We start from the raw sequence: 72089 nt of genomic DNA, 5'->3' as shown, positions 1-72089 counted from the left end.
CAGACTTCTATATCTTTTCCACGTGGAAACTTAGCTGAGAAGATCTCGTGTAAAACTGGATGAAGAATTCATGTGAATTCTCTCAGAATAGTATGAGATATATATGTGGTGGTAGAATTCACATGAAATAGATTAGTTCCGATTGTGATGAATTAGTATGCAAGATAATAATAATAATATGTGTGTCATTTCCTGTCCCTATATCACGTGAAACGCACTGTTTCTACTGTACCAGACTTCCAGTATCTGTACTATACTGGCAAATATCCTTCCAAATTACTAACAAGCCGATAAACAGGCTACCCTCTCTATAAGAAGTCGTTAGAACAATATCGGTTTCGGGATGTTTGCGTGTATGATTATTTAATGCCCGTTTGAAGAAGGTATTTGTTGCACATTTTAGGTACTGTTTTTCTTATTCATATATTGAATAAACATATTTATTTTCGACAAAATAGCAATAATACCGAAGTCGAAATCACCGTTCGGTGCTACTTGCAGAGTTGCAAAGCGTTAAGATTCCTTGCTAGGTATATGCTATAATATCACCTTGGTTTAGTGTCCCAGAAAAAGTGAAACAGAATATATATATATATATATATATATATATATATATATGACGACATATTTGAATGAAACTTTTGTCAAGAGGACATGCATGTATTTTGCTTCTGCCCAAGACCTAGCACCCTGTAGCAGATAATGAAAAAGGATGTAGCAGGTTGTGTTTTGAATGGTAACGCTGTCATCTTCTCCCGCCTTCCCGCTCGACTGGACAACAACATATTGCGTGAGTATGCTCCAAATTTCTTTATTCTAATCTTAGGCCTAGGCCTATGGCTACTTTGAATAGTTTATCCCAAGGGTTTCCTGGGACGTCTAGCCTACAGTATAGGCAATAGCCTAGCAAGGCCTAGTCTATCATGGGTTCTGTGAGTTGCCAAGGTCTCGAATGGGGCTCAGTAAATGAGTAATCAGTGCAGATTTTTAGCCTACTGTAATAGAACCCATTTATGGGAGTGGGTTTATTAGCCTAGATCGGAAATGCGATGTAAGCCTATTGTAATAGGGAGTGAGTGTTAGGCTATTGTCAGAAATTTTAAAATTTTCCCCACAGACATTGGCTAGGGTAGCTTAGGCCAGTGCACCTATCACCATGACTATCATGACGGCAATAACACCCAGTCAGATTTGGACTAGGGTCTACCAGTTAGCCTAGTTAACTTTAAAAATTCAGCAGCATCTGCTGAAGGTGAACGCTTTGGTATTATTCGAGATCAACATGAACGGCTTCGACTATCATTACAATATCCTTAAATGATGTATCTACCCAAAATAGGGGAGGGGGTCTTCTCTGTTCAGTTTCCCATGCAGTTGCTTCCTTATTGATATATAGGTTAGGTTTAGTTATCTTATGGTTTGATTATGCTAGGTTAGGTTAGGTAATTTTTGGTTAAGTTCGGTTAGGTTAGGTTAGGATAGGGTTAGTTTATGTTAGGATAGGTTAGGTTAAGTTTGAAGGTTAGGTACATTGCACACGCGGCACCTTAATGCGGCGCCATAACAGAGTGGTTCGTGTTGATCTAGAAAATTACCAATGCTTTTGAGTGTTTTTCTAGTTTTTCACATAGTTTTACCTAATATCACATTTTCCCTTGGCCTGATCTGTATTATCCACTTGTGAAAATTGATCCTCATTCAGTCTATCCCATTTCAGATAACACACTGATTGGTGCAGACCAGTCAACAATATACACCATCACCAGTGACAGTGAGCACCCAGACTTGACACCACACACCTTTTCTTGGTGAATGAGAGCTACTACCAGCATGAGCCTACCACCATAAATAATCATAGAAAGGTACAAGTGACAGTTATTTTTCGATTTTATTATTATTTTATCCTACCATCAGACAGGGCCAGAACTTAATGTCATCAGAGCCAATGGTGTATTTTTTTTTTTTTTTTTTACATAGGAGAAAACCTTATACGTTTTATGGGTATTATTTTACAAGTGGACAATACGCAGTTTTTGAATTTTAACACCATTAACGTATAGTACATTCCATAAGGATCAAACCTAACCCCCGTAATCCCATTCGGAAATTGATAGTTTCAGAGATAATTAATTTAATGTAGAATTAAAAAGGTCTGATGAAGGTCTGATGAAGGTCTGCGTTATCATGGAAAGAGGAAGCGTACCAAGAAGACTCTACCAGACGACTTTGTTAGCAGTCAGGATTTGCTTGGTAAATAATGTTAAATTTTGCATTATTGCAGTTAGGAAGTCATTTATAGCTGTACAATGAAATTACCCTATGTATATATGTATTTATCTTTGATTATATATTCTAGAGTCATAAGTCTCAAGTTAGAGTTGCAACACAATTTTTTTCAGAAGATGGTGTCGTCAGAGTCAGTACTTCCCTACACTCACTCTACACCCTTTAGGATGTTAGATAGTTTTTTTCAATATGTTTCATGATGAATCCCTCTGGTCTAGAAAGTTTGTTTACCACAGAGTTAAGTGTATTTTTTAACATTGGGATCAATATAATAGGGATATATGTAATATTATTACATTAATTGAATTTTACTTATTTCTAGTATTTTTTTCACAGGTGTTGAGCGTGGGCAGCAAGACTCGCCACCTACGGTGACCACAAACTCTCCGGAAGAAGTGGCTCTTGTTCCTTCCAAGAAGCTACATCTGCTTCCAACACCGCCACCTAAGGTGCCACTGAAACCTGACAGAAGTCCAGGAACAGTGGAGTCTGGTGCAGCCAAAGCTACATCATCTAGATTATCCTCATATTCGTAAGTTATTATTGTTATTATTATTATTTTGTGCTAGGCCATTTTTTTAAGGAAATACTATCCACTTTGGTTAAAAAAAAAACACAGGTTATAGGTTACACTTATGAGAATGAGTTGATAAAGAAAAGATTTTAACCATATGACTATGAGAAATATGTAGAAGAAATTCTTCAATGACAGACAGAATATAACAAAAGTTAGTCTTAGCATTTAGAGTTAATAATAAAAAACTTTGATGCCTTAATTGTCTTTTTCTGGGAAGTACCCACATGACCAGAAATGTACTGTACATTCTGTTGTGGAATTAGTCACCCATCATGGACTGACGAAGTAATTCTCTCTCACAAATTGAAAGTGTAGAAAATTTATATCTGCTCTAATTGAATAAATGACAGTACAAGCATATCATTTTCTAAAGAATTTTTGCTTTTACAGGAACCAGTGGATACAAAGTAGGAGCCCTGGACCATGTGACAACTCTCTAGACAAAGATGGCCACCTTCAAAACAATCCTGATAAACCTAATACCTATTCCGTGGAAACAGTTCATCAAAAGAGGGAGGAGGGACATGAAAAATGTAAGAGGAGCTCTACACAATACCAGCAAAGCTCTAGTTTTGACAATGATTGGGAGGAACGCCATGACATGAAGATGGTGAAGATGAGTACCAAGAAACATAGACGCTCCTCTTCCGACACTAGTGATTCAGAGGACTGCCATGCCTCAAGAAAAAAGACAAGCTCCATGAAACATCGACGCTCCGCTTCTGAAAGCAATGATTCCAAGGACCGCCATGCCTCAAAGAAGACAAGCACCAAGAAACATAAACGCTTTGCTTCTGACAGCAGTGATTCAGAGGAGCATCGTGCCACACAGAAGACAAGCACCAAGAAACATAAAAACTTTGCTTCTGTCAGCAGTGATTCAGAGAATCACCATGCCACCAAGAAGACAAGCACCAAGAAACATAAATGCTTCGCTTCTGGCAGCAGTGATTCAGAGAACCACCATGTCACAAAGAAAACAAGCACCAAGAAACATAAACGCTTCGCTTCTGACAGCAATTATTCAAAGAACCACCATGCCACAAAGAAGACAAGCACCAAGAAACATGAGCGCTTCGCTTCTGATAGCAGTGATCCAGAGGGCTGCCATGCTTCTAAGAGGACAAGCACTGAGAAACATCAGCGCTTCGCTTCCAACAGCATTGATTCAGAAGACAAGCACCAAAACAAGACAAACACCAAGAAATGTTGATGGTTAAAGGGGGAAGATAAATATGCCAGTTCTGTGAGGTCAAGGATGGACGATATGCATGAAGAAGTGTTAGAGGAAATTTGGAAACTAAATAGTAAGTTGTGAGTTCATATTTGTCACATTACCTTATTTATTCCGCTTGCTTCTTATTTTCTGTGTACTGTATATCCTAAATACATTCAGTACCTATTAGCCACTTAGCTAGTATAAATTTAGGAGTACTGTAATTATCAAAATACTTGATTATGCTAACATAGATATGAGGGTGACAATGTAATCATAGTACTGTAATATCATTAGCATGAATATTCTTGAATGCCAAAATGTAACAACATTACTGTACAGTACTATCACCTCTTGTTTAAATGGCTAGTATGATAGGAGTATATCCTTGTGCTCTTAAATGATCATTTTAAAAGTAGCGTAATTTTTTCCACATGAACAACACTGGTCTTCAGTATCATAAACAATTGCCCTGAAATAAACTATGTATTAATTCCTAGTAGATCTCTCTGGACTCATTGTGTATTCCAAATGTAGTTGATTAAAGTCCTAACATGACACACTATAACATTGGATCCAACCGTGTTTCATCATTAGGCTCAAGTTTTTCACCCGGGTGATTCTTATTAAGCTTCAGGTTAGTGAACCCCTCCATCATGAACTGGCCTGTGCTCGGTGGCCCGTCATTTCTTCAACCTTGGCTTCGACCTTCCACTCGAGGGTAAAGAAACTTTGGATCGTGATAGTATGTATTCCCTGTCCCATATTTTATCATACGTGAATGTGTGTAATTTATATATACATTTTTCCACAGAACTACTTAAGAGGGCACTAGAACTTCTGGTTGAACAAAGGAGACATGGGGACAATGACAGCTCGTATAAAGCACCCACTCTGTCTATCAAGAAAAACACCTCACTGGAAGAAGTGCAAACTCTCGAAGAAGAGTTGCAAGATAACAACAACTTCAATTCATCATATAAAGAATGTCTTCGTGTAGGTGGTTGCAATAAGAGAGACATGATATCAGCTTTGCTTTGTAGGTTCATGACAAAATATGTCATGTGTAAATATAATATGCTAGGACAGAGGGGCAAGTTGGCTTTTAGCAAGTTGAAACTATACAGTGTTATTCAGGAAAGTGTACTTCAAAAATTTCCGGATTGAACAGTCAGAGAAATACAAATAATTGTTGCAACTAAACTACGTAACGCTCCCAAATTAAAAGATGATGAATCATGACTCCATTTGAGGAAAGTGCCCCATTTAATTCCTTTATCACCATGGTATAATCTTTATTTTATTTTTGCCCATGTGGTAGGTTGCCTCCTATCATCCACTCAACAGTATACAGGTGTGTGTGCTTAATATCAAATGGACGCCATTTTCGTTAACTCTGTATACAGTTTTTCTTTGTCATTTATATGTATATATGGGACTTAAATTTTGGGGGGTGGGTACATAGAAATATTCATTGTAAATTAAATGTTTGGAACTGATTAAAAATGTTGGGGGAATGATTCTATTAGTGAGGGTCTAGGCATCCTCAACCACCCTAGTGTATGGGTTCTTTACTTTTCACTTTTTTTTTTGTTTTTGTTTCCAGCCAATCATTAGGTGTTTCTTTAGCATTTATTTTTTTAATTTTTATTTTTATATGAAGCCCATTTCCTCCTGGGTTTTCACTCAGTGTGGTATTGCTGCCAATTGGGGCCCCTGTGATCCGTGGGTCATGGTGGTGGATGAAGTGAAGCTATAAGCAGCTATTCCTTTGCGGGGAGCAGAAGACCTCTTTAGGGAGGTTAGAGTTAGATGTATGCATATATGTACGTAGATAATACTCATGTGTTTAGGTGCATTTCCTTGAGATAGGAAAACTAAAGCAGGTTTATAATAGTTTTGTTTTTTTAATTTTGAAGATATCTTAGAAATGAAGTTGACCTCTAATTAATCCTTTGATAAATTTTTCTACTGTATGATATAAATGTAATAAACAGATGCCCTATGCACCATATTGTTTAGAAATAATCCTTTTCTTCTCAATGTCCAAATATGTGCAGACTACTGTATATTGATTCATTGCTACTTATATACTAGCAGACTCTATGAATTCCCTCATTATCAGTAATTTTATTACCTCCCAGTATATTAGTATAAAGTTTTTTGCCAAATATGATTTTTGCAAAATCATATAGTCTTCATATGTTTATTCAATATAACCTCTTAAGAATAGTGATGCATCTGGCATTTTATTTTATGGCTCTCATTAGACATTTATTTCAGCTTAGGGAAGTGCTCTAAGAAGGATGGTGATAAAAACTAATTCACTATTTTGGTCCCTTATGTTCTTTTTTCTGTGTGAAGTCTAATAATAGCCAGAATAAAGTGTCACAAAGCATCAATCTCCAAGGGATTAACTGAACTAGTAGGAAGTATATTATTCCACCAGATATCAGTGTCTACTAGACATGATTTTATACACGACTATTACACGTGGTAAAATTCACGTGGTTAGTGTTGCAAAAAAGATGAGATATCCACTTCATTTACACATCTTTTTTCACGTCTTTTATGTATATAAAAGACGACATTTTGCCCGCTGGGAGATAACACAGGTGAATGAAGCTGTGCAAAGCTACAAAAATGATGTAGAAATCACGTATGCTGAAATGGTGAAAGTAAAGAAAGACTTGGAAACAAGGGTGGAGGAAAAAAACATTAAAAAGGAAGTGAAAAGAATAATCCAAAACAATCCAAAGTTAGTCAGAGATTCAGTAGAAATAAATAAATCAATAGTAATCACTGGTATAGAAGAGGAAGAAATTAAAAAAATCACTAGAGACAAAAAGGAGATGGCAAATGTAATGAACTTACTGAAAGAAGTATCAGAGGAAATCTGTAGTAAAGACATAGAGGAACACAAAAGGTTAGGGAAATACGAGAAAAGCAAGACAAGACCTCTAAAGGTGACTTTCCAGAGTGTAAACACTGTGGAAGAGATACTAAAAAATGCAAAGAATCTTATGGAAAAAGAGGAGTTCAAAAATGTATGGATAAAAAGATGTCTAACACAAGAGGAACTGGAATTACTGAAAGAGAAAAGGGAGGAAGCAAAAACAAAAAATGAGGGAAGATCAGAAGAGGACAAGAAGAAATTTTTTTACAAAGTAATAGGATTGCAGGTACGAAAGTGGTACACAAACAGGATGGAAGAAAAAGGAGGAAGTTAGTAGAACCATGTCATGACAAGTATATAAACAAAATGATAAAGTTGATGTACTCAAATGTGGATGGAATGGTATCTAAATTACTAGAGATGAATGATTATGTCAGAGAAAATGAACCACAAATACTATGCCTAACTGAAACAAAATTAACACCAAGGATATCCAATGACATACTAAACTTAGAGGAATACAATATATGGAGAAGAGACAGAAATTTAAAAAAAGGAGGAGGAATTATAATATTAACTAAGAAAAATCTAAAAGTCAAGGAAATAAACCTAGATATACCATCACAAGTAGAACTGATTGCAGTAGAGATCGACACATCTGAAGGTAAAGTAATTGTAGCCAATTTGTATGTGCCACCCAAATCAAACACATGGGAAAGAGACGAATATGAGGACCTAGCAGAGAGTACAGTTCAGAGTATAAGATCCTTGCTACATAAAATGGAAGAGAAATCGGAAAGAATTATACTAACTGGGGATTTCAATACAAATATAAATTGGAATACTCTAGATATAAATAGCCAAGAAAGCTGCTGGGACCAAAAGCTCCTGGATCTCGTACAAGAGTTTTTCTTAACGCAACATGTGAGGGAAACCACTAGAAAAAGAGGACTTGATGTACCTTCAGTGCTAGATCTAATATTTACTAGGCAAGAAAATGACATTGACAGTTTAATATATCACCCTCCACTCGGCAAAAGCGATCATGCAGTACTAAATTATAACTTCAGGATAGCATATGACATAGTAAACAGCACTGACAGTTACAAAAAGAGACTAAACTATAAAATGGGAAATTATCAAGACCTAAAGAAGTATTTCTTAGAAGTTGATTGGGAAAATGAGCTTAGAGGACAAGATTTAAATGCTGTATATAAAAATTTTTGTGAATTTTATGAAATAGGAGTCCAGAATTACATCCCACAGCACAAAGAAGCAGATAAGAAAATACAGAAATGGTTCAATACAGAATGTAAAAAATCTAAAGAAAGAAGAGATTTGTTGTGGAATAGATACAGAAGACACAATAGTGAAAGGGCATATAATAATTACAAACAGGCAAGAAACGACTATACAAGAATAAGGAGGGAAGCCCAAAAACAGTTTGAGGAGGATATAATAAATAAAAGTAGTGATCAACCAAAGCTGTTTTACAGCTATATCAGAAGCAAAACCAAAGTAAAAGATATAATACAATCCATCACGGACGAGGGAATCACTTATACACAAGAGAAAGATATTTGTGAAGCACTAAATAAGAATTTCCAATTAGTTTTTACAGAAGAAAATTTTGAGAGAGACTATGTGGAACACGCATGTCCACACATACTACCAGATATACAAATAGCAGAAAAAGTAATACAAGAGGAGTTAAGTAGATTAGACAGAGGAAAAGCAAGTGGTCCTGATGAAATTTCATGTTGGGTGTTACGAGAATGTGCAAATGAGTTAAGTAAACCATTATTTTTAATTTTCAAGAAATCTTTGAGTCAAGGGAAACTACCTGATATTTGGAAATAAGCAAATCTAGTCCCCTTATTCAAGAAAGGAAATAGACAAAATCCTCTCAACTACCGACCAGTATCACTGACTAGTGTTGTAAGCAAGGTATTAGAAAAACTTATAAGAAAAGCTTGGGTAAATCATCTAGAAAAACACAGTATGATAACAGAAAGACAGTTTGGTTTCAGAAAAGGAAAATCATGTGTTACTAATCTGTTGAGCTACTATGACAGAGTAACAAACACAATACAGGAAAGGGAAGGATGGGTGGATAGTATCTATTTAGATTTCAAGAAAGCTTTTGACACAGTACCACACCAAAGACTTTTATGGAAGCTGTACCATCAAGGAGGAATTCGAGGCAAACTGTTTTGTTGGATGCAAGACTTTCTCATAAAAAGAGAAATGAGGACAGTACTAAGAGGAAACTACTCATCATGGAAAGAAGAGACTAGTGGAGTACCACAGGGTTCAGTGCTGGCACCAATCATGTTTTTAGTGTACATAAATGATATAAACAGTAACACTGGAAATGAGAGCTATCTGAATATGTTTGCAGATGATGCAAAAATACAAAGAAGAATTACTAGCACAGACTCTTGTAGGGAGCTACAAGAAGAATTAAATAAACTTCATGAATGGAGTAGTACATGGCAAATGGAATTCAATGTGGACAAGTGTCATGTAATCAAGTTTGGTAAAAGTGGAAAAAGACCTGATTGGGATTATAAGTTAGGAAATAAAACCCTATACACATCAGAAAGAGAGAAAGACCTAGGTGTGATTATCAATAACAGACTATCTCCGGCTGACCACATCAGCGAGAAGGTACGGAACATGTATACACTGCTTGCAAATATGAGAATAGCATTCACATATATAAATGAAGACATGCTAAAAAGGATAATAACATCATTCATTAGACCAACCCTGGAATATGCATCAGTAGTCTGGAGTCCTCATCTCAAAAAGCACATAGACAAGATTGAAAAAAGTTCAAAGGGCCGCTACAAGATGGATACCAAGCTTAAGGGACCTAAGCTATGAAGAAAGACTAAATAAACTGAATCTACCAACACTACAGGAGAGAAGGAAAAGAGGTGACATGATAATGCTATATAAGTGCATATCAGGAAAGGAGAAAATAGACATAAATGATTACTTAACATATGGAGAAGCATCAGCAAGAGGACACTGCAAAAAACTGCATAAGAAGAGAGGTGATAAAGACGTAAGGAAATTCAGTTTCCCAAACAGAGCAATTGATCAATGGAATGCACTACCGAATGAAATAGTGTGTGCCAAAACAATTCACAAATTTAAGGATATGTACGATAAATATGGTATAAGACACGGGACAATACGAGCTTGACTCATTCCTGTAAAGATACAATTAGGTAAGAACAATTAGGTAAGAACACACACACACACACATACACACACACAACAACAACAACAACAACAACATCAGTAACAACATTAAAGTAAGCAGACGACACTCCCAGACACCTGGCTCACAGGACGCCAATAGAAGATGTAACTGAAAGGGTTACAGTAAAAGGAGTCTTGCAGAAGGGAACAGAAAAAACTCACGCCACTCTGACCAGACCCATTTATATGTATTGAGCCAGCAGCAGGGACGTACCCTGTGGAGAAATTTATATTTTTATCCAGGAGGGAGGGAGGCAGCTGAGTTCATCCCTCCTTGAAGGCACTGGTGGCACTTCTGTTCTCTCGTTTGCCTGCCTTATTGGTTACGGACAGGGACAAGTCTCGTGTTTTTTTTCAGTGTTCTCTTCTTGTGTCTAACATTTTCCTGAGTCTCTATTTCTGATTTATGAAGGATGTAACTCTATGCATTTGTGTTTGTGTCTGACATTATTTCTGAATCCCATTTTCTTATGTTGTCTTCTCTCTCTCTCTCTCTCTCTCTCTCTCTCTCTCTCTCTCTCTCTCTCTTGATTCTGTCGTTTGTATGTACATCTGTGACAGTGTGTGTGTATATATCTGCGTATGTGTCTCGTTGCCACGATATGTCTGATACATGGTTTACGGATGGAAACAAGTCTTCCGTGATATTTTTCGTTCTTTTAAGCTAATCCTTTTTTTTTTTTTTTTTTTTTTCGTATTTATGTCTTGGATATTTTTCTGTTTTTCTTTATTTTTTTTGTATCTATTTATTTTTTTTGTCTGTGTCTGCATCATATGGTACGTATGGCGACAGATCTCTTGTGCATTTTTTCCCCTCATTTGAGACTCCCTCATGTTATTGCGGTTTCCACTTAGTGTTTCTGCCCCCCCTCTCTCTCTCTCTCTCTCTCTCTCTCTCTCTCTCTTTCGTGTGTGTGTGTGTGTGTGTGTGTGTGTGTGTGTGTGTGTGTGTTTACTACCTCCCTCTTTTCACTTAAATTTTACTTTCTGTAAGTGACGGACAAACAGACAGAACGCGCCGAGAATGCCTACGACAAATCAGTTCATTGTACAGATCATGGTAATATTTTGTGCATTGCCTAAGGACAACTTGCCTGGTGTGGGTGGCGTTGTCAGTAATAAACAGCAATATCAGCAGCAACAAACAATGATGTACTTAGTTGTATTAGTACTACAGTGTTCTATCATTATCTTGGTCCAAGCAACTCCAACAATCTATTCCAGCTATCATAAGACTATTTTGCTCAACTAGGAATCTATATACTTTCCCAAGAATGTTAATACTGGTTCTACTAACCCGTCATGGTGGACACAACTCCACGTTGCTGTTGTATGTAATGCCAGACGATTGTATGCTGAAAGTGTGTCATGATCAGAATGTAAAACAGTTCTTTTAAGTATTTACTACTCCCTCATTTTGGCGTTCCATTTTTGTTTTGCTTGTCATGTCCCCTTCCGATGTTCCATTCTAGTGCTCCAACACAGATGCCTACCGGTGTTCCATTTGTTTCAATTTTCTGTGTCAGTTGTGTTCACAGTACTGACTATTTCTTAAGCATTTTAAATCACGGTATAATTAACCCTTAGTTCCTTTGTATCATGCCAACACCACACGATTTGTTCTGCTGACATAAATCCAAGCAGTAAAGATTGCATCATAGGCTAAACACAGTATTACTTAATTTCTATTATTCCGACCAAGCTATTTTAGTGATGTTACGCAAGAGCTGCTGCAGTGAAGGACGTAATGAATGACTTATCTCAAGAACTGTCTTGTAAGCTGAAAAAAGAAAAGAAAAGGAAATAGTCTGCAAGCAACATAAGTAATAAGATGTCATCGCACTGAAAGGGTTAACCTGAAAGAAATCTTGTGGACGGTTTGTTTTTACCTGACGGAACTGGATCAGACACCACTTGAATACTAAGTTGCGTTAGAGTGAAATTCGATGTTTTTCAGTTATGACGATGGACTGAATCTCCTTGGTTACTACACCCTTTTTACTGTAACTTATCCTAACCTTTACAACTTTCCATTTTGAATATTAATTTGCAACAATAGATCAGCACTGGATTATGGTACTAATCACTAAAAAGTGTTATGGACTGGATGCAGAGCAGCAGCATTTTATACCACTGAGTTATGTGAAATAAGCCACAAAAGGACACAAATCTGGGCCAGGTTAAGGTAAAAGGACCATTGTCAAATCAACCCTCCAGCGTTACCACATTTGGCCATCAACCGGACTGTAAACGTTAGAGATCGTATGTGAGGTTAGAACAAAAGCCCAGTAGTCTTTACTGGGCAATGTTATACAGTACTGTTAAGAAGCGAGATTCGCCAGTTAGGTAGCCGAGATGTTTCTCGACGTTTCCGTACCGGAGCTCCGGTACGAGTCAGAGGTGCCAGTTTGCCTGCTGTTCGTGAGCGTAATTGTTTCGTCAGTTATGCATTAATTTTTATGCTCTTTTTCTCAATAATATTTTATTTACATGACTGTTAAATTACATAACTGAATTTAAGTTTGTATGGTAAATAATTTACAGCGATATGTAATTTAAGAAAACTGGCATGTTTTGATTGTCTCCGAGTTGGTAACCTTGCTCTCTCTCTCTGGAATACACCAGAGCTGTGGAGAAGTAGATCATTCTAGTACAATGCAAGCTCATATATGGATGGGGAAGAGACTAGAGCAAGTAGAGTCAGTTTTCAGTTCAGTTTGAGTGTTGTGCAGTGTCAGGGCAGTAAAGTTTGTATATTTTCGGTATTTGTGAAAACAGTGTAGTGTTAGTGAAGTTTGTTTATCAACAGTACCCTGCGAAAACAGTGAAGTTTTATCAAGCATTAAGTGTAACTGCAGTCAGTAAAGTTTGTATAGCTCCAGTGCTTGTGGAACAGTGAAATGAAGTTAGAAAGCATTAAGTGTATTTATTTGGGAAGTAAAGACAGTGAACTTGATAAGCCAGTGTTTATTTACAATGCCTCAACTGATCTTGTGTACTGTACACCTAAAGGCTAGCCATAGGAAGAACAACTCACTGGCAACGTCCTTCCTATACTGTACTACTGCTGTTGGAACCTGTGGCAGACTGGGACGGGGATGTAACACTTGTGTCATGAGTGTAGATAATTTAAGTTCAGAAGTGAATCTAACCTTCGACATGGAAGCAAGACGTGTGCAAACAAGGTCTTGAGCTGGGCAGAAGAAGGAAATGTCCCTAGCGACAATTGTTAAGCTATTACAGGCATAGAATGAAGGTCAGAAGGAACTCCGAGAACAATTACAGGCGCAGAAGAAAGAACTCCAAGAACAATTACAGACCCAAACTGAAGAACACAAAGAGCTCAGGAATGAAATCAAAGAACAATTGCAAGCACAGAGTGAACAACTAGAGGCACAGCGTGAACAACAAAAAGAATGATATGAACAACTTCAAGAGGCATTACACGAGCAACAGAGGGAATTGCAACTGAGGATGCAGAGACAGCTAGATGTTTTCATATGGGAAATGAAGGAGGAACAGCAACAGCTTAAGGAGGAAGCAGATGCCAAGCTTGAGCAGCAGAAGTATGAAATGGCAGTGCAGCTTGCCACTAGCGCAAGGTGCTGCAATGGAAATTCTGGGCCAGATGTCAGTAGAGGAGAGGAGGCAGATGGAGGATGCAGATTTGCAACCAGTGCTAGAGTGGCTGCCGGGGAGTGCAGTGCGACCATCTTGGGAAGAAGTTTCTAGGTTAAACCCTGTGACCAGGAGCTGCTGGTATCAGTGGACCTTCTTTGTTTGAACAATGGACTATTGGAACGTCAGTGGGAGACACCCAAGGGCCTCAGCAAGTAGTGGCAACTGGTGGTTCTGAAGATGAGGTCCAAGATCTTGGATGAGTCTCATAACCAGATCACAAGGCACCTGGGAGTGAAGAAAACTCTAAGCCAGCTGCGACAGAGGTTCTACTGGATTTGCATGCACCAGGATGTTGAAGAGTGGTGTCGGGTCTCTGATGTGTATTGTGCCAAGAAGGCACCCAAGAAACGTGGTTGTGCCCCTCTTCAGCTGTACCAGGTGGGTGCACTGATGGAAAGAGTCGCAGTGGACATTGCTGGACCTCTGCCACTCACTGAAAGAGGAAACAGGTATATATGTGTTGCCATGCACTACTTCACAAAGTGTCCCGAAGCCTATGCTATCCCTGATCAAAAGAGGCTGTGACTGTTCTTCAGGTCTTGGTTGACCAGTTTTTCTGTCGTTTTGGGATGCCACAAGAGCTACATTCAGACCAGGGCAGCAACTTCGAGTCTACTGTGTTCTGTGAGTGCTGTAAGTTATTGGGAATCAAGAAAACCAGGATGACACCACTAAGGCCACAATCAGATGGGATGGTGGAGAAAATCAATTGGACCCCGGGACAAGAACTGGCTAAGTACTGCATAGATGGACAAATGGAATGGGACCAGAAATTACCCGCATTGGTGATAGCATATCGGTCTGCATCCCATGAGTCGACCAGCTACACCCCTGCAAAACTAATGTTGGGCCACGAGTTACGCTTACCCAGTGACTTGTTAATGGGAAGACCACCTGGTGAAGAGCTGTCTACAGACACCACCGACCATGTGAAGCATCTTCAGGAAAGGCTGGCTGAAGTACATCATCAAGTGTGAGGAGCCCTCATGTTTTAAGGAGAGGTGATGAAGTGCAAGTGTGATGCCAAGGCAAGTCAGGTGAGCTTCAAGGATGGTGAATAAGTTTGATTATACAATCCTCAGCGAAAGAAGGGGCAGTCACCAAAGCTACAGCGCCCATGGGTTGGACATTACACTGTGTTGGATTGCCTATCAGATGTAACGTATCGGATTCAGAGAGGCAGGAAGTCTCGCCCAAAGATGGTACAGGTGAACCATCTGTGGCAGTACCATGAGCCAGCACAGTACAGCTGGGATGTTTCTGAGGAATTGCGCTCTCCCGCAGCCGAGATGTTGAAGAGGACAACGGAACTGAGGTGGAAGAGGATTGTGACAGTTTCTCAAGAGAAGAAGTGAGTCAGGAAGAGGACCAAGACCTTCCTGGAGCAGTGGACTGTTTGGAGGAGCAAGGATGTTGCCGGAAGCGGCACAGTAAACCTAATAAGTTGAAGGATTATTATGTGTATAGTTAGGTGTTTCATTAGGATTAAGGTTTATGTTTGTATATACTGTGTAGTTTTGTTGGGACGACAAAGAACTAGGGAGGGGATAATGTTAAGAAGCGAGATTTGCCAGTTAGGTAGTCGAGATGTTTCTCAACCTTTCCATACTGTAGCTCTGGTACGAGTCAGAGTTGCCAAGTTTGCCTGCTCTATGTGAGCGTAGTTATTTCGTAAGTTATGCATTAATTTTTATGCTCTTTTTCTCAATAATGTTTTACTTACATGATTGTTAAATTATGTAATTGAATTTAAGTTTGTATGGTAAATAATTTACAGTGTTATGTAATATAAGAAAACTGGCATGTTTTGGTTGTCTCTGAGTTTGTAACTGTGCTCTCTCTCTCTGGAATACACCAGAACTGTGGAGAAGTAGATCATCCTAGTACAACGCAAGCTTAAATGAACATGGGGAAGGGACTACAGCAAGTTTAGTCCAGTTCAGTTTGAGTTTGGTGCAGTGTCAGGACGGTGAAGTTTGTATAATTTCGATACTTGTTAAAACAGTGAAGTGTTAGTGAAGTTTGTTTATCAACAGTACCTGTGAAAATAGCGAAATGTTGTCAAGCATTAAGTGTAATTGCAGTTAGTAAAGTTTGTATAGCTCTAGTGCTTGTGAAAGCAGTGAAGTGAAGTTGGAAAGCATTAAGTGTAATTATTTGGGAAGTAAAGACAATGAACTTGATAAGCCAGCGTGTATTTACAATGCCTCATCTGATCTTGTGTACTGTACACGTAAAGGCTGACCAGAGGAAGAACAACTCACTGGCAACGTTCCTCTGCTGTACTACTGCTGTTGGAGCTTGTGGCAGTGTGGGACAGGGACGTAACAGTATATTTCCATAAAGCGGAAGGAGAGCAGCTCGTGTTTGTACCCTTGCCGTACTTAAGACTTTGCGAGTTAAATTTCAAGGCTTAATCATCATAAGAAGAAGAGGATGCCAAATATACTTATGGGATTACGATGGGACGGAGTAGAGAGAAGGAAAATCAGTTATACAGGAAAGGGCAAAGAGAAAAGAATACTGAAAGAAGAGAAGGGAGAAAGAACGAGGAAGGAGATAGGTGTAGGTGGAAATGAAGCAAGAATAAGAGAACGGGGAGAGGGGCTACTATGCAAACAAATGAGGGAAGAAAGAAGAGAACGAGAAGGAGTAAGAAAGAGAGGAAGGAAAAGAAAGAAAAAAAACACACACACACATACATACATATATATCAATACAATTATACACACACGCGTGCAAGTACAGTATATCACAATTCATTAAAGTCATTTCTGAAGGAAATATTGATAATGATGGTGTAAGGAAATTAGTCATGGGTGGTAGGCAATGAAAGGTGGAGGTGAGAGAAAGAAATAGGGAAGGGGAAGAAAAAGAAAGAGAAGGAAGGGGTTGTAGAGGAGGAGGAAGAGGAGGAGGAGGAGAAGGAGGTGGTGGTTGTGGTGGAGAAGGAGGAGGAGGAGGAGGAGCAAAAGGAAGTGGTGGTGGAGTAGAAGATGCTGCTGCTGCTGCTGCTGATGATGATGATGATGATAATGAAGGAGGAAAAGGAGAAGCAGATCAGATTTATGGCAGCTGATTTCAAGAGAGTCATTTAAGCAGAAATCAATTTTGCTGCACCAATATTGTCCCGAAATACAACAAGCAGTAATGTTTACATTTAGGTCCCCAACAATACAGTGACGGAAGAGTTTTTCCGCTAGTCCGCAGCGCCTATTTTACACTTGGTCATGGCCGTCACTTTCGTGATGCTCGTATCAAAGAGAATCTTCAGTGGGCAGAGAAAGATACGAAGCCACTTCAGCTCGGGAATATTAGCCAGCAAAGGAAAATGAGAGGTAAAAGAGGTGAAATATCAGAGCAGAGAAACATAACGAGCCTCTCTTCCAGCATAGTAATATGAGAAGCAAAAGAGACAAAATATTATAGCAGAAAAACATACCATGCCATTCTCAACTTATGGATATTGGCCAGCACAGGAAAGTGAGAAGCAAAACAGGTGATATATTAAAGAACTATACCATACCTCTTCCAGTTTAGGAATATTGGCCAACAGATGGAAACAGTCGTTCAGTAATAAAAATTAGGTAAAATATTTCACGAGTTTTTGTCTTCAGTTGTAGTGCTGGGAGAAGGTGAAAAGAAAGGAGAGGAGGAGAAGAGGAAACTGGAGATCAAAAGAGAAGAAGAATTAAGAGCAGGAGAGGAAAGAAGGGGGAAAGGCGGATGGATGATGCTTGAAATGAGAGCAACACAGAGCTGTGTGATTGATGGAGAGGCAGTGATAAAGGGGTTAAATGAGGGTAGGGAAGTGAGAGTGGCAGGCAGACATGAATCAACACTAGCATATTATTTCATGTTAAAAATATATTATTGAGAGCAGAGCTTAATAAAATACTAATATGTGTAATTCCTACTAACTAAGTCTATTTCCTCCTAAAGTGCCCTGGAGTGGGGAAATAATAACTCTGTCCATACATGCTTAATATGCAACGAATATTACCGACATTAGTGAAATGCTGGGATGATATACTGACCTACATGCCATCCACTAAACCACAGTTGACAGTCTGCTTGTAAATAAATCCAAATTATTCAGTAATTTATGAGAACAAATAGGCTAATGGCACGTAATCAACGTCAGTAAATATCAGCACGGACCTCCAAGCTACATAATGAATTTAACTATTATAGTAAGGCTTATGCCGTTTTATAGGAATTTCAAAAAGGTTTATTAATAGATAAATTTCTACTTGTAGACATTCACTGATGTTATAATTATTTCAAGCAATGTTTTTCCAATATGTCTTGCCGTCGAGAGTATACTTGAAGTTTCGCATATAATGTAAGCTTATATAAAGATGGGGTAGAGGTTATTCCAAGTTTAGTCGGGTATCTAGTCAGTTTGAGTGAACTTCAGTCGGTTTTGGTGTAGTGCAGTAATTAGGTAGTGAAGATTATTTTTGGTACTTGTGAAAACAGCAAAGTGTTTATTGAAGTTTGTATATCATTGGCACTTGAGAAAACAGTGAAGTATCAAGCATTAACCCGCCCCATCCCGACTGATTTTCCGCCAATGACTCCCCCCAATCCTGACCAATTATGGAAAAAAAATGTTTTTGCCTCAAACATCCGCTTTTGGTGAGAAACATCGAAAATTCATAGAGAAATCGCTCACTTGAGGTTTAAAATACTCAGTACAGGTAGCAGTACTCCTTACCTTAGTGGGTTTTCTATCAGGTTCGCTCCAAAGAAAACGAGTTCTAGGGAGGGTAACTATTCCACACCACTCATAAACGGTATTCATTTATTTATTTGGTACGAATTTATATGTAGTAAAGAGTATATTGGTTTTCACTCAGTAATATAGGCAATATAAGCATTGTTTCACTCACCAAACACATCAACATACCTGACCTTTTTTGGTGACATTACCTGACCATCATTTCTGACAGTTTCTTCCTCTAATGCTAAGTATCTACGTTGTCATCAATTGGGGAATCACTCTGGCCCTGAATTTCATAACGTGGCACGACCTGTTTTTACTGGCCAGGTCACTGGGGACAGGTGAATTGCTGAGACAATGGCATGCGGAGGGGGGGGGGAGATCATGCTGGGTAAGGCATTGTCCCTGCCTGGCAGCTTGTAAAGGAAGGTGTCCCGTGTATACATACCAAAAATCACGCGTGAAAATTGAAAATTGTGCAGATTAGGGAACTTGCAATTGATGCGCGTTTATATACATCAACAGGACTGACAGTGACAAAACGTGTGGACGTATATATACGTCAATGGGATGCTGCGGGTTAAGTGTAATTACTTGGAAAATAAAGACAGTGAACTTTAAGGAGCCGGTGTTTATTTTCACCTCAGCTGATCTTGTGTACTGTACACCTAAAGGCCAACCATAGGAAGAACAACTAACTGGGCAACGTCCTTCCTGTACTAAACTACTGCAATTGGAGCCTGTGGCAGTGTGGGGTGAGGACATAACAATACCATTTCAGATATGCCGCCTCCAGACTCAAGTGGATGTCAACTGAAACACAAACGGAACTTACCTTCTAAAGCCTCAGAAAAATGAAGTTCAAATGTCAAGCATTCACAGATTTTACATCCTTTACAACAGGACTCTTCGTCTGGCAGCCTGCAAACCAAATCCGGCCTTTGAGTCATTTTTTGTTTTGCCTTTTGACCAACTCAGAAGAATCAACAAATAAGCAAGCATAAAACATGTTTTGCATTTTTCTTTGTATTTACATAGTGGATAATGAAACACAAATTATATATGAATTTTTCGTTTCTTTTTGTGTATAAGTGTTTTTACACAGAAAAATTTAGATAAAATAATGTATGGCCCTTTTGTTAATCAGAGTTTCATAATTCGACTCTGCTTCAAGAGTATTTGAACAGTTCTGCTTTAAAAGCATTTAGTCTGAGCAGAGGTCGTGTGGCGTGTTGTTACAATTCATTCAGTCAAAGAACGAGTCTTTTTTTCTGTAATTTCATATAATCAGGGATGAGGGTGGTCATTTGCATGTGAATTTTCTGGATTAATGTAGGTTTGTCTCAGGCCCCTACACACACACACACACACACACACACACACATGTATGTATGGACTTCACCTTTTACTTAGTGACTCTAGGTTTGATCTTCACCTGGTTATAGACTGTGTTCAATGACCGGCCAACCCTACTCGGAATCGAATGATGTTAGACTGATTTCCACTTTGAATAAGCAAACACTTTACCAAAGCAGTGGTTAAAAGGGTAAAAGCCACAAGGCTTAAGTGAGTCTAGGTCTGATCTTCACCTGGTTATAGATTGTGTTCAATGACCAGCTAACCCTACTCGGAATCGAACCATGTTAGACTGATTTCCACTTTGAATAAGCAAACACTGTACCACAACAGTGGTTAAAAGGGTAAACGCAATGCTCACAAGGCAAGTGAATAAGAGACTGTAATTTTCTAGCTATGGCAAACTCCATAAGTGGCTGAGACTAGGAGCAGCTACGTTGGGAAACAATGCATTGCAATGTCAGAGTCCCATTAACCCTCCAATGGTCTTGAGGTAATACATTTACATACACCCCAGACTGGCTCTGGGATCTTTTTTTTTTTTTTTTTTTTTTCAGATTTTGACAATCGATTTTTTGTTTTTGTTTTCATATTTTTACAGATATAAAGAGAATCGTCTGGCGCACCAGGCAATGTATTATGTAGCTTCCTAAACCCATCCTGTTATTAGATGATCTGTGGAAAATTTTCATAAAATTACTATGCATGCATCATTAACATGTAAACATATGGGTGATAACATCCAGGATGAACAAACCGCCTGGCTGCTTGCGATGGTAGAGTAGGGTGGTCATGTAAACATACCAGTAATCTTTGTTTCCTTCCCACAATTGTTCACAATTTTTTATAGACTTCATTAACCTGCAGCATGACGGCAGACATAGGACCCTCATGGAGCCATGGTGCTGGCAAATTTTTGACCTTTTCTTTCTTGCTAGATAGATTAATAATGATTAGAAAACATGGAGAACAACCATAAAAGTACTCAGAGAAGCCATTTAGGTTAATTTTGAGGTCGATTTACCCTGAGCAGGTGGCTGAAAACTTTGGAGCAGTGGTTCCCAAACTTTTTCTGGTCGTTACTCACTTTTCATACATGATCCTTGTCCATGGCCCCCCTTCCCCAACCATAACCCATGACTACAGTGACTGTCTACACTGCAGTCCTACACTCATCATGTCCATATAAAAATCACCATAGCAAATCCTGTAATTTTATTGATTCCATTTGTTATTTTCTCTTTTGTTAAGTATTAATAAAGAAATGTGTATTTTGTCTTAGCTGAATCTTATATAATTATTGAAATGGTACTAAAGGAATAATAAAATGCACATTAAAAAAATCCATACTTAGAGTAATTAAAAATTGCATTATTGCAAAAAGCAGATTCAGCAATAAAAAAAAAATTCATTGAATTGAAAAAGTGTATTAATCCCACGGAATTTGATCTGATCTTTGAATCTTACAAATCTGATAACTTTATAATTCTGAAAAGATATGCTGTCATAGTGAGTCATAATTATTTGCCACAACCATGGCCTTCAGTTGCGACACACCCACCTCCTCCCAGACCATTTGCTTCTGAACATTCATGCCAGGTTCATTTTTCCTTCATTTGAATCCCCATTCCACTCAGTGTAAATTCTCTCCACTGACTATCTACTCGCTAAACTCCTTCGGTCCAGGTTATGGCCCCCAGTTTGGGAACCACTGCTTTGGAGAAACACCTGTAGACTTCACCGCTACAGAGCAATGGAAAGCAGAAGCTGTGCAATTTCTTCATCAATAACTATGCTATTTGAGCCAAAGACATTCATGTTGGGTATAAATGACTCATACCTAGCGGGTGATGCCTAGTGAGGGAGAGGAATATCCCAGCCAATTTATTTGCACCCAGTTTGAATTTTCGAATTTTGGCTAACAAATCAAACTGCCAACGTACATGTATGTCACTGGCAATGTCCGCGCATTTAAGGGCCAACATACATGTATGTCAATGGCACGGGGCGGGTTAACTTGACATCACTGGCACTGCTAGGGGAGGGTGTTGTTCAGTGCCAGTGGCCAGGAAAGGATTAATTCAGTGATTCTCACCTCGGGATGCATCCCTTGGGCCTACAAAACATCATTTGTGTGGATGTGATGCACGGCATTGTTCAAATATAATTTTTAGTCACTGAATGTGTTGTCATGGTTAACAGTATTTTTACACTGAACAAACTACTGCTTAGCACCACTGTCTCGTGTTATCACGGCTTCAATGAGAATTTAGTGTAAAAATAAAATGTGCTGAGTATTTAAAACATATTTCTGACCAGGGGAGAGATAATATTTGAGAACAGATGACATGCAAGTATTAAAATGAGTTAACCCTTCAGCAGCTACAGTGAGTTTTTTAACATGCTGTCGAGAAGCGTGTTTCGCTAGATAGGTAGTGCTGGAGTATTCCCAGTGATTCTCATAATTCAGTTACATGTCAGTGTTGCCAGTTAGCCTGTTGTTTGTGAGCATAGTAATTTTGTAAGCTGTACATTAATTTTTGTGCTCTTTTTCTCTGTAATGTTTTATTTATGTGACTGTTAAATTCTGTACTTTTATCTCACTTTGTATGCGACATACTGCAATTTAGGGAGTCATGCAGTCTGTGGAAAATCTGGCATGTCTTGGATGTCTCTGATTTGGTAACTATAGGTGATAGAATAAACTAGAAACTTTGAGAGAAATGCAAGGCTTTATAAGGACGGGCAAGAATCTAGAGCAGTTTTTGTCAGTTTCAGTTCAGTTTGAATGTAGTTCAGTGTCATTGCAATGCAGTTAGTGAAGACTGTATAGCTCTGGTACTTAAGAAAACAGTGAAATGAAGTTGGCAAGCATTAAGTGTAATAATTTGGAATACAAAGACAGTGAACTTGAGAGGCCAGTGTTTATTTCCAATGCCTGAGCTGATCTTGTTCATGTACAGCATAAAGCTGACCATAGGAAGAACAACTTACTGGGCAACGTCCTTCCTATACCGCACTACTGCTGTTGGCGCTTGTGGCCGTGTGGGTCAAGGACGTAACAGTATGTTGCTGATGTGGCAGTTACAGATAGAAAAGGGCGGTTTCACGAGCTGCTTTGACCCACTTATACTTAATTCGTGGATTACGAGCCACAGCTTGGGCTGGGTAGCATCACATTGCAAGCCACAGCTCAGGCTGTGCTGGCCCGTGCATCACTGCTAACTACTTCACCACTACGCAGACTTACACATGGTGCTACGTAATGATGGAGAGAAATTTTTTTTCTTTTCACTACATGATGCCCTGGATGTTTATCAAGTTCATAATAAGCAAAACAACTTTTTTTTTCAATTCATTTTCTTCAATAATCCCCTACGTAAACTTAAGCATGGCCCTAAGTGAAGACGGAGTGAGAGATTTTTTTTTTTTTTTTACCAGATGATGCCCTGGATGTTTATCTTCAATTTTATAATGAACAAAAACAAAAAAAAAGAAAAATTTTCTTCATTTTTTTGCACACCACGGGGTGGGATAAAAAAAAAAAAAAAAAAAAAAAGGTAATTGCACGATCCACGGGATAATCAAACATGTTTATCTTTTAATCACAGAAATTTCAGTCTTTCCACTAACCTGTGAAAGGTACTGGAGATTGGTAGGTGGTCCTGCGTTGGAAGGAGAGTGAATCTGGGGCAGTTGAAGAATGTGGGTCACCAAGGGTGGTGCCAAGCAGCATTGCTACTGGCAACCACACCATGTGCAGGAAGAAGTTTGGGAGGTGACTTCGTGCTTCATGCTTTATAGCACTAAAAGACAAGTTATTGAATAATTTTTATTCATAAGGCCACTTCTTGCAGTGTATGGTGGCGTGGATGTAACCTATGAGAAGAAAATTACAAGCACAACAGTTACAGCCAAACATGGCACATGTGTGTTATTGTATTTGAGGTGATAACACATTTTCCTTATAATTTTTGCATTTTCTCACTAAGTATTGTACATCACTATCAGGAGACAGCAACACAAAGGTAGTCTACAACAAGTGTAACCAGCGGGTGCATCACCTTCGCATCCTAAACAATATTAAGGTAGATAAAACAATAATCTCATTACTCTACAAATCAATTGTTGAATCCATTATAACTTTTCCAATCACCACATGGTTCAGTACTCTCACATGTAAATATAAAAATAAGCTCAACAAAATAGTAAAACAGGCTAAAAGGCTAAAAGCAGACGTGACACCACTGGATGAGTTGTACAAACTAAATGTCATAAAACAAGCTAAAAAAAAAACTGTGATAGATGAGACTCACCTGCTCTACGAAAACTATGTATACTTGAGATCAGGCAGAAGACTAAATGTACCTACACAGCGAACCTCAAGGTATAAGAAATAATTTGTACCTATTAGTATAAAGATGATTAATCATACACTTAGCAATTAGCAATTATTATTCATGATTATCTAGTACTTATATTAGTCTCAAATGTGTGAGTGTGTATACGTCTTTTAACATAGTTATAATAGACAAGAGGCTAATCCAAACCAAGTTTCTTTTATACAATGTACAAAAGACTAAATAAAGTATATTATTATTATTATTATTATTATTATTATTATTATTACTACAACATACAAGTTACTGAAGTAAAATAATTATGCAGAGTTCCAAAAAGGAGGGAAGAAATGAAGCACTTGAGTTCAACAGAAATATCCACTTATCTGCTTATTTTTCTACCCTTTATTACTAGTTTTACACTTAAATGGTAATATTCTTGCTTTGTATATGTCTATCTTTTGCCTTATATCTATAACAATCCAGAATAACTTTGTCAAGCATCATTTTCCCATTTGCTAGTGTGTAACACTGCAGTTTCACTCTCCATTGTCACCAGAATCACTGTTACATTCATTACGTAATTTCTTGCATAATAAAACAAGGTATTACATATATGTATATTACAGGTAGGCTACTTCCTGAAGTGTTTGGTGTGGTATGATCAGAAGCACTCTAAGCATCATTTGCCTTTTTGCTTCGGTGTAAAGAAATGCAGTGCCACTCACCATTGTCACCTTATTTATAAGTGCACTAGCTTTAGATTTTTGTGCATACCAAAACAGGATATTTGCACATATTTACAGTTAGAAGTGTGTGGAGGAGAGATAGGCATGAAATCACTCGCCCCTACAAAGGTTGAAATTGCACTCAGCACAGTCACATGTGCTACTGTTTTGTCCATTTTTTCCCTCCTTTCAACCATCTTCCATTTGGAGTCCTTGTCAAAGGTGTCATAAGGGAGTAGGCAGTGGTACTTGGGTGGCTGGGTGTTCTTCCTGCCTGGATGGATGAGGGGGAGAAGGGGGTAGTTGGGAGAATCAGAGATATATCATGACTTCATTGTAGCCAGTGGGGGACTGAGTGATGCAAGATGTTCAGGTAGGTTGGGGGAGGGAGAACCATGTGACCCACTCATTGAGCATAATCATGAGTTAGGTAAAAATAACTGTGCATGCAAAATACAAATTTTCCTGTGGTCTTCTGGAAGGACTGTCATAGATGCCCTTAAAGTCCTTCCAGAAGGACCATCGCAGTCTAAGGATTAACAACCACTGTAGTTTGTAATTCCACGAGCAAATTGATGTGCAAACATAACAGTCTGCAGTGGCGTACCTGAGGGGGGGGGGGCTGTTTGAAACTGCCCCCTTCCCCCAAAAGTCTAAAATATTTATAAGCTTTTTTATTAATGAGATGGAGGGATGGGGTGGAGAGGTATATGAGAGAGCGGGGTGTGAGCTGGGAGCACGGCAGTGAAATGGCGGGGGACAGGGCGACGTGGAGGCGATTTGTTTGTGGGCACCCCAAACGGGATTGAGGAGTCTGGCAATATATATATATATATATATATATATATATATATATATATATATATATATATATCTGTCTCTTTTTAGGAACTAAAAAACAGAGGAGGGGGTCCCTAGTCCCCTCACCCCGTCCCTTTTAGTCGCCTTTTACGACAAGCAGGGAATACGGTGGCGGTATTCTCCCTAACACAACCTGGCCGCAGAGTAGTAGTACCACCCCATAGTGCGGCCAGGTTGTTTCCCCTCCTCCACAGGGGGGGACACAACCCCCTTTGGGGCTAAGATGCGAATGAATGTGTTTGAATGGATGAGTAAATGGGGAGTGTGTCGTCCTGTCTCTTCTACCTCCCTTTCCTTGGGGGAAGCAGCCTAGGTGTGTATATATATATATATATATATATATATATATATATATATATATATATATAGATAGATAGATAGATATAGATATATTTATTTATTTATCATCCCGATAATCCCGGCTGAGATATTAGATAAATTTTGAGAATTAGGGGAGCTAGGTTCTTTGCAGGGTCGGTCCTCCTCCCTGTAGGGGGGCCCCGCAAAGAACCTAGCCCCCAGGGCCCCAAAATCTCTAGGTACGCCCCTGACAGTCTGCATGAGAGAAATAGGGAGACATACAAACACACTGACAACTAGGCAAACTCTGCAAACAAGCAAAAAAAAAAAAAGTCTAGATAACAAGAGGCATACAAACAACCAGATAATGGCAAAGACAAATAGAAAGTCAAAGAAAATCAAACATAAGCAGTAAGATTTCAACAGAGGCAGAATAATAAAGATAAGCAAGCCAAGACAAATTGGAAGAATCAGTGAAAGAGAACTACACAGACTAACATATGAGTGGGACAGGGGCAAACATTTGCGTGAGAGAGACGGGGATAAACAGAAGAATGGGTGTGACAGGGGGTAACATGTGAGTGAATGAGACAGGGATGGACATGTTAGTGACTGAAACAGAAATGAAGATATGTGAGAGTGAGGCAGGGGTGAATAAATATGTGAGTGGGACAGGGGTGAACACATAAGAAAGTGAGACAGGGGTGAACATATGAGAAAGTGAAACAAGGGGTGAATATGTGGATGTGCGAAACAGGGGTGAACATAAGAGTAAATAATACAGGAGAGCACTACAAGGGAGTGAGAGGGATGAGCATACGAAGGAGTGAGGCAGGGGTGACCACAATATTATTATAAGTGAGAGAGACAAGGGTGAACCTAATGAGTGAGTGAGACAGGGAAGAATAATGTGGATGTGTGAGGAAAGAACAGACATATGAGTGAGTGCGTGCTCGGATGTTTCGGCCACGGACGTTTGAGCCATGGGCCACCACCCTAGGACGTTTTGGCCATAGGTTAGGTTAGGTAAGGTTAGGTTCACAACACTTCACACTTCAACACGTCCTGGGTTGATGGCCCATGGCCCAAACGTCCGTGGCCGAAACGTCCAACATTCGAGTGAATGAGACCCGGGTATTATGAGGGAAGAGATTTGGTGAACAAACGAGGGAAGGAGACTGGGACAAGCAAACTTGTGTGAGAGAGAAAGAGAGGTAATAACGGCAAGACAAGTACCATTCCTTGTGAGAGGAGAATGTATTACGGAGAGAGAGAGAGAGAGAGAGAGAGAGATTAATGTGAAGCAGCAATTAAGTTAACATGTGTGATAATAATCATTCTTGCCCTGTTTTACTTTATATTCTATCCTTCTTTTATGTTCTTCATTCAGAGTGTATCCTGTTTGCAGTTTCCTTCACTGAACCTCATTTGCATAATTCTTTCATTATCATTTATACATTCAATTTTTCAGCTCGAATTAATTCTTTTTCTAATCGCTGTTTCTTCTGCCTTCCCTATCTTTCTTTCTTTGCCTTTGTATTAGAATCTTTCACTCTTCTTCCCTTTCTCTAACTTCCTACGCATCACTAACTTGTATATACTAAAAGAAACTCTCTCTCTCTCTCTCTCTCTCTCTCTTGGCAGCAATACGCAGCAACATGAGTGTGGGCGGTGAACACACACACACACACACACACACACCAGTCATATACCACTTCCGGGAACATACAAACATATTGACAAATTGGAAAACATCCGGGGGCTAGTCATATTCATCATTTTCTTTTTCCTCAGTATATTTTTAATGTGGTAGGTGGGGGCGCTTACTATCCACTCACTCGATGTAGTGCTGCTCTCAGGTGTCTGCCCTTTCCTCTCCTCCATCCTTCTTTCCTTCCATCCTCTTCTGTCATTCTTTCCTTCATTCCTTCCTCGTCCTTCTGCCTACGTGTAACTTTACGCTCTCACTTCGGGTAACTTTACACTCCCTCTTCTGGCTTTCGTTCCTTCATTCTCTCCTCTTCCTTCTGCCTGTGGGTGACACTACACTGAGTGACAAGCCAAAGGGTTTCCTGTACACCAGAAAACCATTTACTAAGCTGGGTGGCAACCATATAACCAAATTTTGGCGCCGGGTGGTTCAATGGGTAATTACGGTGCTTCATTCGGATTGAGGCGGTGAAGGTTTATATCCAAGGGTTGGCTGGGGTTTATTGCTCACATAATGCCACTCAGGGATGAGTGAAGCTGGTCACTCTCATCTTCAATGTCTCCTTTTTCGCGTTACGTCAATATATTTTTTGTTGTTTCCTTCCTTGAGAACATGTGCTAGCATCATAATTTGTTAGGGATGTGGATATACCGTATTTGACCTCCTCCTCCTCCTCTCTCTCTCTCTCTCTCTCTCTCTCTCTCTCTCTCTCTCTCTTTCCTGTATGAATGTGTGTGTGTGTGTGTGTGTGTGTGTGTGTGTGTGTGTGTGTTTTCTACTTCTCTCTTATCGCTTAAACTTTATTTTCCATTAGTGACAGACAAACAGACAGCCAGGCTGACAGAAAGCACTAAAAACGCCTATGGCAAATCAGTTCGTTGTACAGTTCATGACAATATTTTGAGCACTGCCTAAGGACAATTTATTTGGTGTGTGTGGTGTAGTCAGTAATAAACAGTAAAGTCAGAAGTTACAAATAATGATGTACTTACTTGTATTAGTAATAGAGTGGTCTTTTATCTTTATCTTGGTCTAAGCAGCTCTACAGTAGTAGGCCTAATCTATTCCAGCCATCATCAGACTATTTTACTCAGGTGGGAATGTACGAGCATATACGTTCCCGATAATGCTAATACTGGTTCCACTAACCCTGTCATGGTGGACAGAACTCCACGTTCCTACTGAATGTAATGCCAGATGATCTTATTAAGCAGAAAGTGTGTCATGATCCAGAATGTAAAGTAGTTCTTTTAATTATTTACCACTCTTTCATTTTGGCGTTCCATTTTTGTTTTGCTTGACGTGTCACTTCCCGGTGTTCCATTCTCGTGCTCCAGCCCAGATGCCTGCCAGTGTTCCATTTGTTTCAATTTTGTGTGTCACGTGTGCTCACAGTATGACTAAAATTCTAAGGTATTTTATTTCATGCCAACATCAGATGATTTTATTCATTTGAGAGAAATCCCAGCAGGCTAGATCACGTCACAGGTTAAACATGCTATAATTAACCCTTAGGTCCTTGTATCATGCCAACACTGAACGATTTGTTCAGCTGACATAAATCCAAGCAGTAAAGAGTACCCCTTTGGCTAAACGCAGTATTAATCCTTATTATTCCGACCACGATATTTTAGTGATGTTACACGAGAGCTGTTGCACTGAAGGGAGTAATAAAGGATTTATCTCAAAAACTGTCTTCTAAGATAAAAAAATAAAAGAAAAGAAAATGCAAGCAGCATAAATATAAAGATGTTATCGCACAGAAAGGGTTAACATGAGTGAAATCCGCTCGATGGCCTGTTTTTACCTGACGGAACTGGACCACTGTCACAACTTTAATACTAATGATGTGACAAAAACAACTTGGCTGCTGCTTCCCAAGCTTTACTCAACTCAATCACAAGTACAGTCCTGAAAACAAATATTACCTTATAATACTGGTATAAAACTTCACCTTTTATAAAGCATTCTAACCATGACACTCATCTATCTTTATTACTCTAAATAAGGCTTCTTCATATTAATACATACAATGTCCTTCATACAGCATAAATAATTAACATAAATACATGCTACATACAACGCTCAAATTAATAAAGAAAAGAAGGTAGCTTACATGGCATGCTGCCTCAATAGGGTCCCAGTAGAATATAAACAAGGTATGAAAGTACACCCAGACAAAACAGTATGAAAAATACAAATGACAAACGCATATTATAACATTCTTCCCTTCTAGATGAAAAAGAGACTACCATCCAATAACCCTCTAAATACTCAGTCCCACCCATATCGATCTGGAGCCTTCGACACACGATTTGATCGCCGTACTAAAGGTGTTGCCGCATCCACTTCCATCTTGGCCTCCGGATTAGGTTCAATACTCCTCGGTGTTCCTTGGTGTGCGGCTGTAGGTAATGCCTCTGGTGACAATGGAGGTGAAAGTGATTCTTGGCCATCAGCAGCAGTGTAGTCAACTTGATCCCTTGGACATGGGGCCAAGTCACGAATGGAAACTGTCGTTTCCCGTCCATCCGGATGTCTTATATTAGCATATGTTGGGTTAACGTCTAAAAGTTCCACTTGATCCACTAAAGGCTCACTCTTGCTTGCTCTTACAAATCTTCTCAATAATACAGGTCCTGATGTCATGATCCAAGAAGGCAGAGAGCTCCCAGAAGATGAACGTCTTGGAAACCCAAAGAATCGTTCATGCGGTGTGACATTAGTTGAAGTAGACAGAAGGGATCTGAGTGAGTGTAATACATCAGTAAGAACTAATTCCCAATGTTCTTCAGAGAGGTTCCGAGCCTTGAGAGCCAGCTGAATCGCCTTCCATATAGTGCCATTGAGTCGTTCCACTTGCCCGTTACCAGTTGGGTGATAAGGAGTAGTTCGGCTTGTTGCTACTCCTTTCTGTGCGAGGTATGTTTTGAGGTCCTTAGACATAAATGATGTTCCTCGATCGGAGTGAATATAATTAGGCATCCCACACAGGCTGAATATTTTCTCTAGGCACTTGATTACTGTTGTTGTATTCATATTGGGACATGGAAAAGCAAAGGGGAACCGAGAATATTCATCAATAACAGTAAGCAGATAGGGGTTGCGTGAAGCAGTTGGAAGAGGGCCTTTGAAGTCGATGCTCAGTCTCTCCATCGGCTGTGTTGCCTTGATTAGTTGTCCTTCTCGTGGCTTGTAGAACCTTGGCTTCAACTCTGCACACACCTTACAGGAGGAACACACCTTCCTCACATCCTCAGTGGAGAAGGGAAGATTCTTGGACCTCACAAAGTGTAGTAGACGAGTCACTCCTGGGTGGCAGAGTCTATCATGTAGTTCATTGAGAGTAGATGATGTGGAGACTGCAGAACAGCAAAAGGCTCGGGTGAAGGTATCAGGTACTACATTGTCTTTACCAGGTCGATAATGTACAGTATAGCTAAAGGCTGCGAGTTCCATCCTCCACTCCTGGATCTTGTTATTATTAACTTTAGTGCGTTTCCTGTTATCAAGCATGAAGGCTACAGAACGTTGGTCAGTTATGAGATCAAAGTGCTGTCTAGCAAGGAAGTGACTCCATTTACGTACGGCTTCTATTATGGCCATAGCCTCCTTCTCAACAATATGATAGCGCACTTCACTTCCTTGTAGTGTCCTAGACATGAATGCCTCTGGTCTTCCACCCTGGTTAAGTACCGCAGAGATTGCTACTTCCGAGGCATCACATTCAACTTCAAAAGGTATGTTTTCATCAACTGAGTATAAGGTTGCTCTTTCAAGTTCCTGTTTTAGCAGACTGAAGGCCTTCAAAGCTTCTTCACCCAAAGGAAACTTCTTTGCTCTTGATAATGGTTGAATTTTGCTTGAAAAATCCTGTATCCACTTGGCATAGTAAGCAAACATGCCCATTGTTCTTTTCAAAGATCCTTGGTTCATAGGAGGTGGCAGTTCTTGCAATGGTCGGAGTCTCTCTGGATCAGGCTTAATGACACCATTTCCTACACAGTAGCCAAGGATGTTGATGGAGCGCACAGACTTAATTGTTTTAGATGCATTAAGGGTTAGACTTCTCTTGTTGATGACCTCAAGAAAGTGCCGCACACGGTCATCATGTTCTTCCTGAGTGTGTCCAGCAATGGTGACATTGTCCAGATATGGAAATGCACCCTGAAGATTCTCCTCCTTCACCAGTCTATCCATAGTCCGTTGAAAAACTGCAACTCCATTTGTCACTCCAAAGGGTACTCGACAAAACTGATACAGGCGGCCATTGGCTTCAAAAGCTGTGTACTTCTTGTCAGATTCCTTCAGCGGAACTTGGTGATAGGCACTTTTCAAGTCAAAAGTTGAGAACACACTATATGTTGAGAGTTCATTCACCATGGTGTCGATTCTTGGCAATGGATATGCATCTAGCTCTGTGTACTGGTTTACGGTTTGTGAGTAGTCAACACACATCCTCTTCTTATGTCTGTTCAAGGGGTCCTTTACTACTACAACCTGAGCCCTCCACGGAGACAAGCTGTCCTCAATAATTCCTTCAGCAAGCAGACGATTGGTCTCCTCTTCAATGAATTCTCGATCATCTTTACTGTAGAATCTTGACCTGGTGACGATAGGCTTACAGTTAGGGAGTAAATGTTGGAAAAGAGAAGGCTCATCTACATTAGCTGCTGCTAGGGAACAATATCAATTGGTACCAGGTAAGTTGAGTGCTGGTTTAGGTCCGCCATACTCAATAGTCACACTCTGATGTTGTTTTTGAAAGTCTTGGCCAAGCAGCACCCCAGAACACAAATCCTTCATCAGTGCCAGACGTGTAGATGGATATGTTTGACCATTAAGATGGAGATTCAGGTCTACATTGACATAGCCTTGAGAGTTCGTGTGTAGTGATTTCTGTGCTAGGGTAACATTCTTGTCAGTTTGATGTACTTGTAGCTTCAAGTCCCGTGCAACATCTTCATCTATGTAACTGTCATCACTACAAGAATCAATGAGTGCCATCAACTTCCGCCCATTGATTGATGTCGAGGTGGCTGCCCGATGAAGGCTCTGAGGAAAAGTGGTGCCAGTGACAGTAGCGAGAAATGATGGCTGTGGAGAGTCAAACACGGTCGCCGTTGTAGTCTTACCAGCAAATGTTGAGGTCTTAGATTGGCACACTCGAGCAAAATGGCCTTTCTTGCCACATTTATTACAGGCAGAGCTTCGTGCTGGGCAAGTATTACGATTATGATAAGGACCTCCACAAAAATAACACTTCTTCTTTGTGGATAGTGTGGCTGCCAATACCTGACTCTCAATAGCTGTCTCACAGTTTTCAGATGTAGGCCTATTCTTCATAGTATCATCTTCCTCCATCTGTACACCATCAGGGGTCACCACAGTGGCAGTATGTCCAAACTGAGGAGTGAGGGAACTGTAAGAACTGGCATTGCGTTGAGCTAGGTCCAAGGAATAAGCCTGATCATATGCTGCTTGTAGATCTAAGGTTTTATTTTCTAGTAGACGCTGGCGAATCAAAGGTGAGGCTAGTCCATTAATAAAAGCGTCTCTAATAAGTTCCTCCCTATACTGTTCGGCACTAACTGCTTTCAAATTACAATCTTTACCCAATTTTCGAAGTTCTCTCAAAATTTCGTCTAAAGATTCACCTGACTTTTGCTGACGAGTGGCAAGTAAGTGTCTAGCAAATATTTCATTGGGTGTCTTAACATATAACTTTTCCAAAACTGAGATGGCAGAATCAAAATCAGTGCATTCTTCTATATACTGATAGACATGGTGGGTAACACAGTTTACAAGTGCCCTTAGCTTGTCTGGTGCCTTATCCCCACACTCTTGAATGAAGTTGGAAAACGTCCTGTGCCAATGCCGCCATTCCTTTGCTGCAGTGGGAGAGCTGGGGTCCAAATCCAGGCGAGCTGGCTTCAGTAGTTTCTCCATTATTGAGTTAAGTAAATTGATGTGACAAAAACAACTTGGCTGCTGCTTCCCAAGCTTTACTCAACTCAATCACAAGTACAGTCCTGAAAACAAATATTACCTTATAATACTGGTATAAAACTTTACCTTTTATAAAGCATTCTAACCATGACACTCATCTATCTTTATTACTCTAAATAAGGCTTCTTCATATTAATACATACAATGTCCTTCATACAGCATAAATAATTAACATAAATACATGCTACATACAACGCTCAAATTAATAAAGAAAAGAAGGTAGCTTACATGGCATGCTGCCTCAATAGGGTCCCAGTAGAATATATACAAGGTATGAAAGTACACCCAGACAAAACAGTATGAAAAATACAAATGACAAACGCATATTAAAACAACTAAGCTGTTAGAGTGAAATTCGATGAGCCTCAGTTATGAAGATGGAATGAATCTCCTTGATTACTTCACCCAGTTTAGTGTAACTTGGCCTAAAATTGACAACTTTCCATTTTGAATACTGAGTAGTAACAATAGATCGGCATTAGAGTATGGTACTATTCACCAAGATGTAATATGCACAGGATGCAGAGCAGCAGCATTGTCATTTTATATCACTGAGTTATGTGAAATAAGCTGCAAAAGGACACAAATCTCGTCCAAGTTAAGGTGAAAAGACCATAGTCATAATTAGTAACCCTGCAATGTTACCACACTTGGCCATCAACCGAGCGAAAAGTTAGGGACTGTATGTCAGGTTAGACAAAAAAACCTAGTAGTCTTCATAGGGTTGTTATATATTTCCGTAAGGCAGAAAGAAAGGAACACGTGTCAGTACCCTTGCCGTACTTAAGGCTTTGTAATCTAAATCTAAAAGCTTAAGTGGCCAAATTATACTTATGGGATTACGATGAGAGGGAGTAGAGAGGTGGAGGATCATTTATACAGGGAAGGGCAGAGAAAAGAGAATAGTGGAAGAATAAAGGGAGGGAAGAGAGGAAGGAGATAGGTGGAAATGAAGGAAGAGGAAAAGAACAGAGAGATGGCTACTGGGCAAAAGAATGAGGGAAAAAAGAAGAGAAATAGGAGGAGTAAGAAAGAGAGGAAGAGAAAAGAAAGAAAATGCACAAACACATGCATACGTACAGGCATAGGGTACACATATATATCAATATAATTATATACACACGCGTGCAAATATATCACAATTAATAAAAGTCATTTCTGAAGGAAGTATTGATGGTGGTTAGTAAGAAAGTAGTCATGGGTGGTAAATGATGAATGGGGGAGGTGAGGGTAGGAAATGGGGAGAGGGGGGAAAAAAAGAAGGAAGAGAAGGAAGGGGTTGTACATGAAGAGGAGGAAGAAAAGGAAATGGAAAAGGTGGAGGAGGAGGAGGAGGAGCAGAAGGAGGTGGTGGTTGAGGAGGAGGAGGAGGAGGAGGAAAAGCTGAAGAAGAAAAAGAAGAAGAGATGCTGCTGCTGATGATGACGAAGGAGGAGGAAAAGGAGGAGCAGATTAGATTTATGGCAGCTGATTTCAAGAAAGTCATTTAACCCCTTCGAACGCAGATAAGTTTTTAAGTTTTCTTGGATATGACGCGCGGGCTTTTCTCCTCACCCCCCCCACCCCACCCGCAGTCGCAGCACGCTCCAAAAATGTGTATTCTCGGCTTATTTTCACCACCCAAACATATTTATTTTGCCACAAAACTCACATATTCCTATTCGTCGATGTTTGATCTACACACACACACACACAAAAAAAAAAAAAGAAAAGAAAAAGAACACTGTATGTTAGGGCACTTGAAATAAACATTTGGGATCATAGATTTCACTTCCCAACATCATAAGTCGAATGTTTACTAATCAATCTCTACATGTTATACCATCAATCGAAAGAGAATTTTATTAACGTTCAAATGGAGGTACGGTCTTCCAGTAATAAGCGAAAAAGTAAAACCCATTTTTAACAGAAAACTTTTTCATTCAGGGAGCCTTTGCGAAGAACTTTTCTGGCACCATTATGTTTTTATTTCATTATCCTATGAACAATTTCATTCGCTTTCGTCTCAGTAAAGAATGGTGATCCTAGGCCTCATAGTTTTCGAGAAAAATGCAAGAAAAACTATGACATATTTTGCCGTACGCCGACCTGCCGTCAGTCGCGCTCATGTATCTTATTTTCCCATAGCACACCAACACTTTTGTGCTTGCTAGCTACGCTTTCTTTGGTTTTATAACAACTATTTTAAATAATTACTTCTGTTTTGTTATTAGTCCTCTCACAAACCACACTTGAACACTAAACCTGTTGCTAGCAAATGAAACTGAAGCTGTACTTATTTCCCTGTCATTTGTGTTGAGGTAAATAGCGATATATATGTATATGTAAATATGCTAACATAAATAGAGGTAATTAGATAAATAAAAAAAGATTATCATGTACTTCTCCAGTGGTGATGACCTTCCTGCAGGACCAGACTGGTTGGGAGGTGAGGAGTTTTGTGCTGTGTGTGTGTGTGTGTGTGTGTGTGTGTGTGTGTGTTCTTACCTAATTGTTCTTACCTAATTGTATCTTTACAGGAATGAGTCAAGCTCGTACTGTCCCGCGTCTTAAACCATATTTATCGTACATATCCTTAAATTTGTGAATTGTTTTGGCACACACTATTTCATTCGGTAGTGCATTCCATTGATCAATTGCTCTGTTTGGGAAACTGAATTTCCTTACGTCTTTATCACCTCTCTCCTTATGGAGTTTTTTGCAGTGTCCTCTTGCTGATGCTTCCCCATATGTTAAGTAATCATTTATGTCTATTTTCTCCTTCCCTGATATGCATTTATATAGCATTATCATGATCTTTTCCTTCTCTCCTGTAGTGTTGGTAGATTCAGTTTATTTAGTCTTTCTTCGTAGCTTAGGTCCCTTAAGCTTGGTATCCATCTTGTAGCGGCCCTTTGAACTTTTTCAATCTTGTCTATGTGTTTTTTGAGATGAGGACTCCAGACTACTCATGCATACTCCAGGGTTGGTATAATGAATGATGTTATTATCCTTCTTAGCATGTCTTCATTTATGTATGTGAATGCTATTCTCATATTTGCAGGCAGTGTATACATGTTCCGTGCCTTCTCGCTGATGTGGTCAGCCGGAGATAGTCTGTTATTGATAATCACACCTAGGTCCTTCTCTCTTTGTGATGTGTGTAGGGTTTTATTTCCTAACGTATAATCCCAATCAGGTCTTTTTCCACTTTTACCAAACTTGATTACATGACACTTGTCCACATTGAATTCCATTTTCTTTTTTTTTAATGCGAGGAAGAAGGAACCAAAGGCCATGAGCCCGCAGTAACAGTTCCCTCCAAGAGAAAAACAAAATACAATAGAGAGCCAAATTCAAGATCCGATCATTTTGAGATGCCTGGACACACTGCGTTTGAAAGACTGGAGATCATAGACAGCAGGAAATACAGACAGAGGGAGACGGTTCCAGAGCTGACCTGTTGCATAAATGAAAGACTGGGAGTAACGGTTAACTCTTGCATTAGAGAGTTGGACAGAAAAGGGATGAGAGTTTGCTGCCAGACGGGTGCTACGTGCCCGTCGTAGAGGTGGAGGAATGCAAGCCGACAGTTAAGAGGAGCAGTGACCATTAAAGTAGCGATAGAAAAGAGATAAAGATGCAACAGTGCGGTGAAGACACAGAGGTTGAAGGGAGTCAGTAAGAGGAGGAAAGTTAATGAGACGAAAAGCCTTTGACTCCACCCTATTGAGAAGAGCTGTATGTGGGGAGCCTCCCCACACATGAGAGTTGTACTCCACACAGGGGCGGATAAAACCCCTGTATAAAGTCAACAATTGTGCAGGGGTAAAGAAAGAGTGGAGTCGGCTTAGCACACCTAATCTCTTGGAAGCAGATTTTACAAGAGATGTAATATGATCTTTCCAAGATAAGTCCCGAGTAAATGAAACCTCAAGCATGTTCAGGGATGATGCAGGATTAAGCTGAATATTATTAAACATTAGCGGGTATACCTGTGGAAGATTTTGTCAGGTTGATAGGTGTAAGAACTGAGTCTTGGATGCATTAAAAACAACCATATTATTTTTACCCCAGTCAGAGATACGAGCCAAGTCAGACATTAGGTGTGCCATAGCCTCATCCCTTGTTTGTTGAAGTAACTGTTGAGATGGGCGTTGCGGGAAACGAATGGAAAGGTGAAGGGTGGAGTCATCAGCATATGAGTGGATAGGGCTAGATATACAGCTTAGAAGATCATTGATGAATAAAAGGAAGAGAGTTGGTGATAGGACAGAGCCCTGAGGAACACCACTGTTGATAGATCTAGGAGAAGAACGATGGCCGTCTACAACAGCGGCTATAGAACGACCAGAAAGGAAGCTAGCGATGAAGGCAGATAGAAGGATAGAAACCGTAGGAGGGCAGTTTGGAAATTAAAGATTTATGCCAGACTCGATCGAAAGCCTTTGAGATGTCAAGTGCAATGGCAAAGCATTCGCCAAAGTCCCGAAAGGAGGATGACCAGGAGTCTGAAAGGTAGGTGAGAAGATCGCCAGTGGAGCGTCCCTGACGGAACCCGTACTGACGATCGCAAAGAAGGTTGTGATAGGAAAGATGCCTTAAATTTTTTCTACTGAGAATTGACTCGAAAACTTTTGAAATACAGGACGTTAAAGCAATTGGACGATAGTTGGAGGGTTGGGAGTGGTCACCCTTCTTTGGGACTGGCTGAATGAGAGCAAACTTCAAGCAAGAAGGAAAGGTACAAGTAGACAGACAAAGGCGAAAGAGTTTGCCTAGGCAGGGTGTAAGCACAGAAGCACAGTTCTTGAGAACAACAGGAGGGACCCCATCAAGCCCATATGCCTTGTTAGTACTGAGGCCACTGATGGCAGAAAATACATCAACTGAAGAAATGTTAATGTCAGCCATGAGGAAATCAGAGGGGGGAAGTGATGGAGGAACAGCACTGGAATCGTCTAAGGTGGAATTGGAGGAGAAAGTCTGTGCGAAGAGATCTGCTTTATTAGTAGAAGAAATAGCTACAGAACCATCAGAGTAGAAAAGAGGAGGGAAGGATGATGAGGTAAAGTTGTTAGAAAGATTTTTGGGAAGGTGCCAGAAGGAGTGAGAAGAATTCGAGTTGGAGAGTTGAGAGCATTTAGTATGGATGAAATTATTTTTAGTAGAGCGAAGAGCAGACTTAGCACGATTCCGGGCAGAAACGTAAAGATGATGTGATTCAGGGGTGGGTTGGCTCCAGTACCTTTTGTAGGCCCTCTCCTTGTTGCGGACAGCATTAGAACAAGCGTGATTAAACTAAGGTTTTCTTGCGTTAGTCAAAGGATATGAAAAAGGAATGTATGCTTCCATGCCCGAGAGAATAACCTCCGTAATGCGCAAGGCACACTCAGATGGCTTCCGGCCATGGAAGCAATAATCATTCCAGGGAAAATCAAAGAAGTACTGCCTGAGGGCCTCCCAGTCCACGGCTCCAAAATGCCACAGACGACGTTTCCCTGGAGGGTCCACAGACTGTACTGGAGTGATAGGACAGGTTAAGGTAATAAGGTTGTGATCGGAGGAGCCCAATGGAGAGAAAAGATTAACAGAGTAAGCAGAAGGATTAGTTGTGAGGAAGAGGTCAAGTATGTTGGAGCTCTCTCCAAGGCGGTCAGGGATATGGGTAGGGTGCTGTACAAGCTGCTCTAGGTCATTAAGGATAGAAAAGATGTAGACTTGTTCACCAGGTGGATCCGTGAAAGGAGAGGAGAGCCAAAGGTGGTGGTGAACATTGAAATCTCCTAGAATGGAGATTTCAGAGAAAGGAAAAATGGATAGAATGTGTTCCATCGTAGAAGTAAGATAGTCAAAGAATTTTTGATAGTCAGTAGAATTAGGGGATAAGTAAACAGCACAGATATATTTAGTCAGAGAATGACAGGAAAGCCGAAGCCAGAGTGTAAAGAATTCAGAAGAATCAAGTTCACGAACACGAGAGCAAGATAAGTCGTTGCGTATATATACACAACAGCCACCTTTGGCTTTGAAATGAGTATAGAGAAAGTAGGAGGATACAGAAAAGGGTTTGCTGTCAGTTGCCTCAGACAGCTGAGTCTCAGTTAGAAAAAGAAGGTGAGGTTTAGAGGAGGAGAGGTGGTGCTCAACAGAGCGAAAGTTAGAGGAAAGGCCGCGAATGCTGCAGAAATGAAGAAGAAGAGAGTCAGACAGTGGTTCCAGGCACCTCGAGTCGTCACCGGGAGAGGGGCGGATCGTGGGGACATTTATGGTCCCCCCCCCTGGGGACTCCGAGGCTTGGTGATGAGACGCCATTTTAGTTGAATTTTGAATAGGAAGTGTAGTGTGTACTGTGCATGTAGTTTGGTGAAGAGTGTTAGAGAAATTTGTACTGGGGAGCATGCTGGCCTACTCTCTGTGTAACTGAGACACTGAAAAAGTTCAGCAAAGGGGGATGGTCAGGAACTAGTCCCGAGGGCTGATGAAACGGGAGCTCCAGCACTCCCTGTCATCAGCTTTCCATCCACCTCGGGAGTACTGCCCTGCTCGACTGTTGCTACAGTCTACTCCTCTGTGGAGTAGTGCCATGTATTACTCCATTCATGAAGTTTATTTAATTCTTCTTGTAGTTCTTTACAAGAGTCTGTGTTAGTAATTCTCCTATGTATCTTTGCATCATCTGCAAACATATTCAGATCTCTTTCATTTCCGGTGTTACTGTTTATATCATTTATATACACTAAAAACATGATTGGTGTCAGCACTGAACCCTGTGGTACTCCACTAGTCACTTCTTTCCATGATAAGTAGTTTCCCCTTAGTACTGTTCTCATTTCTCTTTTTATGAGAAAATCTTGCATCCAACAAAACAGTTTGCCTCGAATTCCTCCTTCATGGTACAGTTTCCATAAAAGTCTTAGGTGTGGTACTGTGTCAAATGCTTTCTTGAAATCTAAATAGATACTGTCCACCCATCCTTCTCTTTCCTGCATTGTGTCTGTTACTTTGTCATAGTAGCTCAACGGATTAGTAACACATGATTTTCCTTTTCTGAAACCAAACTGTCTTTCTGTTATCTTACTGGGTTCTTCTAGATGATTTACCCAAGCTTTTCTTATAAGCTTTTCTAATACCTTGCTTACAACACTGGTCAGTGATACTGGTCGGTAGTTGAGTGGATTTTGTCTATTCCCTTTCTTGAATAAGGGGACAATATTTGGTTTCTTCCAAATATGTTGTAGTTTAACTTAACTCAAGGATTTCTTGAAAATTAAAAATAATGGTTTACTTAACTCCTTTGCACATTCTCGTAGTACCCAACATGAAATTTCATCAGGACCACTTGCTTTTCCTCTGTCTAATTTACTTAACTCCTCCTGTATTACTTTTTCTGATATTTGTATATTTGGTAGTATGTGTGGACATGCATGTTCCGCATAGTCCCTCTCAAAATTTTTTTCTTCTGTAAAAACTAATTGGAAATCCTTTTTTTAGCGCTTCACAAATATCTTTCTCTTGTGTATAGGTGATTCCCTCGTCCGTAATGGATTGTATTATATCTTTTACTTTGGTTTTGATTCTGATGTAGCTGTAAAATAGCTTTGGTTGATCACTACTTTTATTTATTATATCCTTCTCAAACTGTTCTTGGGCTTCCCTCCTTATTCTTGTATAATCGTTTCTTGCCTGTTTGTAATTATTATATGCCCTTTCACTATTGTGTCTTCTGTATCTATTCCACAACAAATCTCTTCTTTCTTTTGATTTTTTACATTCTGTATTGAACCGTTTCTGTATTTTCTTATCTGCTTCTTTGTGCTGTGGGATGTGCTTCTGGACTCCTATATCATAAAATTCACAGAATTTTTTATATACAGCATTTAAATCTTGTCCTCTAGGCTCATTTTCCCAATCAACTTCTAAGATATACTTCTTTAGGTCTTGATAATTTCCCTTTTTATAGTTTAGGCTCTTTTTGTAACTTTCGTTGCTGTTAACTATGTCATATGCTATCGTGAAGTTGTAATTTATTACTGCATGATCGCTTTTGCCGAGTGGAGGGTGATATATTAAACTGTCAATATCATTTTCTTGCCTAGTAAATATTAGATCTAGCATTGAAAGTACATCGAGTCCTCTTTTTCTGGTAGTTTCCCTTACATGTTGCGTTAGGAAAAACTCTTGCACGAGATCCAGGAGCTTTTGGTCCCAACAGCTTTCTTGGCTAATTATATCTAGAGTATTCCAATTTATATTTGTATTGAAATCCCCAGTTATTATAATTCTTTCCGATTTCTCTTCCATTTTATGTAGTAATGATCTTAAACTCTGAATTGTACTATCTGCCAGGTCCTCATATTCGTCTCTTTCCCATGTGTTTGATCTGGGTGGCATGTACAAATTGGCTACAATTACTTTCCCTTCAGATGTGTTGATCTCTACTGCAATCAGTTCTACTTGTGATGGTATATCTAGTTTTATTTCATTGACTTTTAGATTTTTCTTAGTTAATATTATAATTCCTCCTCCTTTTTTTAAGTTTCTGTCTCTTCTTCATATATTGTATTCCTCTAAGTTTAGTATGTCATTGGATATCCTTGGTGTTAATTTAGTTTCAGTTAGGCATATTATATGTGGTTCATTTTCTTTGACATAATCATTCATCTCTAGTAATTTAGATACCATTCCATCCACATTTGAGTACATCAACTTTATCATCTTGTTTATATACTTATCATGACATGGTTCTACTACGTTCCTCCTTTTTATTCCCTCCTGTTTGTGTACCACTTTCGTACCTGCAATCCTATTACTTTGTAAAAAAAAAATGTGTTCTTCTCCTCTTCTGATCTTCCCTCATTTTTTGTTTTTGCTTCCTCCCTCTTCTCTTTCAGTAATTCCAGTTCCTCTTGTGTGTGTGTGTGTGTGTGTGAGTGGGTGGGTGGGTGTGTAGGTGTGTGTGTCTGTATGTGTTTGTGCTCCACTAGTGAAAGTATCGTTTGGTATGGTACTGGTCCAAACAATCACCCATGCATAGCGGCACATCACATACAGGACACATGTTCCTTGTGTCCGTCCTCATCCCCAGCTTGAAGCACAAGGTACGCCTGAGCCTCTTCTTGTCAGGGATCCTCACCCTGTGGTGGCCCAGAGTGCGATCCAACCTTATGTCGTTGTCAATCACCCGGCGACGCTTGCTTGGATACCCTTATGCTCTGTGGTCCTGTCATGCGGGAGCTTCAGACCCAGGCAAGGGTTCTCCTGACGGACCCAGCAACTGGAGGTGTTGGCGGTGCTGGCACCCCTGATGGGCCTCCAACAGGTCGTGCTGGTGGTGATGGTGGCACCTGTGATGGACGTGCTTCTGGTGGTGCTGGTGTGGGGTCTCCTGCAGGCTGTGCTGGTGGTGGCTGGGCCTATCCTGGCACTGGTGGTTGTGCCTGCTAGATGCCAGGTGTTGCTGGTGCTGGCCACAGGGTAGGTAGGTCTGGGGTGTGGTGGGGTGTGTGTCCAGACACGGGCCAGTCCTCTTTGTGGAAATGCAGATCATAGATGATCTGCTCCACAAATTCAAGGAGAGTTACTTGCGCACGTCTGTACTTCTTATACAAGGCAAACATGTTGAACAGTGCCATTTGGATGAAGTAGAATGTGATCTTCTTCATCCATTGGACAGTGGCATTGGATGGGGTAGTACTGGACAATCTGATTGAAATGATCCACCCCATTGTTGTACTCCTTCACAACGACGGGCTTGTAAATGACCTTCTCCACGTAGGTTGTCCACCCGTCATAACCCCGCACCTTTCCTCGAACCCTTTTCGGAATGGTGTCCACAGTGTGGAAGGTGAACACCATGTTCACAATGCGCTTGTCCCTCCACAGTAGGACTAGCACATTGTACGTGTGCCTGTATGCCATGCCCCCCTCAGGAAGGCTCTTGGCCCTGGCGATGGCCTGCAGCTTGCATGGCGCTCCTCTAAGCAGCCGCAGGGTCCCAAACACGTAAAATCCTGCAGTGAAGAGTCGTTCACTCAGGGCTACAGAATTGTAATAGTTGTCCATGAACAACTTATAGCCCTGGTCATTCAATGGTTCCACGAGGCCCAACATGGTGTTCTGGAGATTATGCTGCACCCCAGTGTAGACCTCGAGGTTCCAGATGTACCCCAAGGATGACTCAGCCAGCAGGTACATCTTGATTGCATACTTGGTGGGGTTCTAGGGGTTGTAGACGTGGAAGGACAGCCAGCCCTTCCAACCCAGAGAGCCCTCATCCAGGCTGAGCTGCTCTTCAGTTATGTATGCTGACTGGAACCATTGAAGGAGGTACTCCATGACCATGCAAACGCAGATGATCCGATCTTGGTTGTCCCGGGGAATGACGAGCAAGTTGAAGGTGTGGTAGTGCTTCAGGATGGTGTTGAAGCACCTTCCACTCATTGCCTGCCAGACCCTAGGGTAGTCGTGCAGCTTGAAGCTCCACCAGTAATGCCTGATGGCCAGCATGTGCATGACCCCCATGAAAAGATATAACCCCAAGAGCTTAACCATCTCCTCTTCATTGCAGGAGAATCAGGCATCCAGCTGAGTCCCCAGGAATGTGGTGTACCAGGTGGTTTTCACGGTGAGGTATGACAACAACTCCTGCATGAAAAAGAGCTGGAAGAACTGCAGGGGAGTTGTTGGAATATCCACCTGGATCCCTGGGGAGCCAGTGAACGGCCCTTGGTTCGGTGTGAATGGGCCACTGCTCCACCCAGGATCCTCTTCAGCGGTGGTGGCAGCGAATCAGCCTGTCGACACCCTTTGGCCTGCCCTCCAACCCCTTGGATGTCCCCCGTGTCCAGGCAGAGGGCCACAGCACCCTCGTCTGGGAGGGGACGCCTCGGATGAGGACCAGACAGAGGGCTCTGGGGACTCCAGTCTCCTCGACCTGGCCGGCGAGGATGTCACCGTATCATCCTACAAGGCAGAAGTGGGTGGAGGGGTCATCACTATGAACAATGGGCTGGCTTCTGACGACACTGGCTTGCTAAGGGGGGCAGAGGGGCCTGGAGATTGGGAGCTGACGAAGAGAGCGGTGGGACCGGCAGGTCCTTCAGGTGGGGAGGGTTCTCCACTGAAGCCGGCCAATAATGGTGGTGTGGTCTCCCGCGATGGAAGCCCATAGGGCAGCTCCACTTGCTGACCAGATGGTGGCAGCTCAACCTCCTCCACCCCAGAATGATTTGTCTCAATGTCGCTCTCCAATTCTACCTCATCGAGGATCTGATCATGTGGTGTTAACCCGAATTTCATCTTTGCAAGACTGCTGTTGTTGCAAGCCAACTGGATAATAAATAGCTGTCTGAGGGACTGTGGACCCTGTGGCAGTCCAATGCTGTGGTAGGAGTGTGAGCTGAAATAATGGAGTCAAGATATATTATTCACAGCCATCCAAGAACTTGGCTCAACACTGGCACAACGCAGGGGTTCATGATATAGTTATATCTCCTTGAAAAATCTTGTCTCCTACACTTGACTTAACGCTCAAGTAGGGGTCACTAGTACGTGGTTACTGATTTCATTTTCTTTGCATATGTAATGTGCAAAGAAAATGAGATACACAGTACATTTCACCAGTAACATGTAAATGGACGTGTTCCATAGGCCGTTACCTGTGCACTAAGGTGTAGCAGATGGTGTTTCCCTTAAGAGAACACACTGCAGTAGGTCAGTCTTTCACTGTCTTTATACATAAAACATAACGCAATCTATCACTTTGTATGAGTCAAGATATTTTATTCACAGCCAGCCAAGAACTGGGCTCAGCACTGGCACAACGCAAGGGTTCGTGATACACGTGTATGTCCTTGAAAAACATGTCTCCTACACCTGACTTGGCGCATAGGTAGGGGCCATTAGCACGTGGTTACCTCTTTCATTTTCTTTGCACATTACACATAACCAAACCTATTATTTTTATGAGATACACAGTACATTTCACCAGTAACATGTAAATGAATGTGTTCCCTAGGCCGTTACCTGTGTACTAAGGTGTAGCAGACGATGTTTCCCTTACGAGAACATGCTGCAGTGGGTCACTTTTTCACTGTCTTTTCAATAAAACAGAGCCATATGTATCAATACATGGGGTACACAGTATATCCCCCCCAAAAAAAAAAAAAAAATGTAAATGCACGTGTTCCTAACCTCGCGTTGCATTTCGCTACCTTTATGCTAGCTTAGGTGTATGACACACACAGTTCATTACGAGCACGTGGGTCATTTTTTCACTATCTTATCACATAAAATATAGCCAAGTATATCAATGCATGGGATACACATTATATTTCTCAAAAAAAAAAAAAAAAAGTAAATGCACATGTTCCTAATCTCGTGTTGCATTTCACTACCTTTGTGCTAGCTCATGTGTATGACACACTCTTCATTATGAGCACGTGGGTCAGTTTCTCATGTTATTTCCACATAATACTCAGCCTAATCTATCAATATATTAGATTTATAGTATATTTCACCAATAAAATGTAAATGCACATCCTACGTAAGTCAATTACGTGGCCCATACCTGGAGGGTAAGATGTAGCAGACGATGATTTCTAGAGGAGCACGTGGTTCACTTTCACTTTCTTTTCACATAAACAAATAGCAAAATATATCACTGTATGAGATATACAGTATATTTCACCAATAAAATGTAAATGCACTTGTTCCTAACCTCGCATTGCATGCCACTACCTTTGTGGTAGCTCAGATGTACGAGACACACTCTTTCCTATGAGCAATTGGGTCAGTCATTTATTGTCTTTCACATAAAACATAACCAAATATATCAATATATGAGATGAACAGTATATTACACCACAACAAGTACAAGCACGTGGTCCTTACGTGTCCGCTAAGGTGTAGCAGATGATGTTTCCCTTACCTGCAGATGCTGCAGTGTTTACGGTTTTATTTCACAATACACATAATCAAATCCATCATTTTATGAGACATACAGTATATTTCACCACAACAGTATCTGAACGTGCTCTGTATGTCACAACTGTGATTCCTAAGGTACTGCAGACGATATTTTCCGACGAGCATGTGGTGCAGTGTTTATGTTCATCCACACAAGCATATGATAAACATATCAATAACACTCATGCTTTATTTCACACTGAAAGCATATGGAATAAATATAACAATATGATAAAATCAAATATCCCTATAAACCTCCTCTATTTTATCCCCTCCTGACAATGGCGTGCCGTGGCTCTAAGGTGTACGTGACTCCTGCCCAAGCCAATATTTCATCACGTACTGTCGATGCACTATAATCCTATCTATTGTACAATAACACTATCTACCATATATCAGCATAAAACAGGGACTACATCATAACCTTGCCAAATATTTCATTCCAGACAACGCCATGTTGTAAGACGGTTTCCTGCCTACCCATGCTAAACGTTTCACCATGTCCTTCCTCACAAGCTGTTGCACACTATACTCACCTGATTCACTGTCACCATTGTTCAATGGTTGAATACTCACATTGGTTGAAGGGTAGAGGGAGTGTAGTTGTTGGGAGACGCCAGAAAACAGGGTAGGCCTAACACAATCTTTGTTGGGCCAGCGGCTGATAACGGCCAGGAATTATTCACAAAAACCTAATTCCCTACTGCAAACACCAAATCTAATCACAATAGTGCCCAAAAAGTAAACACAAGCACTATTGGCATAGTGGAATATGACATGCGTCCCGGGACGGGGTAAATAGAGTACAATTTAAATGCCCAGCCGTGCACTACCTTCTCCCTCTACAGCTGATGCAGAACTAATCAACCTTGCCGGGCTGCCACGCGTCTTGGGCCCCGAGGTTGCCATGTCATTACTTTTGACAAGAGGCACAGGAACTATGACGTGTCCAAAAGTGGCGCCGATCAGCCAAAAACTTTTTATCTGACGGAGGTTATTATGTTTTTATGACGATAAATGCATCATCAAGTATAGTCGCACACACTCCCAAATGACGACAAACGCGTCATCGTGGGCAGAGGAGTTTAGCAGAAAGTCAATTTTGCTCTGCCAATATTGTCTCAAAATACAACAAGCAGTAATGTTTACAAGTAGGTCTCAAACAACAGAATCAGGGAAAAGTTTTTTCTGCTAGTCCACTGTGCCTATTGTACACTTGGTCATGTCCCTAACTTTCTTTCCTGATGCATCATATAAAAGAGAATCGTCGGTTGGCAGAGAACAATACGAAGTCGACTTCAGCTTGGGAATATTAGCCAACAAAGGAATGTGAGAGGTAAGATAAGTGAAATATTAGAGCACAGAAACATGCAAGCCACCCTTTCAGCTTAGTAATGTGAGAAGCAAAAGAGACAAGATATTGTAGTAGAAAAACATACCATACCATCCTCAACTCAAGAATATAAGCCAGCACATGAAAGTGAGAAGCAAAACAGGTGATATGTTAAAGAAACATATCATACCTCTTTCAGCGCAGAAATACTGGCCAACAAATGGAAACAGACCTTGAACAGGTAAAATATTTGGCGAATTTTTGTCTTCAGTAGGTGTGATAGGAGAAGATGAAAAGAAGAGGGAGGAGGTGAAGAGGATACTGGAGATCAAAAGGGAGGAAGAATTAAGAGCAGGAGAGGGAAGAAGAGCGAAGGGCGGGTGGGCGGTGTGTGAAATAAGAGCACCACAGAGCTGTGTGATTGGTGGAGAGGCAGTAATGAAGGGGTTGAATTTAATGAGGGAAGGGAGGTGAAAGTGGCAGGCAGACATGAATCAACACTTGCATATTGTTTCATATTAACAGTAGATTATTGAGAGCAGGGCTTAATAAAATACTAATGTGTATTTCCTACTAACTAAGTTTATTTCCTCCTAAAGTGTCCTGGAGAGGGGAAAAATACCTAGCTTTGTCCATACAAGCTTAAAATGCCACATTACCAACATTAGTGAAATGTTTGGATGATATACAGTACTGACCTATATAACGTCCACTAAAGCACAATTATCAGTCTATCTGTATATAAATTCAAATTATTTAATAATTTATGAGAAGAAGGGGACTAATGGCATGTAATTAAAGCCTCAGCAAATATCAGCACGGGCCTCCAAGCCCTACATAATGAGTTCATCTATTATAGTAAGGCATCTGCCGTTTTATAGGAATTTCAGAAAAGGTTTATTAACCCCTTAACCGCGGGGCGTCACTTTCGTGACGCTTGGGAGCAAGGGATCATACCGCGGGGTGTCGCTTTTGTGATTCTGTGTTATTTTGAATTCACCCGGGCTTCCAAGTGGGGGCTTGTATCATCTATCAGTACTGCCAATGTCCAACACTAGTCAGCACTCCTAATCTCATCTGTACTCCCATCCATTGTTGACAATTTAGCCATTTCTCCCCGTTCTTGACTCCCCTCCCAACCCCCCCACCAATAACCAATCCTCTCGCCTGCCCGGCCGTGCAAAGCTAAGTAAATCTTCCCTGGAATTTTTCACTGATTTCATCCATTGAAATAAGCCCTATGTCGTATTCTTATACCAAATAATATATACAAGAAAGAAATAAGGTAAGTGAGAGTGCCATACACCTGGAATTGGCTAATTATCACCTGACAACACCTCACATGCACTCGTTCGCTAATTTTCGCTGTTTTTTCCCCTTGAAATATGCCGTATAATCTATTTTCGTAATAAATATACATGTAAGGAGGGAAGGGAGAAGCCTAAGTGATATTTACATTCACCTGGAACTACCTAATTTATAATGTATTGCCTAGATTTCCTGCCAATCATATCAGTGCTACACAAAGCTGTTTCAAGATTTAACATTGGTAGCTCTGATTATATATCTCCTAAGTAGGCCTCTAATCTATTTTCGTAATAAATATACATGTAAGGAGGGAAGGGAGAAGCCTAAGTGATATTTACATTCACCTGGAACTACCAAATTTATAATGTATTGTCTAGATTTCCTGCCAATCATATCAGTGCTAGACTTAGCTGTTTCAAGAAGTAATATTGGTAACTCTGAATAACCCCTAAACAGGCCTCCAGGCTAGCCCTGCGTTACGAGTATCAGTTTACTCTCATCTTCCGAAGTGAGGGGACGTATGTTTCTTCTTGCTGACTTCAAGGCCTTTTTTCACCCCCATGCAAATGGCTCTGTGACCTTTACCCCCTACTAAACCTCGTGTGGAAAGAGGTAAAGGACTGACAATTGATAAAAGAGTGACTACGATCTTTCTACTGAGTAAAACAGTGCAAGTGGAATTGTAAATAATGTGTAAATAATGTGTAAACAGCAAGTGAAAGTAATGAATGTAAATATACGTGAACAATGGAAAATAGTTTTATAAGTTATTTCAAGTGACAGTGCACAACACAGTGTAAATAAAATAGAAATGTAAATAACGTAAATAAAATAGAGAACGTAAATAGAAATGTAAATGAGTAGTATTATAAGAATACGAGTATATACCCAAGGAGTAATGAAAGTGAAAGTTTCACTCTAGCATGTCTGAATGCTATGAGTTATGAGAGTGAAGATGAAAGTGACATTCACTCTCATTGCCAGTATACAGGACGAGAAAGTGAATGCTACATATTTTACTGAAAGAAATTGAATCCCTACAGTGACAATAAACTAATACTACTGAAGGAAACTTATGGATAAAGACTGTAGATATATATAAGTGTTATATAGTAAGAGAAATATAAAGTGTGAGGGGTTTTATGAATAATAAATGACAGAGTAACAAAAGCGAACTAGTGCCAGTGCGACGATCAGACGCGCTCGTAATTTCCATTGCTTTCACAGTGTTTTTTTTTTTTAGTATGGATCCCAAACTACTTGAAAATTGTAGAATAGTGTTTATAGTGTTTGTATCTGGCTGTGGTAATCATATTACGGGTTGTCGGGAAGTGTAAAGTGGAGACTTCGTTACCCTACTTCAGAGGTCTCCACAAGTCCTACGGTAACGACGAAGGCTCAACAATCATTCCAGGAGAAAGCTGAAGGTATGTGCCATAAGCATATTTAATTCTATTATTCTAGGACTAATAACTGATTTTTGGCAAATATTTTTTGAGAGTCTGTCGGAGCCCAAATAACCCCGCGGGACACGCAAGTCATTGGTAAACAACCCCGCGGTGTAGGGGTTAATAGATAAATTTCTACTTGTAGACAATAATTGAAGTCATCATTATGGTAATGTGTTTCCAGTGTGTCTTGATGTTATATACTTGAAGCTGCCCTAAATATATATATGTCACAAGTTGTCACTTTCGAATAACTCACCTTTTCTTCCTCGAACAGTCCTAATAATTCCCTGTAATAAGTAGATGGGCTTCTAGTGTCAGGGAAAAATTAAATTTAAATTTCGATGTTATAAAACAGACGCATATTTAGAAAAAAAAATGGAAATTGAAAGACCAAGTGAAGTGTTGCAGGATTTCAAGGCCTTTAGATCTAACCACTCCAATATAACCATATTCGGCTGTCCTAACCTGGGCTTTCAATTAACCAAATCATGTCATTGTTTCAAAGGTCATTTATGAGCATAACATGGGTCAGGTCTAACAAGACTAGCTTACTTGACAAAATACCACAATTTTGGAAACTACATTAGGCATTCTTGGGCTCTAACCTTGGAATTCTGCAATTCTACCCTTGACATAGTTTTAAATCCTATAGCAAAATTCGTATCTTTCACTTCATTTTTTAAAACCTGCCTAGGATTTTTGCAGTTATCAGTATCACCTGTGGAAATGATTTTTTTTTTTTTCTAGCTTTTGAGAGTCTTTAGTATAATTATACCAACTGGTTTGTACCACCTGTTGGACTTTTTTGAGAGTCCATAAGTAAAATTATGTCACATATTTTTTTCAAAGAAATTAAGCCTTTTACAGTTTTCCTTGCTACCTGTAAACAATTTATGGAATTCCAACCAAAGGTACGATACATAATTTTATCATTTCAGATACGACACCCACAGATTCAAGTGGATATCAAGTGAAAAACAAACTGAAATTGTCTTGTAAAGCCTCAGGAAAACGCAGTTCGAATCATGCGTTCCGAATTTTACATCCTTACATCCTTTAAAACAGGGTTATTCATTCTTTTCTTTCTGTATGCAAGGAAGTTTGAACCAAAGGCCAGGAGCCTGCAAATTGTTCCCTTCATGGGGAAAAAAAAATGATAAGAGAGACAAATTCAAGAACTGTTCATGTCTTGTGGCCCGTGGGCCAATCCGGCCCTTGATTATTATTTTTTTTTTTCCCTCTTCTGACCTACCCAGAAGAATGAAGCTTAACAAATAAGCAAGCATAAAACATAAAGTTTTGCGTCTTTCTTTTTATTTACATAATAAGCGGAAAATGTAAATACAAATATGATATGAATTTTTTGTTTCTTTCACTGGATAAGTGTTTAGATTGAGTGAAATAATTGAAGCAAAATAATGTATGGCCCTTTTGTTAATATGAGTTTCATATTTGGACCAATTTCTAGAGAACTTGAATAGCCTTTCTTAACCTCTTAACCGCGGGGCATCACTTTCGTGACACTTGGGAGCAAGGGATCATACCGTGGGGTGTCGCTTTTGTGATTCTGTGTTATTTTGAATTCACCCGGGCTTCCAAGTGGGGGCTTGTATCATCTATCAGTACTGCCAATGTCCAACACTAGTCAGCACTCCTAATCTCATCTGTACTCCCATCCATTGTTGACAATTTAGCCATTTCTTCCCGTTCTTGACTCCCCTCCCTACCCCCCCTCCATTACCCTATCCTCTCGCCTGCCCGGCCGTGCTACGCTAAGTAAATCTTCCCTGGAATTTTTCACTGATTTCATCCATTGAAATAAGCCCTATGTCCTATTCTTATACCAAATAATATATACAAGAAAGAAATAAGGTAAGTGAGAGTGCCATACACCTGGAATTGGCTAATTACCACCTGACAACACCTCACGTGCACTCGTTCGCTAATTTTTGCTGTTTTTTTCCCCTTGAAATATGCCGTCTGATCTATTTTCGTAATAAATATACATGTAAGGAGGGAAGGGAGAAGCCTAAGTGATATTTACATTCACCTGGAACTACCTAATTTATAATGTATTGTCTAGATTTCCTGCCAATCATTTCAGTGCTAGACATAGCTGTTTCAAGAGCTAACATTGGTAGCTCTGAATAACCCCTAAGTAGGCCTCCACCCCGGCCCTCCGTTATCAGTTTACTCTCATCTTCCGAAGTGAGGGGACGTATGTTTCTTCTTGCGACTTCAAGGACTTTTTCACCCCCGTGCAAAGGGCCCTGTGACCTTTACCCCCTACTAAACCTCGTGTGGAAAGAGGTAAAGGGCTGACAATTGATAAAAGAGTGACTACGATCTTTCTATTAAGTAAAACAGTGCAAGTGGAATTGTAAATAATGTGTAAATAATGTGTAAACAGCAAGTGAAAGTAATGAATGTAAATATACGTGAACAATGGAAAATAGTTTTATAAGTTACTTCAAGTGACAGTGCATAACACAGTGTAAATAAAATAGAAATGTAAATAACGTAAATAAAATAGAGAACGTAAATAGAAATGTAAATGAGTAGTATTATAAGAATACGAGTATATACCCTAGGAGTAATGAAAGTGAAAGTTTCACTCTAGCATGTCTGAATGCTATGAGTTATGAGAGTGAAGAAGAAAGTGACATTCACTCTCAATGCTAGTATACAGGACGAGAAAGTGAATGCTACGTATTTTACTGAAAGAAATTGAATCCCTACAGTGACAATAAACTAATACTACTGAAGGAAACTTATGGATAAAGACTGTAGATATATATAAGTGTTATATAGTAATAGAAATATAAAGTGTGAGGGGTTTTATGAACAATAAATGACAGAGTACCAAGAGCGAACTAGTGCCAGTGCGACGATCAGACGCGCTCGTAATTTCCATTGCTTTCACAGTGTTTTTTTTTTTTTTTGAGTATGGATCCCAAACTACTTGAAAATTGTAGAATAGTGTTTATAGTGTTTGTATCTGGCTGTGGTAATCATATTACGGGTTGTCGGGAAGTGTAAAGTGGAGACTTCGTTACCCTACTTCAGAGGTCTCCACAAGTCCTACGGTAACCGACGAAGGCTCAACAATCATTCCAGGAGAAAGCTGATGGTATGTCCATAAGCATATGTAATTTTATTATTCTAGGACTAATAACTGATTTTTGGCAAATATTTCTTGAGAGTCTGTCGGAGCCCAAATAACCCCGCGGGACACGCAAGTCATTGGTAAACAAGCCCGCGGTGTAGGGGTTAAAAAGCGTTTAGTCTGAGTAGAGGTCGTCTGGCATGGATGTTACATTCCCAGTCAGTCAAAAGAGGAGTCGTTTTTCCTGTCATTTAATACATTCAGGGGTATGGGTGGTTACTTGCACTTGAATTTTCTGGATTAAAATAATCTCCGGACCCTACACACACACACACACACACACACACACACACACACACACACTCTAAAAAAAAAAAAATGAAAAAGTTCGAAGGGCCACTACAAGATGAGTACCAAGCTTAAGGGATCTAAGCTACGAAGAAAGACTAGAAAAACTGAATCTACCAGCACTACAGGAGAAAAGGAAAAGAGAAGACATGATTATGCTAAATAAATGCATATCAGGGAAGGAGAAAATAGACGTATATGAATATATAACCCATGGGGAAGTATCAACAAGAGACACTGCAAATAAATGTATAAAAAGAGAGGCGATAAAGACGTAAGAAAATTCAGTTTCCCAAAGAGGGCAATTGTTAAGTGGAATGCACTACAGAATGAATTAGTATGTGCCAAAAGACTTCATAAATTTAAGGATATGTATGATAAAAATGGTTTAAGACACTTGACAGTACGAGCTTGACTCATTCCTGTAAAGATACAATTAGGTAAGAACACACACACACACACACACCAGATTAGACTAAATGATTTTTCATTATTAGAAGGAAAAGAAAAAATAAGTTTAAATAAGACTGGTTCAAACAGAACAAAGAACCACGATGCGCTGAGTCAGCTGGGTTTGTTTGGACTACAGCAACACGGGGAAAGTGTACATACTCTGTAAGTACATACTCTGTTCATTTAGTATTACAAAATGGATACATACTTCAGTAAAACAAATTTGGAAAAGAAAAGGGACAAAAGTAAAAAGCAAAATGATGATTTCTACCAAGAACTGGTTGAAGTGGAGACTCACAATAGACTGGTTGAACGTGTACACAAACTAGAAATGGCTTTCAAAAATGAAATTGATGACACAAAGAAGCAAATGCACTTGCAAAAGGAAGAGATAGAAAAACTAGGAAGGGAGGCCAATAAGAAAGACACAACCATCAGTGAACTAACAATGGAATTGAGTACGCTTAGGAAGAGAGTGAGTGAAATGGCAAGTACAGTAGTCAATCACGAGAGTGTTATGGAATAGTTCAAAAATAACACAGAGACAATTAGGCAGGCAAGCAGTCTTATGGACCAGAGCAGTGATATTGAGGAGAAGATAACACAGGTGAATGAAGCTGTGCAAAGCTACAAAAATGATGTAGAAACCACGTATGCTGAAATGGTGAAAGTAAAGAAGTACTTAGAAACAAGGGTGGAGGAAAAAAGCATTAAAAAAAAGGAAGTGAAAAGAATAATCCAAAACAATCCAAAGTTAGTCAGAGATTCAGTAGAGATAAATAAATCAATAGTAATCACTGGTATAGAAGAGGAAGAAGTTAAAAACAAGATCACTAGAGACAAAAAGGAGATGGCAAATGTAATGAGCTTACTGAAAGAAGTATCAGAGGAAATTTGTAGTAAAGACATAGAGGAACACAGAAGGTTAGGGAAATACGAGAAAAGCAAGACAAGACCTCTAAAGGTGACTTTCCAGAGTGTAAACACTGTGGAAGAGATACTAAAAAATGCAAAGAATCTTATGGAAAAAGAGGAGTTCAAAAATGTATGGATAAAAAGATGCCTAACACAAGAGGAACTGGAATTACTGAAAGAGAAGAGGGAGGAAGCAAAAACAAAAAATGAGGGAAGATCAGAAGAGGAGAACACATTTTTTTTTTACAAAGTAATAGGATTGCAGGTACGAAAGTGGTACACAAACAGGAGGGAAGAAAAAGGAGGAAGGTAGTAGAACCATGTCATGACAAGTATATAAACAAGATGATAAAGTTGAGGTACTCAAATGTGGATGGAATGGTATCTAAATTACTAGAGATGAATGATTATGTCAGAGAAAATGAACCACAAATAACATGCCTAACTGAGACAAAATTAACACCAAGGATATCCAATGACATACTAAACTTAGAGGAATACAATATATGGAGAAGAGACAGAAATTAAAAAAAAAGAGGAGGAATTATAATATTAACTAAGAAAAATCTAAAAGTCAAGGAAATAAATCTAGATATACCATCACAAGTAGAACTGATTGCAGTAGAGATCGACACATCTGAAGGTAAAGTAATTGTAGCCAATTTGTACATGCCACCCAGATCAAACACAGGGGAAAGAGACGAATATGAGGACCTGGCAGAGAGTACAATTCAGAGTGTAAGATCATTGCTACATAAAATGGAAGAGAAATTGGAAAGAATTATACTAACTGGGGACTTCAATACAAATATAGATTGGGATACTCTAGATATAAATAGCCAAGAAAGCTGTTGGGACCAAAAGCTCCTGGATCTCGTACATGAGTTTTTCTTAAAGCAACATGTGAGGGAAACCACCACAAAAAGAGGACTTGATGTACCTTCAGTGCTAGATCTAATATTTACTAGGTAAGAGAATTACATTGACAGTTTAATATATCACCCTCCTCTCGGCAAAAGCGATCATGCAGTACTAAATTATAACTTCAGGATAGCATATGACATAGTAAACAGCAATGACAGTTACAAAAAGACCCTAAACTATAAAAAGGAAAATTATCAAGACCTAAAGAAGTATTTCTTATCAGTTGATTGGGAAAATGAGCTTAGAGGACAAGATTTAAATGCTGTATATAAAAGGGGGGTTTTCAAGAATACTCCCCCAGTATCCCTGCTTGTCGTAAAAGGCGACTAAAAGGGTTGGCGGAGGGTTAGTGCCCCTCCCCGAAAAACAACTAACTAAAAAAACAAACAAGAAGCCTCGGACAAGGACTGACCAAACGATGACGACCCAGGACCGGACAAAGGACTTGGTAATGAGTACATGGAATGCAAGAGGAGCGAATGATGAGGTGAAAGAGAGAGAGATTGTCTAGGTGCTTGAGGGTGCGAAAGTGGATGTATGTGGAATAATTGAAACAAAATGGAGAGGAGAAAGTGTGAGAGAATGGGAGTATGGATGGGGTATATGTGCAGGAGTAGGTGAGAATGAGAGAGCAAAGGAAGGAGTATGTATAGTTGTGAGTAAAAGATGGAAGAAGAGCATAAGACAGTATGGATCAGTTGGATCAAGGATTGTGTGGGTAAAGTTGACAGTTGGAACACAAATGTGGGCGATTGTGTGTGTGTATGCGCCAATGCAAGATCGTGCTAGAAGAGTGAGAGAAGAGTTCTGGACAAATGTGGAAGTGTGCATGGAAAAGTTTGGAAGGAATGAGAGAGTGTTTTTGATTGGTGATATGAATGGTAAAGTTGGTAATGTGAAGGTGGATGGAATAGTTGGTGAGTGGGGTGTGCCTGATGAGATAGATGAGAATGGGAGTGCGTTAGTGGACATTTGTGCTGGGAGGGGGTTGGTGATAGCCAATACCCTCTTCAGGCATAAAATGATCCACAGGTATACATGGCGAGTGATGAGAAGGGTGGGTGGTGAACTGAATGAAAGGAAGGCAATGATTGATTATGTGCGTGTGGATGAAAGGATGCGAAGATGTGTAAAGGATGCAAGAGTTTATAGAGGTTGGGGGAGTGGACTTTCTGACCACTACTTGGTGGTGGCCAGAATTAGGATGCAAGTAAGATGGAGGAATAGAAGAAGGGAAAGACGAGAGGAAGGAGTAGTTGCAAGGAGAGTGGAAAGGTTACAAGAGGATGAGAAAAAGGCAGAGTATAAGAGAGAAGTGGAGGAACGATTGGGCAAATATGAATTGGAGCAGATGGGAGACGTGGAAGGTGTGTGTAAGATATTTACAGAAGAAATATGTGCAGCATGTGATGTGGTGTATGGAAGGAAGAGAAGACGGAGGGGGGTGCAAGGAACAGCGTGGTGGACTGAAGAGGTGAAACAAGCTGTGGCACAAAAGAAGAAAGCATACAATGAATGGATGAGAAATAGGGGCGTGGAAGAAGTTGAGAGGCAGAAGAGAGAGTTATATGTGGAAAGAAAGAGAGAGGTGAAAAGATTAGTAAGAGAGAGTAAGAAGGGAGTGGGTGAGGAATTTGGAAGGAATTTGAGTGTAAAGTGGAGGGACTGTAAGAAAATGTTCTGTAGAGAAGTGAAAAGAGTAAGACAGGGTGGAAGTGAAGTTAGCAGGGGAGTGAAAGATAAAAATGGTAGATTACTAGTGGAGAAGGGAGAAAAAGTGAGCAGATGGAGAGAACACTTTAAGGAATTGTTGAACGTAGAGCATGGAAGTAGTGCGAGTATAAGTGGCTGGGGAATGGCTGGGAGAAGGAGGGAGGTGAGAAGACAGGAAGAAATCAGTAGGATAGAAGTTGTGGAAGCAATGAAGAAAGTTAAATCGGGGAAAGCCCCAGGAATTGATGGAGTGTGTGGTGAAATGCTGAAGCATGGGGGAGAGATAGTAGTAGAATGGATGTGGAAGATGTGCAGATTGGCCTGGGAGGAAGGTAGAGTCCTGGAGGATTGGAAGTCAGGTATAATTATTACCCTGTACAAAGGAAAAGGGGAAAAAGAAGTGTGTGGTAATCATAGGGGCATTTGTCTTCTTAGTATAATAGGAAAAGTGTATGGTAGGATACTTATTGACAGAGTTAGAGAAAGAACAGAGAAATTAGTTGGAGAAGAACAGGGAGGCTTTAGGAAGGGAAGAGGTTGTGTAGATCAGATATTCATTCTTAGATCTTAGTGGAAAAGTTTCTAGAGAAGGGAAAGAAGTTGTATGCGGCTTTGGAGAAAGCATATGACAGGGTGGATAGACGAGGATTGTGGAAAGTGTTAAGAATATATGGAGTAGATGGGAAGTTGTTGAATGCTGTGAAGAGTATGTACGATGGTGCGAAGGCTGCAGTGCGTGTGGATGGTGAACTAAGTGAATTTTTCTCTTTGAAAGTTGGTTTGAAACAGTGATGTGTCATGTCTCCATGGTTGTTCAATCTGTACATGGATGGGGTAATAAAAGAGGTACAAGGTAGGGTAGTGGATGTTGGAGTGGCCCTGGTGAGAGAGGGTAGTGTTTCGAAACTCCCTGTACTGTTGTTTGCAGATGATACTGTGTTGTTGAGTGAAGACGAAGGGGAGCTGCAAGGCTTGGTGGATGAGTTTGAGAGAGTGTGTAAGAAACGGAACCTAAAGGTGAATGTGGGGAAGAGTAAAGTGATGGTCTTTGAGAGAGGTGAAGTTAGTGAATGTACAGCGAGGTTGGATGGTGAGGAATTGGAAAATGTGAGTACGTTTAAGTATTTGGGTAGTGCGATGAGTAAGGATGGAGGTTTGGAGGGTGAAGTGCTTGAAAGGGTACAGCAGGGAAGAAAAGTTGCTGGTTCTTTGAAAGCAGTGATAAGAAACAGGGAAGTGAGCATGGAAGTGAAAAAGTTAATACATGACAGTATTGTGATACCAACTCTAACGTACGGAAGTGAAGCTTGGACATTGTTGGAAGGACACAAGTCAAGAGTGAGAGCAGTGGAAATGAGTTATTTAAGAGGAGCCTGTGGAGTCACATGGAGAGACAGGATGACGAATGAGGATATAAAGGAGCATTGTGGTGTGGATGTGGATGTGATAGGAAGCGTTATGAGGAACACACTGAAGTGGTTTGGCCATGTGGAGAGGATGGAGGGTGAAAGACTGACGAAGAGAGTGTATGTGAGTGAGGTGGAGGGGGGAAGAGGGAGGGGGAGGCCGAAGATGAGATGGAGGGATGGGGTGGAGAGGTATATGAGAGAGGGGGGTGTGAGTTGGGATCAGGGCAGTGAAATGGCGGGGGACAGGGCGACTTGGAGGCGATTTGTTTGTGGCCACCCCAAACGGGATTGAGGCGTCTGGCAATAGATAGATAGATAAATATAAAAAAATTTATGAATTTTATGAAATAGGAGTCCAGAAGTACATCCCACAGCACAAAGAAGCAGATAAGAATATACAGAAATGGTTCAATACAGAATGTAAAAAATCAAAAGAAAGAAGAGATTTGTTGTGGAATAGATACAGAAGAAACACTAGTGAAAGGGCGTATAATAATTACAAACAGGCAAGAAACGACTATACAAGAATAAGGAGGGAAGCCCAAAAACAGTTTGAGGAGGATATAATAAATAAAAGTAGTGATCAACCAAAGCTGTTTTACAGCTATATCAGAAGCAAAACCAAAGTAAAAGATATAATACAATCCATTACGGACGAGGGAATCACTTATACACAAGAGAAAGATATTTGTGAAGCACTAAATAAGAATTTCCAATTAGTTTTTACAGAAGAAAAAAATTTTGAGAGGGACTATGTGGAACACGCATGTCCACACATACCACCAGATATACAAATAGCAGAAAAAGTAATACAGGAGGAGTTAAGTAGATTAGACAGAGGAAAAGCAAGTGGTTCTTATGAAATTTCGTGTTGGGTATTACGAGAATGTGCAAAGGAGTTAAGTAAACCATTATTTTTAATTTTCAAGAAATCCTTGAGTCAAGGGAAACTACCTGATATTTGGAAGAAAGCAAATATAGTCCCCTTATTCAAGAAAGGAAATAGACAAAATCCTCTCAACTATCGACCAGTATCACTGACCAGTGTTGTAAGCAATGTATTAGAAAAACTTATAAGAAAAGCTTGGGTAAATCATCTAGAAGAACACAGTATGATAACAGAAAGACAGTTTGATTTCAGAAAAGGAAAATCATGTGTTACTAATCTGTTGAGCTACTATGACAGAGTAACAAACACAATACAGGATAGGGAAGGATGGGTGGACAGTATCTATTTAGATTTCAAGAAAGCTTTTGACACAGTACCACACCGAAGACTTTTATGGAAACTGTACCATCAAGGAGGAATTCGAGGCAAACTGTTTTGTTGGATGCAAGACTTTCTCATAAAAAGAGAAATGAGGACAGTACTAAGAGGAAACTACTCATCGTGGAAAGAAGTGACTAGTGGAGTACCACAGGGTTCGGTGCTGGCACCAATCATGTTTTTAGTGTATATAAATGATATAAACAGTAACACTGGAAATGAGAGCTATCTGAATATGTTTGCAGATGATGCAAAAATACAAAAGAGAATTACTAGCACAGACTCTTGTAGGGAGCTACAAGAAGAATTAAATAAACTTCATGCATGGAGTAGTACATGGCAAATGGAATTCAATGTGGACAAGTGTCATGTAATCAAGTTTGGTAAAAGTGGAAAAAGACCTGATTGGGATTATACGTTAGGAAATAAAACCCTATACACATCAGAAAGAGAGAAAGACCTAGGTGTGATTATCAATAACAGACTATCTCCGGCTGACCACATCAGCGAGAAGGCACGGAACATGTATACACTGCTTGCAAATATGAGAATAGCATTCACATACATAAATGAAGACATGCTAAGAAGGATAATAACATCATTCATTAGACCAACCCTGGAATATGCATCAGTAGTCTGGAGTCCTCATCTCAAAAAGCATATAGACAAGATTGAAAAAGTTCAAAGGGCCGCTACAAGATGGATACCAAGCTTAAGGGACCTAAGCTATGAAGAAAGACTAAATAAACTGAATCTACCAACACTACAGGAGAGAAGGAAAAGAGGTGACATGATAATGCTATATAAGTGCATATCAGGAAAGGAGAAAATAGACATAAATGATTACTTAACATATGGAGAAGCATCAGCAAGAGGACACTGCAAAAAACTGCATAAGAAGAGAGGTGATAAAGACGTAAGGAAATTCAGTTTCCCAGACAGAGCAATTGATCAATGGAATGCACTACCGAATGAAATAGTGTGTGCCAAAACAATTCACAAATTTAAGGATATGTACGATAAATATGGTTTAAGACACGGGACAGTACGAGCTTGACTCATTCCTGTAAAGATACAATTAGGTGAGAACAATTAGGTGAGAACACACACACACACACACACACACACACACACACACACACACACACACACACACACACACACACACACATGTATGTATGGACTTCACCTTTTACTTAGTGGTTGTAGGTTTGATCTTCACTTGGTTACTAAATGTGTTCACTGACCGGCCAACCTTAATTAGAATCAAACGAGGTTAGACTGATTTCCACTTTGAATAAACAAACACTGTACCACAACAGTGGCTAAATGGGTAAAAGCATTGCTCACGAGGCAAGTGACTGAGTAAGAAGCCTGAACTTCCCAAGCATGGCAAACTCCACAAGTGGCTAAGACTAGAAAATGAGTAGTAGCTAGATAGGGAAACAATTCATTGCCGCGCCACAGTCCCATTATCCCTCCAATGGCCATGAGGTAATTCATTTGCATGCATCCCAGACTGGCCCTGGGACCATTTTTTTGAAATTTCAATAATCGTTTTTTTTTTTTTTTTACGGGTATGAAGAGAATCATCTGGCGCACCTGTTAATGTATTATTTAGCTTTCTAAACCCATCCTGTTATTCGGTGATTTGCAGAAAAAATCAAAATTACTATGCATGCATCATTAACGTGTAAACATATGGACAACAACATCCGGGATGAGCTGACTGCTTGAATGCGTGGGATGGTAGCGTAAACATACCAGTGACCTTTGTTTCCTTCCCATAATTGTTCACATTTTTTTATATACTGCATTAATTTGACATCACCGGCACTGCAGGGGGGGAGGATCGTTCAGCGCCAGTGGCTAGGAAAGGATTAATTCAGTGATTCTCATCTTGGGATGAATGCATCCCTTGGTGCTACAAAACATCATTTGTGAGGATGTGATGCATCATATTGTTCAAATATAGTTTTTAATCATTGAATATATTGTCATGGTTGACATTATTTTTGCACTGAACAAACTACTGTGTAGTAGTGTAGACTACTATCTCGTTGTGCTATCACAGCTGCAATGAGAATTTAGTGTAAAAAGAAAATGTGCTGATTATTTAAAGCTTATTTCTGACCAGGGGAGGGATGATATTTTGAGAACGAATGACATGCAAGCACTAAAATGAGTTAACCCTTCAGCAGCTGCAGTGTGTTTTTTAACATTCGGTGGTGTGGTAGTTACTAGATAAATAGGGTATTTTCACGAGTTACGTTGGTCCACTTTTACTTAACACATGTTTACATTTTTGTCATACAGACTTCAATTTTTCCACTAATTTTTGAAGGAAATTGGAGATTTGTAGGTGGTCATGCACCACAAGGAGAGTAAATTTGGGGCAGTCGGTCCTGAGTCGGAGAATGTGCGTCACCCAGACAAGTGCCAGGCGGCATTGCTAGTGGCAGCCACACCATGTGCAGGAAGTAGTTTGGGAGGCGACTTCGTGCTTCATGCTTTATAACACTAAAAAACAAGTTATTCACTAATTTTTATTCATAAGGACACTTCTTGCAGTGTATGGTGGCATGGATGTAACCTACATGAGGAAAATTTTACAAGTACGACTGATACTGCCAAACATAGCACCTGTGTGTAATTGTAAATGAGGTGATAGAACATTTTCTTTATACTTTTTGCATTTTCTCAGTATGATTATCACTTATAATCATCACTTATTACTACAACATATAAGTTACTGAAGTTCATGAAATAATTATAGAGTTCTAACGTGAGGGAAGAAATGACTAACGCAAGAAAGCCTTGGTTTAATCATGCTTGTTCTAATGCTGTCTGCAACAAGGAGAAGGCCTACAAAAGGTACCGGAGCCAACCCACCCCTGAATCACATCGTCTTTACGTTTCTGCCCGGAATCGTGCTAAGTCTGTTCTTCGCTCTACTAAAAATAATTTCATCCATACTAAATGCTCTCAACTCTCCAACTCGAATTCTTCCCGCTCATTCTGGCACCTTGCCAAAAATCTTTCTAACAACTTTACCTCATCATCCTTCCCTCCTCTTCTCTACTCTGATGGTTCTGTAGCTATTTCTTCTACTGATAAAGCAGATCTCTTCACACAGACTTTCTCCTCCAATTCCACTTTAGACGATTCCGGTGCTGTTCCTCCATCACTTCCCCCCTCTGACTTCCTCATGGCTGACATTAAAATTTCTTCAGTTGATGTATTTTCTGCCATCACTGGCCTCAGTACTAACAAGGCATATGGGCCTGATGGGGTCCCTCCTGTTGTTCTCAAGAACTGTGCTTCTGTGCTTACACCCTGCCTAGGCAAACTCTTTCGCCTTTGTCTGTCAACTTGTACCTTTCCTTCTTGCTGGAAGTTTGCTCTCATTCAGCCAGTCCCAAAGAAGGGTGACCACTCCCAACCCTCCAACTATCGTCCAATTGCTTTAACGTCCTGTATTTCAAAAGTTTTCGAGTCAATTCTTAATAGAAAAATTTTAAGGCATCTTTCCTATCACAACCTTCTTTCCGATCGTCAGTATGGGTTCCGTCAGGGACGCTCCACTGGCGATCTTCTCACCTACCTTTCAGACTCCTGGTCATCCTCCTTTCGGGACTTTGGCGAAAGCTTTGCCATTGCACTTGACATCTCAAAGGCTTTCGATCGAGTCTGGCATAAATCTTTAATTTCCAAACTGCCCTCCTACGGTTTCTATCCTTCTATCTGTGTCTTCATCGCTAGTTTCCTTTCTGGTCGTTCTATAGCCGCTGTTGTAGACGGCCATCGTTCTTCTCCTAGATCTATCAACAGTGGTGTTCCTCAGGGCTCTGTCCTATCACCAACTCTCTTCCTTTTATTCATCAATGATCTTCTAAGCTGTACATCCAACCCTATCCACTCATACGCTGATGACTCCACCCTTCACCTTTCCATTCGGTTCCCGCAACGCCCATCTCAACAGTTACTTCAACAAACAAGGGATGAGGCTATGGCACACCTAATGTCTGATTTGGCTCGTATCTCTGACTGGGGTAAAAATAATATGGTCGTCTTTAATGCATCTAAGACTCAGTTCTTACACCTATCAACCCGACAAAATCTTCCACAGGTATACCCAATAATGTTTAATAATATTCAGCTTAATCCTGCATCATCCTTGAACATGCTTGGGGTTTCATTTACTCGGGACTTATCTTGGAAAAATCATATTACATCTCTTGTAAAATCTGCTTCCAAGAGATTGGGTGTGCTAAGTTGACTCCGCTCTTTCTTTACCCCTGCACAATTATTGACTCTATACAGGGGTTTTATCTGCCCCTGTGTGGAGTACAACTCTCATGTGTGGGGAGGCTCCCCACATACAGCTCTTCTCAATAGGGTGGAGTCAAAGGCTTTTCGTCTCATTAACTCTCCTCCTCTTACTGACTCCCTTCAACCTCTGTCTCTTCGCCGCTCTGTTGCATCTTTATCTCTTTTCTATCGCTACTTTAATGGTCACTGCTCCTCTGAACTGTCTGCTTGCATTCCTCCACCTCTACGACGGGCGCGTAGCACCCGTCTGGCAGCAAACTCTCATCCCTTTTATGTCCAACTCTCTAATGCAAGAGTTAACCGTTACTCCCAGTCTTTCATTTATGCAACAGGTCAGCTCTGGAACTGTCTCCCTCTGTCTGTATTTCCTGCTGCCTATTATCTCCAGTTTTTCAAACGCAGTGTGTCCAGGCATCTCAAAATGATCGGATCTTGAATTTGGCTCTCTATTGTGTTTTGTTTTTCTCTTGGAGAGAACTGTTACTGCGGGCTCATGGCCTTTGGTTCCTTCTTCCTCGCATAAAAAAAAAAAAAGTTACTGAAGTTCATGAAATAATTATAGAGTTCTAACGTGAGGGAAGAAATGAAGCACTTGAGTTCATCAGAAATAGTCACTTATTTGCTTATTTAAAAAAACAAAAAAAATTAATACTAATAACTTTATTTAGCCTCAAACACAGTACAATATATTAAGACATATCAACATAATACATATAACAAGGTTGAGCCCAGATGCTTTCATTTTTTATGGACTCCCTGATAAAACGTTTAGGAAAATTTAACAACAGTGTTCTGTATATTATTTAGGTTTCTTGGAATTACTGAATCTAACATAGTGGGCATTGTAGAAGCTAATGATGACTTAGTAAAAAAAAAGAAAATGCATTTCCGCTTGAATGTTAATAGTGTATCAGCCACTATGTCTTCAGGCAACCTATTCCACAGAATGCTTCCTGAATAAGTTACGAATCTTTTACTGAGGTTAGTATTTGGTTTGGGGGGGTCTAAGAAGGTCTTTATTCCTAGTGTTGTGACTGTGTATATTGTTAGTTTTATAAAAGTATTCATTTTGTACATTATCTACTTGATTAAATACACGTTTAAGTGCCTCAGTGTGATGAATTTCAATAAGTTTTAAAACGTGTAATTCTTTAAATAGAGTTGTGTGATCTAAAAATCCTACTTTGGATACAATTCTGATGGCTTTCTTTTGTAGTACGAATATTATTTTTAAGTTTTTGTGGCTGAACCCTATACAACATTAGAATATTGTGAATATAGATAAATCAAAATATTACACAGAGAAGGTATTGCTCCTTTGGGAAGCAGATGTTTTACTTTGTATATAATGCCTAAAGAATTTGATTTTTTGTTCTTTTCAGTACTTGATATGTTCTTTAGAATTAAGCATATCATCAACATAAACTCCTAGAATTTTGTAGAATTACATCAATGTATTCTTTTCATTACCTAACATAATATTAGTTTCATTTTTAATCTACTTGTTACCAGTAAATATAATATAAATAATGTGTCTTACTTATATCGAAAGATTTTTTAAAATTAATAACGACTGTGATATTTTTAAGAGCTCATTATTAATGCGATCAGTGAGTACTTTAATGTTTGAATCTGAACGGTAAATATTTGTATCATCTGCAAATAATACAAACTAGAGCAGAGTAGAGCTATTAACCAGATCATTAATATATACAGCAAACTGTAATGGGCCAAGATTCGAACCTTGTGGTACACATACTGAATTACTTTCCAAATCTGACTTCACTCTGCTCATTCCGTACATTGCAGACGATTTGATAAATAACTTTCAAATCATTTATATGCAGTATCCCTGACCCCACAAAGGAATAATTTATTAAGATTTTATTATCATTTGTATGGAATGCCTTTCTTAGATCTAGAAACACCCCACTAATGAACTGACCTCTGTCAGTATACTGGACAACATGATTTAATCAATTTTAAAACAGCAGTTTGCCGTGAGGCACCCATTCGAAACCCATATTGCTCATCCACCATGACGCTATGTTCTTTCAAGAAGGCTGACAAACGGTCATAAACTAGTTGCTCGACAACTTAACCAAATGTAGGCAGGATGGAAATAGGGTGATAATTTGAGACCTAGAGAGGATCACCACCTTTAAAGATCTGTATAATTTTAGGAAATTTTAAACCAGTAGGAAAAAAAAACTTTTGAAATGACAGATTAATTAGTTGCACTAGTTTCAGTCCTAATGTAGGTATTATTTTTTTAGTGTTTTTCTATAAATGTTGTCATATCCTGGACTGGTAATTTTTTATTCATGAACAGTCTTTATTATTTCATTAGTTGAGACCTTTGACAACTTAAAACTCATATACTGGCATCTAAAATATTGCAAAGGGGAATTATCACAGGTTAGTAAATCATTTGCTAGGTGTCTTCCTGTTGGAAAAAAAAAATGTTTGTTTATATAATTACATATCTTTAGAGGATCTGACTCAGTACCATTATTTATCTTTATAGATTGAGTCTCATTCTTTCTGTTAGCTTTACGGCATAACAGTTCGTTCATCACTCTCCAAGTCTCCTTATTATCGCTCTTTGCCTTATTAAGTCTATTTTCATAATATTTTTTCTTTGCTATTTCTAATTTTTGGTTAACCATATTCCTATAAGTACAATACTTATCACCAAATATCACAGGCTTTTTAGTAAACATGGTATACAATTGATGTCTACCTTTACCTCCGTCAAGGAGGATATGTTTTCACCCCTGTCCGTTTGTGTGTTTGTTGGTTGGTTTGTGAGCAAGATTACACAAAAACTACTGGACGGACTTCCACGAAACGTGGTAGATGAATGGGCCTTGGCCCAGGATAGACTCCACTAAAGTTTGGTGCGGATCCGTATAAAGGTGCGGATCCAGGATTTTTTTTTTTTTTTTTCACTTTCTTTAACATTGCGAGATAGGGCGTTTTTTTTCGACATTTTCGTAAACTATTCAGTAAATATTGCAGGGATTTAAAAAAAAATCAGGCATATTTAGGTTGTTGGTATCAACGAATGTGTACAGTTTGGCACGGATCCATATAAAATTCCGGATCTGGCTGATTTAAATATGATCTTATGGGGGGGGGTAGTCTTTTTTCACATTGGATTAGACTTGACTGAATTAAAAGAAACTGCATGTTGCGCCTTGGCGGAGGTATGCTCTCTACTGAGTGCCATTCAAGTTTCCCTTGTTAATACATATTTTCAGCTCACCAGTCACCTATGGCTTTAAAACCGTTTTTTGTTTGATCACTATCGTCTTCCAAGGAAAACAAGATACACCTTGGAGACAGTTTGATGAAGATTCATAATCTTGGTTTACATCATTGGTTATTTGGAAATCTATTAGAGCTTCATTCATTGCCGAACGCAAATAATCATCAATAGTATGTTTATAGTTTCTGAAAAAGAGTTTGACCTGATTATTTCCCTTATTATTCATTGACTTAACATTCATAAATGGTGCAAAGTCATCAGATATATCTGACAATAGAATACCGCGGCATTACTCTGCATCAATATCATTGCACCAGATATGGTCAATTAACGAAGCAATAGAGGTTCCAACTCTTGTTGGCTTGTTTATATAATGATGAAAACAATGACTCTAAAACACATCAACAAATTCCTGATCAATTTTACTGTTGTCATATTTGAGCAAATCTAGGTTAAAATCACCCATGATATAGCAAGTCCTTTAAGCTGATTTAATATTACTTAATGATTCTGAACGAAAGCTAATGAACGTATTTCAGCATTAGTTTGGTCTCTCATAAACAACGCTGACAAGAGTAGTAGTTTTATTAATTTTACATTCGATAAAGAGGGATTCTATGGATTTTTTTTGCTACACACGTGTCTGGAATAAGACGACATTCAGAATCGTAGTTCACATACATGGCAACACCATCTCCTTGCCTGTTCCTATTATATAATTTGTATCCTGGTATAGAATACAAAATAATGTTCGATATCTGAGGTTAGTCTCGTTTCACTAAAAGCAATGATTTGTAGATTATTTAGAACTGATGATAAGTGGTTTACTATGAATTTCTCTAAATTATTTGGTATGAATCTAATATTGTTAAACAACACTGTAAGTTCAGATTCGTTATTTTTCCTTTTTTTTTTTTTTACGTGTCCGACTTTGGCAAAGGCTTCAGGGCCTATTTCTCGGGGGCAGTGACCTGTCCGAAGGACTAGTAGTTCTCCTACACCTCCACATGTCACCACTTCGGCGCTAACACCCACCATTCATATTGAATACATGCTAAGGTTGTCTCGTACAGGACTGGTGTATTGGTATTAGCGGGGGTATTTTTACGACATGTCGGCGGGTCATCTGGTAGATCAAGAAAGTCTGCTTTTTTAAGACATTCAATCCTTAAACTGTTCCCTGCCCCAGCCTGGATTCGATCCTGGGTCCATTAGGATTGCAGGCCGCCTCTCTACCGATTCAGCCACCGCTGAAATATTGCTTCAAAATCAGATTGCTTATAATAATGAGACATTGAAAGAACACTAAGATTTTTCTTTTGTATTTATTTTGTTTATTACTATATTACATTTTCTTTTATCTATTACTAGTTATACACTTAAACTGTAATTTCGTACTATGTATGTATGTATCTATCTTTGGCCTGATAACTGTAACAATCCAGAATAACTTTATGTCAATCATCACTTTCCCATTTGCTAGTGTGTAGCACACCGCAGTGTCACGCATTATTGTCTCCATAATCACTATTACATTCATTATTTTCTTGCATAATCAAACAAGGTAATTACACATATGTACTATCGTGGACATTAGTTTCGAGCCCCCCACCTGATCCAGAATCGCGATTTGGGTTGGTAACATTGTTGCCCTCCCCTCCTCCCTCTCTCAAGTCACGCCCCTTCACCTCCTGTCTCACGCAAGTCACGCCCCCTTCCTCTATCTCTCCTTGTTTCCGGTTCTGCATCTTCTTATAAGCACCTTCTCTTAACCTCCACCACCATAAGAACGAGGCCACAAATCACACCATATTGTTTATGCTTTCTTACCATAGCTCTTTCTTGAAAGGAAGTATTAATTCGTTACATTAGCATTACGTATTTCATGTTCACATTTGCCACTGTATAAGAAGTAAAGAATATGAAGCTTCATGAACCATTCAAGGATGAACCTTTATTAACCTACTATCCTTTTATCAAAGTCGAAACCTACTAACATGACGATATTATCTTAGTCTTATGCCTCACTGATGTATTTATAAACTGAGCAAGTGTTCAAGATCACAGAAGTAAAAAGCTTCCAATGAAAAAACAAAAAAATCCGCGATTGGTAAACGAGGTTTACAAGTCTTCTGTATTCTTTATAATCACCTGCCTTCTACTCAGCCGCTGTTACTCAACCCACCTTCCTCCTAACTACACCCACGCTTATCTAATCACACATCGTAACAAGTCTGACAATTTAATCTGTTCCTCAGATAATGTGATTTCACGATTCATATTTATAGATGATTTGTTATTCGACACAAAGGAAAACAACATTATGTGCAATTAAACTAATACGTTTGTGAATCATGAAATATATTAAGTAATGGCTGCGAAATCCTGTTTGTGTTGTATGGACACACGAAATGGGTTAAGTAGGGCCGAGTCTGTTATGTATCCTTTATATAATATAGGCATCATTATGACTTTTTCATTGATCTCCAATATATTTTTTTCTCTTCATATGCACTAATATGTCATCAGCGAAGGTCTTGTTTGTAAATATATCACACTAAAAACATCATATCTGAGCCTTGGGAATCAAACCCGCTGAACCTGTAGTAGAGTGGAAGTCTGCCTCCCTACAAACTCAACGTTGTTGTGGCCCATGGGTCAGATATGATTTTACACCCAACACTCAATTCCTGGGTCAGGTCATAACATACTGAATTCCCCAGTCAGTTTGTTTTTTAAATGTGTAGTATAGAAGTATAATGGAAACGAGACAATACTCTAAAGTTTTGGTTATTTTATTTCAGCTACTTAAGGCCGCGAACTTCTAAGAAGTATGTTATGTAACTTGTTACACCTAATGCAATATGCTTTTGTAACATCATATGAAATTGGTGTAGTTCATACAATGTTGGCAAATGAATATTAAGTGGAAATAATGTAGTCTACCTGATAAAATATTTATTATCAATTTTTAATACAAAAGAATACAGTAAACAAGTTTAGGAAATAGCCTGTGTCATGTTACCTACCTTAGTGGTTATTTTTGTCATAAAATTATGGTATGTATAATTTCATCGTTGGCATGCATATATAAGTTTATTTAATTTAACATTAACATAAAAATCCAATTCCATTTATTAAGTTACCTATCAATAAATCTGAAATTTATGCATACAAAACTCTGTTAATATTGAGTCCAGCATCCTTCACGTTCTATGACCTCTTGCTGGGCATTGATAAGACAAGGTTGGATATGATATGTGGTTTCCCTCGCAGTGACTCCCACACTCGTGTAGTGTGTTCCAGAAGCTGCTGCCGTGTAAACTCCATCTCCTGTTCCCAAGAGTTGAC

At 39.6% G+C, this 72089-nt stretch overlaps 1 protein-coding gene and 1 long non-coding RNA gene across 2 annotated transcripts; one reads left to right on the top strand and one right to left on the bottom strand.

Moving 5' to 3' along the window:
• Nucleotides 1-2169: 2169 nt before the first annotated feature.
• Nucleotides 2170-5036, top strand: LOC145391623 (uncharacterized). Its single transcript, XR_013895886.1, has 3 exons — nt 2170-2250; nt 2623-2818; nt 4894-5036. It is a non-coding gene; the product is annotated as an uncharacterized LOC145391623 (long non-coding RNA).
• A 27604-nt stretch (nt 5037-32640) lies between these two features.
• Nucleotides 32641-33900, bottom strand: LOC145391696 (uncharacterized). The gene has a single exon (XM_080266238.1). The coding sequence runs from the start codon at nt 33898-33900 to the stop codon at nt 32641-32643; it is 1260 nt and encodes a 419-aa protein (XP_080122364.1).
• Between the last annotated feature and the right edge of the window lie 38189 nt (nt 33901-72089).

Source organism: Coenobita brevimanus, chromosome 19 (assembly GCF_032717465.1).
Source record: "Coenobita brevimanus isolate Jiangsu-jjx chromosome 19, ASM3271746v2, whole genome shotgun sequence".
Lineage (NCBI taxonomy): Eukaryota > Metazoa > Arthropoda > Malacostraca > Decapoda > Coenobitidae > Coenobita > Coenobita brevimanus.
The sequence above is the reverse complement of the archived record's forward strand: the minus strand, read 5'-3'. Positions and strand labels throughout refer to the sequence as shown.

Excerpts from the sequence above, each read along its gene's own strand:
- LOC145391696 (XM_080266238.1), bottom strand. The coding sequence starts at position 33,900 with ATGGAGAAACTACTGAAGCCAGCTCGCCTGGATTTGGACCCCAGCTCT.